At 39.1% G+C, this 54,964-nt stretch overlaps 3 protein-coding genes across 4 annotated transcripts in view; 2 read left to right on the forward strand and 1 right to left on the reverse strand.

Moving 5' to 3' along the window:
* LOC131535834 (uncharacterized) overlaps positions 1–10,433 on the forward strand; it is a 20,759-nt gene extending 10,326 nt beyond the window's left edge. Inside the window, exons 10-15 of the mRNA XM_058768339.1 lie at positions 638–1,057; positions 1,474–1,569; positions 2,609–2,839; positions 2,934–2,956; positions 3,037–3,158; positions 9,377–10,433. Of these exons, the coding sequence (XP_058624322.1) occupies positions 638–1,057; positions 1,474–1,569; positions 2,609–2,839; positions 2,934–2,956; positions 3,037–3,158; positions 9,377–9,879 (1,395 nt within the window). The 3' untranslated portion in view covers positions 9,880–10,433. The remainder of the gene's footprint in view (positions 1–637; positions 1,058–1,473; positions 1,570–2,608; positions 2,840–2,933; positions 2,957–3,036; positions 3,159–9,376) is intronic.
* Positions 10,434–28,414: 17,981 nt separating this feature from the next.
* On the reverse strand, positions 28,415–32,538 carry LOC131535835 (uncharacterized). The gene is made up of 3 exons (XM_058768340.1): positions 32,484–32,538; positions 32,330–32,394; positions 28,415–29,722 (listed from the first exon to the last, which is right to left on the reverse strand). The coding sequence occupies exons 1-3, from the start codon at positions 32,536–32,538 to the stop codon at positions 28,415–28,417; spliced, it is 1,428 nt and encodes a 475-aa protein (XP_058624323.1).
* Positions 32,539–33,958: 1,420 nt separating this feature from the next.
* Positions 33,959–42,512, forward strand: LOC131536526 (zinc finger protein 501-like). Of its 2 annotated transcripts, none has more exons than XM_058769521.1 (4): positions 33,959–34,153; positions 37,006–37,606; positions 39,646–39,724; positions 40,153–42,512. In XM_058769521.1, exons 3-4 carry the CDS (start codon positions 39,691–39,693, stop codon positions 41,280–41,282), a joined length of 1,164 nt encoding a protein of 387 aa, XP_058625504.1. In that variant the 5' UTR covers positions 33,959–34,153; positions 37,006–37,606; positions 39,646–39,690; the 3' UTR covers positions 41,283–42,512. The 2 variants fall into 2 exon arrangements, with proteins under 2 accessions (XP_058625504.1, XP_058625503.1); XM_058769520.1 differs by having other exon boundaries at positions 37,006–37,119.
* The last annotated feature ends 12,452 nt before the right edge of the window (positions 42,513–54,964 follow it).

Consider the following 54,964-nt stretch of genomic DNA (forward strand, 5'->3'; position numbering starts at 1 on the left):
GTATGACATTTGTTTTTCTCAGTGGTATCTTATTTTTCAGACTTTCATATCTTTCTCGGATATTACAGTAGCATCTGCACCAGAGTTGATTTTGAAATTTATTATTTGGCCTTCCATAAACATGTCAGCTGTCCATGCTGCAATGGGTGCATCCTCACAAGACACTGTGTCCAGGGGCCTCTGAATTCTGAATCCAGACCTGCATGTAAGGGTTTGGGGGGTTTATTGTTAATATTTGTGTATTTTCATTGTTCTTTTGTGTTTTATCCAAGAGTTTATAGCAGTTTATCTTAACATTTTAATGCAAGTTCATTTTGAATACAATTTGTTAAATGTTACCTGCAGAAATCCTGATGTCTCTGTCTGACTTGTTTAAACACAGTCACGTGATCATAAACTCCTCCCTCTTACAGCTCTTACCAGGAAGAGACGGACGTGTTATTTCTGCTTCCTGTCACACTGACTCTCTTCTCTACTGACAGAAGCAATAAAGAATCAGCCATCAGTGAAGAACCAAGAAGAACACTTTACAGAAGGATCTTTGTGAAGTTTGTTTCTGAATAGACAGCAGATCTTTGTGATTCTGGTGGTGATTCATTCTTTAAACTGTTGTTCAGAAAGTGAAAGTAACGTTTAGATCGCTGGAGCTCAAAGACTGAAAATGGCTTCTCTATCTGTAGAAGAGCTTTCTTGTCCCATGTGCTGTGAGATCTTCAAGAATCCTGTTTTTCTGTCGTGTAGTCACAGTTTCTGTAAAGAGTGTCTTCAACAGTTCTGGAGAACCAAGAAAACTCAGGAGTGTCCCGTCTGCAGGAGAAGATCCTCAAAAACTGAACTTCCGTTTAATCTAGTGTTAAGAAACTTGTGTGAGTCGTTCCTGAAGAAGAGAAATGAGGTTCGTTCATCAGAATATGAGGAGATCTGCAGTTTACACAGAGGGAAACTCAAACTCTTCTGTCTGGAGGACAAACAGCCGGCGTGTTTAGTGTGTATGAATTCACAGAAACACGTCAATCACACATTCAGACCCATCGATGAAGTTATTCCTTCATATAAGGTAAGAGATAAGGTACATGAGTTTTAGCCAACTTCATGTTGTTTTAAAGTCCTGTTTAAGTGTTGATTTGATTGATCAGAGCTGGTTGTGTTTAGTTCAGCTGAACTCCATTATCAATAAAGTTTCATAGATTTGGGGAATTAATAACTACGGGGGCAAATACTTTTTCACACAGGCCCAGTTGGTATTGGATAACTATTTTTTGTCATTTACAAACTGTGCTTTGTGTTCACTCAGGTTGCCTTGGTTTTATGGCAGGTTTTAATTTCTGAATTAGTATAAGATGTTCACAAAAACAGAAGTAATCTGGGTGGAGGCAAATACTTTTGCACTACATTATATGATCATATCACTTGAATGTTTTATCATCTTTTTTAAACTGGTGTTTTATGTATTTTAATTTTGTTTAATTCTAGGAGGAGCTCAAAACAGCACTGGAATCATTACAGGATAAACTTAAACGAAAAGAAAGAATGAAAGGAGAGTTTGAGAAAACAGTTGAACACATCAAGGTGAGGAAACAGAGTCCAGAGTGTTAATGTCCAGCTCGTTCCAAGACCACAACATAAAGAGAGAGACAGACAACAAAAAGGGTTTAATTGATTTATAATTTATTGGGAAAATAAGGGGAAAATAAATAATAATAAAAAAAGTTAATATATATCTAAATGCAATGAAAGATCAATATTAAAAGGAAAAAAGAAAACCCATGGTGTGAGAGAGCGACCAAAGCATGTGACCTTCCTTTAAAACAAACAGCCCAGTTCTTTATATAGAAAAGGCTGCTGGTATACAATCACCCAATCCCTGCCCGTGCACTGACAAAGAAGGTCCTAAGGAGAGCACAGGGGGTCGTAACACCTAAGAAAGAGGTTTACATTTCTTCCCTTCATCCTGGGCCCTAGAAATTGTCAAGTGTCACAAAAGCAGACAACTCTTTTGCTCGATCGGTTAAAGGCACCTGCCAGAATCCTTTCAGGAGATCAAATTAGCTCACAAACTGAGCAGAACCAGCTCTATCGACACAATCATCACACCGTGGTAAAGGATAACAGTCAGGTTTTTTATCTGCATTAAGCTTTCTATAGTTGTCCCATCTGGATTATTAACCAGCAGACCTACAATTGCTTGAGAAGGACCATTCACACCCTCTTTAACCTCCTCACTGATAGAACCAGGAGACTCCAAGCTCTGATTTACAGTGAATGAAGTACAATCAGACACAGAATAACCAGCAGTAATAGTAGCAGTGGAGATTACACCAACAGACACAGACACTTCACCTGTAAACACACACTGCAACACAAGTGCAACACTTCTTTGGGTTACTTCAGTGTAGTTGCTACTCTGTAGCTGTAGATCACTAGATACAGTTATGATCTGATATATTAATATAATGGACTGCAGCTGATTATTTGTGTAAATGACGATCATCAATCTGCTTCTGGATGCGTTATATGTCGGTCTCTGAGTTTCTCTCAGATCTGAATGATGTGATTGTGTTGATGTGTGTTGATGGAGACGATTGAAGTGAATGTGGTTTGATTTCAGTCTCAAGCTGAGCACACAGAGCGTCAGATTAAACAGCAGTTTGAGAAGCTTCATCAGTTTCTCAGAGATGAAGAAGAAGCTACAATCACTGCACTGAGGGAGGAAGAGGAGCAGAAGAAGCAGATGATGAAGGAGAAGCTGGAGGAGATGAACAGACACATCTCAGCTCTTTCACACACAATCAAAGACATGGAGGAGATGATGAAAGCCAGTGATGTCTGCTTTCTGAAGGTCTGATTTCAGATGATTGATTGATTGATTGATTGATTGATTGATTGATTGATTGATTGAGTTGTTGATGATCAATGGTGTGTTTGTTCTGCAGGAGTTTCCAGTCTCAATGGAAAGGTGAGTGATCTGCTGGTGTCTCTGGTCTCTCTGCTTCTGATCCAAAGCCACTGCTGTTCTGATCCTGAATGTTCTTCCAGAGTCCAGATCTCATCACAGCCGGATCCACAGACGCCTTCTGGAGCTTTGATTCATGTGCCACGTTACTTGGGCAACCTGCCCTTCAGAGTCTGGAAGAAGATGCAGGACATCGTCCAGAACAGTGAGTCTGACTGCAGAAGATACACACACACTGGAAATGATGCAATATTGACAGATTTCAGCATTATGTGTGAAGAACCAGATCATCTACTGCACCAAAATCAGCAGCTCGCTTTAGAAAGGGGTGTAAAAAGTACTCAGAAATTAAACTCAAGTTAAAGTACAGATACTCTGTGAAAATTTTACTTAATTAAAACTGCAAGTAAATGGCCAAAAACATATTTGAATAAAAGTAAATAAAAAAGTAAGATTTTAAATTGTACTCAAGTATTAAAAAAGTAGATGTAACCAAAAAAAAAGAAAAAAAAAGAAAGGAGATTCATTTTGAACCATCTTCTCAATGCAAAGTGAATTTGCTTCAAAATGAACTGCATAGAATGTTTTGTTAGACAGATATACACAAGTTTAATTTAAAGGAGAAAACAAAATGCAGTGGCACAGATCAAACACATCTATCAGTGCAACAACAACAATTAAATGCAGCACAGTGGAGCACAAAACATCCATGCTTTACACCTTAATGTCATCCATATGTGTACGACTTCTTTCTTCAGAAGAACACAAACTAAGAGTTTTAGAAAATTAATCAATCTTTCTGCACATAATGCATGTGTACGGCATGTCCAAAGATGATGCTTCAAAAACTACACCAAGAGAAGACGCCAGTAACTCATAACCTCTGTTGATGTCTTCTTCAGCAGAACCACAGGCGTGTGAAGAAACACACAAATACTTTCTTTTTTACTTTAGCGTTGTGTTCACTTTGTGTGCTTCTTGAAGCGTCCTGTACACTTGCATTATATGCACTAAACATCTTTCTTTGTGTTCATCTGAAGACATTCATATATATCTGGATGGCATGAGGGTGAGTAAATGATTTTCAAATATTATTTGTTCCCTTTAATGAGGCAGATGTGATGCAGAGGCCAGAAATATATTCCAGACAGAATATAAGAACTTTTGTTGAATTAATGATGAGTGACATAGAATTAAAACATACAATATTATATTGACTTTTTTGAAAAAGACACGTTTTTGTGTTGTCTACTCAACGCCGCTGTCTGTAACAATAATTCATCTTTTAATTGTTTATTGGGGCATTTAGAGGTTGTTTTTTTTTCCCAAGCAGATTTTTATATACAATTGTTTATGACTAATTAGATGAATTAATTAGCCAATCATATTTTCATAATCATTTAGATTAAATAATAATTCATTGACAGTCCTAAGAGTTACTCAATATATCATTATAATACAACTCATCGACTCCCAGAACATCACTAAACATGACTCACACTTCATTTACACACTTTTTGTAGATTTTTACAACATTTAATTTAATAAGTAATCATGAAACATGAATTGTATTTAAATTCTTATCACTGATTTTATTTGTGCATTCAGTCAATATAGTACACAGACAGCTAATGACTTCATCAAAACAGACACAAATAATGAATAAATAATGAATAAACTGAGCTTATCTTCATATGCTTCTTCATATTTGACGGCAAATACATTCTGAAGCCAGGAACTGATCTGATGAAAGTTTTAACCGAAGGATGAGCTCGATGCATGAAAACAAACCTCATTAGCAGCAGGTTTGCAGTCTGGTAGAGCGGGCTCTGATGCTCCGGTACCGTCTTCCTGATGGTAGGAGCTGGAAGAGACTGTGGGAGGGGTGTGTGGGTATCCTTCACGATACTACTGGCTTTGCTGGAGCATCGTGTGAGGAAAATGTCTAGGATGGAGGGGAGAGGGGCACCGATGATCCTTGCAGCTGTGTTCACTGTCCACTGGAGGGTCTTGCGGTCTGCTGCAGTACAGTTCCCGTACCAGACAGTGATGCAGCTGGTCAGCACACTCTCAATGGTGCCCCTGTAGAAAGTGGTGAGGATGGGTGGAGGGAGACTTGCTCTTTTCAGCCGGCGGAGAAAGTGTAGGCGCTGTTGTGCCTTCTTGGAGAGTGACATGGTGTTGGTGGTCCAGGTGAGATCCTCTGTGATGTGCACCCCCAGGAATTTAGTGCTGCTGACTCTCTCCACAGTCGAGCTGTCGATGGTCAGTGGGGGGTGATCACCGGAGTTCCTTCTGAAGTCCATCACAACCTCCTTTGTCTTACTCACATTGAGGGACAGGTTGTTAGCACCACACCATTCAGCCAGCTGTGCCACTTCCTCTCTGTAGTGCGTTTCATCATTGTCGCTGATGAGACCTACCACTGTTGTGTCATCAGCAAACTTGATGATGTGGTTGGAGCTGGACTTGGCAGTGCAGTCGTGGGTCAGCAGCGTGAAGAGCAGCGGGCTGAGCACACAGCCTTGTGGGGCACCTTTGCTCAGTGTGGTAGTGCTCGAGGTGTTGTGGCCGACACGGACTGACTGACGTCTTCCGGTTAGAAAGTCCAGAATCCAATTACAGAGGGAATTGTTAAGGCCCAGCAGGTTTAGTTTGTTGATGAGCTGTTGTGGGATTATTGTGTTGAATGCTGAGCTGAAGTCAATGAATAACATTCTAACATAAGAGTCTTTGTTTTCTAGGTGGGTAAGAACCAGGTGGAGGGTGGAGGAGATTGCATCGTCTGTAGAGCGGTTCGGACGGTATGCAAACTGGAGCGGATCGAGTGTGTTGGGGAGGCTGGTTTTGATGTTGTGCATGACTAACCTCTCAAAGCACTTCATTATGATTGGAGTCAGTGCTATGGGACGGTAGTCATTTAGACAGGACACAGGTGATTTCTTTGGTACCGGTATGATTGTTGTGGATTTGAGACATGTGGGGACGACTGCCTGGCTCAGCGAGGTGTTGAAGATATCTGTTAGGATATCTGTCAGCTGTTCAGCACAGTCTTTCAGTTCATGGCCAGGTATGTTGTCGGGACCCGCAGCCTTGCGTGGGTTGATCCTAGATAGGGACTTCCTTACGTCGGCTGGAGACAGACAGAGCGCCTGGTCATTGGGAGGTGTGGGCAGTTTTTGTGCAGGTGTGTCATTCTGCATTTCAAACCGTGAGTAAAAGTGGTTGAGTGCATCTGGGAGGGATGTGTCGTCATCACAGGCCTGTGGCGGGGGCTTGTAGTCTGTGATGGTCTGAATGGCTTGCCACAGACTCTGTGTGTCTCTGCTGTCTGTGAAGTGATTGTTGATTTTTTGAGCATATGACCGTTTTCTATTTTTGATGCTGCGGGACAGATTGGCTCTTGCTGTTTTGAGGGCTGCTTTATCTCCTGATCTGAATGCTTCATCTCTGGTCTTTAGCAGCCCACGAACCTCTGCTGTCATCCATGGCTTCTGGTTGGCGCGTGTGGTGATGGTCTTGGTGACTGTCACATCATCAGTGCACTTTTTGATGTAGGCAGTCACAGTTTCAGTGTACTCCTGTAGGTCTGTGTGGTTGTTGTAGGTGGCCGCCTCTTTAAACATGTTCCAGTCTGTGTCCTGGAAGCAGTCCTGCAGTGCTGAGGTAGCATTTACTGGCCATACCGTGATCTGCTTTTGAACCGGTTTGGAAAGTTTGAGAAGTGGTCTGTATGCTGGGATTAGCATAACAGAGATGTGGTCCGAGTACCCGAGGTGGGGGCGGGGTTCGGCTTTGTATGCGTTCTTTTCTGTTGTGTAAACAAAGTCCAGTGTGTTATTTCCTCTTGTTGCAAAGTTCACATGTTGGTAGAACTTTGGCAAAACTGTCTTTAAGTTTGCGTGCTTGAAGTCACCGGCTATGATGAAAAAGCCGTCGGGGTTATTTGTTTGTTGTTCGCTGATGGCGCTGTACAGTTCACGAAGCGCATCCTTAGCGTTTGCACACGGGGGGATGTATACCGCGACAATAACAATGGCCGTGAACTCCCGCGGCAGATAGAACGGTCGACACTTCACAAACATAAACTCCACCAGCGACGAACAGTGTTTTGATACTAACACAGCATTGTTACACCATTCTTTGTTGATATACACACACAAGCCACCCCCACGAGTCTTACCAGACAGTGATGAATCTCTGTCCGCACGGTAGCAGGTTAGTCCGTGCAGCTGAATGGCGGAGTCCGGGATGTTGTCGTTTAGCCATGTTTCAGTGAAAACAGACACACAACAATCCCTTGCCTCATGCTGTGTAGATCGACTGAGTTGAATTAAGTCCAGTTTGTTTTCCAGAGAGCGAACGTTTGAGAGCATGAGTGTTGGAAGAGCCGGTCTTGTGGGGTTAGCCCTTAGCCTAGCTCGTATACCTCCAGCTTACCGCGCTTCCGTCCTCTCTCACACCGCTTGCGACGCCACTTTGTGCGGGTAGCGTCAGTAGGCGAGGCCGCGGTCTCGAGGTCCGGCTCCAGCAGTAAACAAAGGCCTCGTAGCTTCTCAGTAGCTGCCTGCGAGAGTTTGTGTTTTTATGTGTTGTCGATATCCAAAAGGCTTTGGCGATCATAGATGTATCCCGGAGTGATCTCCCGATGAATTAGCGGTAAATTGACATTGTTTGGAGACGAACAGATGACATTAAAAGACATAAAAGCACCGTCTTTGGGACCCGGAGAAGCCACAGCATCTGAGCGCGCCGCCATCTTGGATATTTTCAGTCTCACGAAAGACACAGAAGTGATTTCAGCAGTTTTTAAGACTCTTTATTTGATCAGACGGACAGAAACATTTCTACACAAAAAGATTTTATTATTATTACTGCTGTTTATATTTAATTATTTATTAATATTTGGAATTATATATATATATTTACATTTAGTCATTTAGAAGACGCTTTTATAAATGAGGACAACAAAAACAATCAAAATCAATGAAAGAGCAATGATATGCATTAATTATATAATAAATAAAAAGAAAACAGATAGAATAGAAAAAGAATAGAGCGAGCTAGTGTTCGAGGCCTTTTTTTATTGAATAATAAATAAAAAGAAAACATAGAATAGAAAAAGAATAGAAAAGCTAGTGAATATATATATGAAGAATATTGTTCAAGAATCAGCTAAAAACACAACTCTTCCATCTTTATTTGAGCCTCTAACTCTAGCAATCTCTATTCTAATTCTATTCTTAAAAAACAAAAACACTATCTTCTGTTCTTTTTATTCTTTTTGTATTCTATTTGTTTTCTTTTTATTTATTATTCAATTAACAAAAATAAAAAGGCCTCTACTACTAGCTCGCTCTATTTTATCATTATTTTTATTATTATCATTATTTTCATTTTAATTTTCATCATTTTCAAAGGTAAAAATCAGCGAGCTTTTATTTTGGCGGGTTGCTGATGAAGAGCGTCAGTGAATGAATGTCGCAGTTTAGCTTTGAAGACGGCGGCGGGTTTAGATTATGCTTCAGTTTGAATAGAAATATTATACAGTACAGTTTGTCGATCTAAAATGGTAATTGTTCATCCATCCATGTTGTTGATCCAAAACAGCTGACAACCAAATGTCAAATGCAGAACTTATTTACACATTTTTAATTTTGGTCGCATGTGCAGCCCTGATTATATATATATATAATAATTTGTATGCGTTTTTGTCCTTTTTATTACTGTAAAAATATATTTAGCTTCCTTTTAATATGCATAATTATGCATAATTATATTTCATTTTTAGTATAAAGTCATTTGAATACTTCACATTGATTTATTTTATTCTGAGTAGTTGCCAAAGCAACTTTTCTAATCATTCAATTTAATTTTTAGATTATCATCTAATATTTATCATTTATTTTTAGCTTTATTTTAATTACTGAATAATTAAATAAATAACTGAATAATTTTAGTTGTAGTTTTTGTTAATACCAGCAAGCTTATTATTGTTGTTATTATTATTATTATTTCATTCCATTATTGTTCAATAATACCTACTGTTTATTATTTTTAATAATTAGGCAGCATTGAGTAAAAAGATTTGTTTTATACAAGAGAAACATTGAGGAAAATGATAAAGATATAAACATAATTTCTTTGGTATTATTATCTCATTTGAATATGAAATCATGTGTAATCACTATAATTTAATATAAATGAGAGCGTGAATGAAATGAATATGTTTGAGTTTGTTTCTGATTGAACTTTCAGTATTGATAAATCACACAGAGAATGACTGACAGTGATGAGAGGAACATGTCTGATGTGTTTGATCAACAGGACGAGTGTCATAATTCATAATCATCTGTGTTGGGTTCACTCTTGATCATTATATGAACATCAGAATAACAGCATCTGTTGATTGTGTCTCATCAGCTCCTGTGATTCTGGATCCAAACACGGCTCATCGATATCTCCTTCTGTCTGATGATCTGACCAGTGTGAGACGGAGCGGTCATCAACCTGTTCCTGATAATCCAGAGAGATTTGAAGACCGTTATCCCTGTGTTCTGGGTTCAGAGGGTTTTAACTCAGGAACACACTGCTGGGATGTGGAGGTTAAAGAGAGTCAGCGCTGGAGTCTTGGAGTAACTACAGCATCAAACCAGAGGAAGGGATGTGGTTTCTATATCACTGGTGTCTGGTGTGTGTGGTATAATCTGTTAGGACGGTCTCCAGGTTCAGGTTCTGGTTTTCGTGTTAAACAGCAGCTTGATCGTGTGAGAGTGAATCTGGACTATGACGGAGGAACGGTGTCATTCTCTGATCCTGTAACTAACACACATCTACACACATTCACAACCTCCTTCACTCACACACTCTTCCCTTTCTTCTGTTGTTCTTCCTCTCTGAGGATCTTATCGATCAATAGTCAGTAATCTGTAGATCTGGATCTTCCTGCTTTCATCTTTCATCATAATTTAGTTTAATTTTAGTGTTATATATTTTCTGCTGCTCATTTCAAAGCATATTTTAACAAATATGACCTCCAGTGTGAGGTACTTATTTATTTTTATTCAGTTTGCACATTTTCAAGTTGTGAAAAAAAAAAAAAAAAAATCTAAAAATTAATTTCTGGTTAAAATACCTGAAAAGGTAGAATGTTGATATGTTACAAAAATGTAATGGTCACAGTATGTGGTTTTGAAATATGTTGTGGCAAAGCAAATAAAATGCAAAAACTATATTACTATGTTGTGGAAAAGCAAATAAACAGAAAAAAAAAAAAAAATATTTAGCAAAAAAAAAAAAAAAAAATGTTTTTTTTCAATTGAGAAATAAATGCCCAATATAACATATATGTAACATGAAAAATGTATCATAAACGCCCAATGTGTCATATGTATGTAACATTACAGATCTTTCACAAGGAGGGGTTGTATTTCACAAACAACTGCAGAAACATGTTATAACCAACATAGCAATTTTTCTTTGGCCCAGCTCTGGCCCACACAATCAGCTTTTGCTTGGCCCACATACCGCAATGACTTACGGTCCTAGTGTGTACCAAGTCTGGATTCCAGACAAGGGCCACACATGGGCCAGAACTGGCCCAAGTCTCATCCAAGTTAATTACCCATAACTGGCCCTGAATTGGGCCAGTTATGGCCCTTGTCTGGAATCCAGACCTGGTCCACACTAGGACCGTAATTCATTGCGGTATATGGGCCAAGCAAAAGCTTATTGTGTGGGCCAGAGAAAAATTGCTATGTGGGACCATACCTGTATGACCATAGCTGGCCCTATTCTGGCCCAGACAGCAACATAGTGTTGACTCAGATCCTAGTGTGTACCAGGTCTGGATTCCAGATAAGGGCCACACATGGGCCATAACTGGCCCAAGCCTCAGCTAAGTTAATTACCCATAACTGGCCCTGAATTGGAATCCAGACCTGGTACACACTAGGACCGTAAGTCATTGCGGTATGTGGGCCAAGCAAAAGCTGATTGTGTGGGCCAGAGAAAAATTGCTATGTGGGACCTGAGGTCCTGTATGACCATACCCGTATGACCATAGCTGGCCCTGTTCTGGTCCTATACGCTGGACCAGATGGGTTCCACATGTCAGCCTCAACAAAACCATAACCAAGCCACTTGATACACACCCCTCCTAGATGAATAGTCACAACAACGACAATATTCTGAACAAATATTTAATCATGTTTAATCAGCAAACCAAGTTGAATGAATCTCACACCTAACATACAGTATTGTCAGTTCACACTTTCACAAAAACTATAAAAATTTGTTTTGCTTGGTCAGTGTGTTCACCCTGTTGGAGTATGGCAGTGTGAATTGGCTTTTAGGTGCTTTGGAATACAAAACAAAAAACAGTAAAATAAATATATATTTGTTTAATGTTCACGCAGTTAACACAAAATTCTTAAATAAAGTAGTTTCTCTATTTTTGCAGTATTCAAGTGTTCATGTCCCTGAATAATATCTGCATGAACCTAAGTCTGAAGTGTACACATAATATCTAGTAGACAGCAATCCTTGTGAGTGAGAAGTCTGGTGTGGAGGCTGGATCTGGAACTGACTTCTGTCCAGGTTATCTGTCTTCACGAACTGCCCTGAAACACAATTCAAACAAACAATGTAGTGTGAGGCTCTTACATTCACAATGCTCATTTTGGCCTCGGTGGTGAAGTGTGCAGAAAATTCTGCTGGACTGAAATTTAGTATTTGGTGAACAGTCTTCGAGAGTGCAAATAATATTTTAAGTTTTAAGTATCTTTCAGGCTCGCGTGAGGTTTCCACGAGCAACAAAGTCTGCTTGAACAAAAATTTCACTACATTTAAAGTTTAGAAAATAATATACAGACCGTTACAGTTTGAAGTGAGGTGTGTTCACAGTACTGGTTCTGTCTTAACGTTATTAATTTTAATTTCAAATAACTTTTTTAATTATCATCTGTGTCTTTTTTGAATTATGATTGACCCCTCTGTAGGTTGTTGTGTATGAAGTGTCCTCAGAGCAGAGTTAAACAAGACGGCCAGATGTGGGCCGGATCTGCGCCGACACTGCTTGCTGTCTGGGAAATATTTGATATTTATTTGATATATTTTTTTTTAAATATTCGACAAACTTTTGAATGTTTGAGGTTTTACTTACTAGTCAGATGGTTCATGGCGCTTTGGAGATGTTCTTCCACAGGAGATCTGCTCCGCTCCAGCTCTGCAGCACAGCCATAAGCATGGAAGAATAGGAACAATATGTCACATAGCCAACTAAATGTAGTATATAATGTCAGGATTATTAGAAATAAACAAACTACAGCAGAGGTGAAATGCAATAATAATAATAATAATAATATACAAAACATACAAAAAATCTTAAGATACCAGAATTCATATTTTTAGGTTTTACAGATGCATGATGATATAGTTGAAATATATTGTGAAAAATTCATATAAAGTTATTTAATAAGATTTCTCAGATCACCTGTGTTTCCTGTATCTCTGTCAGCAGCTCTCATTACAAATGTTCTTGTAACTTCCCCTGCTTTAGGTATTTTTTTCTGACGCTCCTGAAATCACAGTACAATTTATCAATATTTGTTTGCAATGAAAGTTCAAAACGTGTTTGAAATAGTTTCAGCCCATTAGTTCATGTAAGTGACATTACCGATTGATAGGGCTGTAAGATTCAGAATTTTTTGGAATCGAGTCCGATTCCGATTCCTGGTTCTGGAATCGATGGGAGTCGATTCCGAGAATCGATTCCTCTGTTGTTTTCGATTCTTGTTCTTGTTTTTTTTTTTTTTTTTTTTTTAGATCGAAGGAACCTAATCTCGCCATGACTGCAGGATATAAAGGTCGTAGAAAGTATCCTTCTCAAATTTGAAGCTTTATTTGTAAAAAAATGACAATAAATTTATATAGCTATGATTGATTTTTAAATTGTAATTTTGTCTGCTTTTGCCCGTGAAATTAGTCATAGCTCACTGCTCAGCAAGGACATGCATTTATCGCATGAACTGAACAAGACATGAAGTGTCTAAAATAAATGTGCACAGTTCAGCTGAATGATGAAGTTAACTTTAACTGTATGCTTTGGATAAAATTAACAAACTGTACATTGAAACAAAATAACCAGAACATTAACAATAACACTGATAGAGCTCGTGGTTTATCTGTCAATTAGATGCGCTCTTGGCCACTGATCTATGCTCGTGACGTTTTATTTTAGAATTATCATTGGCTGATAGAAATAAAAATAGAATTTTAGATGGAAATAAGATCCTCAATCACGTCATGATCTATTCTGTCGTGCAGCGCTCAAAATTGTGGACAACATAAGCCAGATCCACCGTAAAATAACCCCTGAATATATATATATATATATATATATATATATATATATATATATATATATTTTTTTTTTTTTTTTTAACTGGTTCATTAAAACTATCCAAAATAAACTTTTCTTGGAAACGAATCAGACTTCTAATCACTTTTAGCGAGCATGAGGCGAAGGGTAAATACAAAAATGAAATAGATCTTTTATGTATAAAAAATAATCTCTTACCTCACAACTCTCGTAATTACCGCTTTTATCGAGCATGAAGCGAATGGTGTTTCTCAAACGGAAGGCTGCATCCTCAAATTATGATGTACCGACTCGTTTTCTTTCTGTTTATTTTCGTGAATTTAAATGTGTGCAGCCTTCGTAGGATGCAGCCTTCCGGTTGAGAGGCACCCATAGATAAGCTTTGTTTAACTGAAAAAAGCTCTGAATGAGGAATCGATTCCTCTTGATGGGATCGATTCCAACCTTTGGAATCGACTCTCGATTCCCAACGCCTCGGAATCGAGGAATCGATTCTTTTTGGAATCGATTCCCAGCTCTACCGATTGACCCCACAGTGCAGACTTTTAGGTTAAATTAATTAGCTTATAGTGACTTCCATTTATCTATTGACAAAGTATCAGCAAAACATTTATAAAACTATCAAAGCCGCTCCTCTACACATAAAAGGTGCTTAAAAGCTCAAACATTCATTAATAAGAGCTCAAATCTATAAGTTAGCTTACCTCTAGTTAACGGTTGTGATGCTAACAGTCTTTTTGAAGACACTATATCACTCCTGTAAAGTAAAGATTCGACAGAAACGTGTTACATGTAAGAAAGTGTCAGGAACGGTTGTATGTATTATTTGTGTAACTTTAGGGACTAAACTTACCTGAAAGCAGTGAAAACAGCAGAGAGACAGCCTCTTGCTTCTTGTCAGCTGAGTGAGTTGAAGCCCTGTTACCATGGTAACCTCCTCCGCTCCAGTTTAAATATGATTTGAATGCTCAACGCGCGCTCATTGGCCATCCACACGAACGCGGTTATTTTCAAAACAGCAGCTTTTTCTCTGCGGTTTGGCCGTTCGTCCTCACGCAAACACTGCAGCAGGTCACTGAAACCGAACATTTTGAAAACTCCTGCCAGGGTGAAGATTTAAAAAAACTCCGGTTGCAGTGTTATCATGTAGACAGCGAAACCGGAGTTTTTGGCTTGTGACGTCGGAGCCTGCGCTGTTATCTCCGCCTACTTGAAACTTTGTCAGGCTTCTGATTGGCCAGCATGGCCTAAAACACATCAAAGTTACGCATTTACATAAATAGTACAAAAGTCAAATAAAATGTCCTGAAATGTCATCATTGTTTAGTAGGCCTACATCAAACTGTAAATTGAATGAGAATATGAAAGCAGGGAATGCAAAACATTGTTTCAAGTCAGTTGCATATAAATAAAACAACAGGATATACTATTCTATAATATAACATATAATATAATATCATATGGGGCATGAATATAATTTCACATGTAAACACAATTAAACACACAATATGAGCTTTATGTTATGCATTTTAAAAAATATATTTTCAAAATGTATTTCAATATATTTAACAGTGTTTCACATATATGTGAATATATTACCTTTCTGTATGGGAAAAGATTGGGATTTTAGTCAAAAATATTTGAAATGGATTTTAAATGTGGGTCAAGATCGGCAATACTTATGTGGCCCACATATCTACATTTGACATCTGGGCCAAATACTGCATTTGACATCTGGCCCATGTCTTGTGTGCCGTCTTAAACCCGGTAACATCTCTGCCAAACTCGGGCCATGTTTGGCCCACATGCTGTATGCCAGTGCCGGATGAATAGCAGATGAATATATGAATATATATATATAAAACAACAGAATATATTATTCTATAATATACTATATAATATCATATATTATATAATATCATATGAGGCATGAATATAATTTTGCATACAAGTAAACACATAATAACACACAACATGACCTTCATGTTATGCATTTTAAAAATATATTTAACAGTTTCACATTTATGTGAATATATTACCTTTCTGTATGGGAAAACATTGGCATTTTACTCAAAAATATTTGAAATGGATTTTTAATATGGGTCAAGATCGGCAATACTTATGTGGCCCACATATCTGCATTTGACATCTGGCCCATATCTTGTGTGCAGTCTTAAACCCGGTACCATCTCTGCCAAACCCGGGCCATGTTTGGCCCACATGTTGTATGCCAGTGCCGGATGAATGCCAGCTGTGTCAGATGCATGCCAAATCTGGGCCAAATTGGTCCGTTTGGTCTGTTTTATGCCCCATAATTTTCCTATAAGGAGAAACTGGGGTTCTTATGGGGTAAATACACTCGTTTTTCAAATAGCCTACAGTAGTTTTATTTAACACATATACATTTATTAAACATCTTTTGTTGTTTGATTGAACATTAATGACACAGACAGGTATTTAATTAGGCTGCTGTCTCTTATCTCCTGAATGAATGTAATATAGGCTTCTGACACACATCCGGTCTCGGCCTCCTGTTTACATTCACTTCAGCCATAACCGACTGCATTAACGTTAAATACTCCACACGGTGGACATTGTGACAGCTGTGTGTGTATTTGACAATTCAGACACGAGGAGAAATTCAGCATCTATCACTTCACTTACTGCAAAGAGTAGAAGACCAAGAGGTGAAGCTCTGCTGTGTTTCGGGTAACAGAGTAGGTGGAGCTTACAGGCTATTTAAAACCGAAGGAAATCGTAGGTATTACCGTTGTTGTCACATGTCGATTAAGCGGTGGGAAAATTTCCTCACTGTCACAACCCTACTTCGCACCTGACAAAAACTCACCTTTTTGAGTGGTGAGTGAACATTTGACGCTCTCCATAACACAAATACATACTGGTGCATTTGCCAAGTCTCGAATATCAGAAGGGGCCCTAAGCGGCCGCTTACCTCGCCTATTGGTTAAGTCCGCCCCTGTCAGTAGCGAATAAAATGTTGGGGTGGCACCCTCTGGCTTCGCCACTGGAGCAGACGTGTGAACATACCAAACAAACTAACCCGACAGACGCTGCCCGACGAGAGCCAACGGCCGACCATCGGCTTGCTGTGATCTGGCCTTAAGAAGAGTTATCTGCACACTTTCTTTCTAGGCTAAATTTAATATCAGATATGTCTTTTCAGACATGTTTCGAGACATATAAATCACTCATAAATGCAAGATTCATTTTCATTTATTTTTAATGGTGTCCCGGATTGTGTCGGAGGATTTTGTTTTGTAAATGAGGCACAGTGTCACAGAGAGTCACAAAGAAACATCTGTTGAAAGATGAAGCAGAACTAGATCTAACTGCAGCTGCACCACAAACCATGAGTAAATTATTTCATAATGCTTTGACCATTTTATTTTGATTACGTTGATTCAAGATACACATGAAATAGGGAGAGGCATTAGGCTTGTTTGAGATGAGCAAAATCTGCGCAGACCGATCACCGGTGATCACCGCGAGATGCATGCCGGTTAGAAAAGTGTCCGTGTTACATCCGCCTTGCTGTGATGTCATGCTGACGTGTCGAGGCCTTGTGTCTTGCGGTCACTTTGTAGACAGATCAGAAAAAGCTCTACAGTGCATCGCAAACTCGGTTTAAACAAACTCTTGTAGATGGACTAACCTTTTATTTTCTTATATTGTATTTGTTCATGTTTTCCTGCAAACACTGGAGACATGATTGACCAGATTCTGAGAATAGTCTTCATCTAAAAACAATGAAAAGTATAGAGTGGTATCAGCTAGCGGGTAGGCCATCAAAATCAGCATTAAAACTTTAACAAATTTAGAAGCGAGGATTTCAGTATTAGGTATTTGTTATACTGATACATATTTCTGTTGTGCAAACATATTTCCTGTATAAACGACTATGTCTATAGCCTTTTCAAGGGCATGTAGTGTAATGTTATGTTTCTTAATTGTGATCACATTACCTACGCTTTAATGTCGAGCGGAAATGTTGAAATGAGTACGACGAATAAAATGTGCACATCTGAGCAAGAGGTGTAAATCTAGTGCCGTAAGGAAAAAGTAATTTAAAACAACACTTATAAAAATATACCCAAATGATCACGAGTGGGTTTTCTGTATTCATATGATATTTACTTGCGAGTTACATAGAGAGCACTAAAAAAATGCCTTGATATTTTGTGTCTGTAGCCTTTTCAAGACCTCAAACTTTACTGAGTGTGTAGCTTTGAGCACAATGGTAAGATATTTCAATTCAGTTGTAAGTGTAAAACAGCACGCCTTCATTTTTGTGTCGATACTTAATGGGGTCTCGCATCAAATAGATGAATAATCGTCCTAAAAAGAAATAACGACTTAGTCAAACACTCTCAAGAAATGTTCTTAATTTTCATTTATTTATATAAACAGTGAATGCTGATGGCTCTCAGAGAGAGAGAGAGAGAAGACCTCACCTACAGTACAGTCATAGTAGTGACATAAACGGTCCAACAAACAAGATGTGTACAGTATCATCCATAATCCTGATCATTTGACGAAGCAAAACGTCTGTCATGATAGATCGAGAGGGGTTTTCTGTATTCTGAATGCAATGTGGCACTTTTATTAAATGGTGCTAACTAGGCCTCTTGAATTTACAATTGTGCATGGGGGTCTGTAAAGGGGAGAAGCATGGACGATAAGGTTATTCTACACCTATTCTATATGCGAGTAAAATAATAACTTAAGAAAATGGTAATAAACAGCTGAAACAACTGATACAACTCTTTAATTTCATGTTGGATACTGAAATAATCCATATTCTGATGCATCTAAAGCATCAGACAAGCCTTTAAAAAAAGGCATGAACCCATGGTACTCGTGCAAAATATTAAAAATATGTTGAATGAATGTGAAAATATGTTTTCTTTGTTCGGTTAAGAAGCTGCATCTGTAGTCCCCTGTATTGGAACTTAGAAAATAAGAGCTATTCCGCTTGGATGTGAAACACCTCAGGGGCAAATTACTTGAAACATAGGTTTGTAAAGAAGAAAAAACTAATCCATCGTCTGGTTTAGTTGTATTTTAAAACATCCCTTTCTTACATTTACATTTACATTTAGTCATTTTGCAGACGCTTTTATCCAAAGCGACTTACAATTTGGGGAACAGATGAAGCGATTCATCTTGAAGAGGCAATCCGACAAAGGAAGTGCTTGTAACACCAAGTCTCAGGCATTGTTTAAATAAGTACAAGCTAGCAAGGGAAGGAATAAATAAGGAGAAAGAGTTTTTTTTTTTACAAAACATTGTGTAAACTTATTTGGTACCACGATTATTGTTTCATCATGTATTGACCGCATATTTATTAGACCGATAAAAGTACTGTAGCATGAACCTTTGTAGAAATAATAAAAGTAAATCTTATAAATTAAAGAGAATCAGTTGATGACATTGTGTGAAAACACAACGGTTATGAAGATACATTTGTCAACCTTTTATTCAAATGTTCAAACTACATTAAAAAGTATAAAATGGACAATATATGATTTTGGGGAGATGGAACACTTGAAAAAGTTGGAAAACTAGCTTTTAGCGTTCAGTGCAGACCTAGACTGTTGACCTTTCTGAATGGTGTCAGTGTGTGTGTGTGTGTGTGTGTGTGTGTGTGTGTGTGTGCTGTGTCTGTATTTGTTTATATGATTTATCAAGACAATTGTATGATTATATGTGTTTTACAATGCTATAATTACATAAATGCAGTTTATGAAGATATTTCTTGAGTCATTATAATTAAAATATTTACAAACATACTAAACAATGTTTTATTTAAAATGGGGGTCTTTGGGGAATTGGAGAAGTTTTGACATACCCTGACATTTGTGTTTTTCAGTATCTTAAAAATATAATAATGGCTAAAGTCTGATTATACTGTATTTGTCACAAACTGGGCTACAATAATATGTGAGCAGCATGAATCTACATGTTTGTGTTTTTGTTATTGAGAAAACAACGTTTATGTGTGGTTAGTGAAAAACAAAATTTTTTGTTTAAAATGTATGATAAATGGCTTGCTTTGCTCGAGTAACATGTTTGTTACTGTGATGTCATATATAAATCTATATTTTATTTACTTCCATATTCTTTAAAATAGAGATAAGTCTCTTTTTAGCTTGAAATGTTTATGTATGTGTGTACTTGTTTATATGATTTCTCAGAACACAAATTTGTATAATGACATGGTATTACACTGATATAACATTGCAAATGTGGTTTATGATGAAATTTCTTGAGTCCTCATAATTAAGATCGCTTACAAACAAAATTTAATAAAAAATGGAATCATGTGCAGAAATTTTTGTGTGATGGGTAGGTTTAGAATCTGTAAACTAAAAAAACAAAACATTAATTACGTCTGTATGGAGTGTCCCACAAACCATATGTGTAGGAATAGTCCAAATGATTGACCTCTGCAAAATTTGTCTACATGAGCATAACAACTTTTTAAATTATAAATTATACTAAATTATGTTTTTGAAAATTTTAATGAAAAATAAATGTAGAAAGTTTACTGCGATGGATATGTTTACTGTAGGTAATGATGGAGAATTAAAATCACTGCATCTATGATAAGTCCAGACATGTCTGGGACAATAGCCCTTATCCTTTGGCCTACTAATATATATATATATTATTTTATTTATTTATTTATTTTTTGCCATTTGGTGTTTATAATTGATCCTAACCCTAACCCTAACACGACAATCTCTTTTCCCGCTCCTTTACATTTACATTTTTATATTTTTAGCGATGCCTACAACTAGTGTAAGTGTTTGAACCTCTATAATTAATCAACCAAGCAGCTGCCAGATGACCGGTGATGTTTTTCAAATATTTTTTATCCCCAACGTTACTCGATATTTTCCATATTTGACTCTTGGTTCCTATAGTCTGGTATAGTTTGCCTGAGCGTGTGTGTGTGCGTGTGTGTGTGTAAGAGAGAGAGAGAGAGAGAGAGAGAGAGAGAGAGAGGACCCCTTGCTCCTCTAGTCTGGTATGTCTGCCTGAGTGTGTGTGTGTGTGTGTGTGTGTGTGTGTCTGTGTGTGTGTGAGAGATGACCCCTGCTTCCTCTAGTCCGGTATATCTGCCTGAGTATGTGTGTGTGTGTGTGTGTGTGTGTGTGTCTGTGTGTGTGTGTGAGAGAGTGAGAGATGACCCCTGCTTCCTCTAGTCTGGTATATCTGCCTGAGTGTGTGTGTGTGTGTGTGTGTGTGTGTGTGTGTGTGTGTGTGTGAGAGAGAGAGTGAGATGACCCCTGCTTCGTCTAGTCTGGTATATCTGCCTGAGTGTGTGTGTGTGTGTGTGTGTGTGTGAGAGTTATTTTATTGTATTATTACTCATTTATTGACCCCTTTAGTGATGTAATTTTATTTTAGACATCTAAAATGTATTGACAAAACTGGCTATAACAATAAATCACATTGAATTTTAAGAACTATCTCTTAAAAATTGTTTTTTCTTTTACTTATTTTTTCAAATAAAAATATTTGTCCTTAAACCAATATCTTTTTCTCACATCCATGCAGGCTGCCCGAAACCTATGGGATGGCGTGACACCACATGCTGTCCCATCAATCTAATTTAAACAGATGTCGCGTTACGAACCGGAGGTCTATAACACAAACAGCTGCTGAACATTAACAAACAATGTAACCACACTCTTATTTCAGGATACATAAAGATGATGCATTACAAAACACGTCGCGTTACAAACCGGAGGTCCGGTGGCCTATATCACAAACAGCTGCTGCGCATTAACAAACAATGTAACCACTCTCTTATTTCACGGATGAGGATACATAAACATGATATATTACAAACACATGTCATAACACATGCCATAACACAGCTGCGATCATTAAAAGGTCATAAAGTTAATCCCTAAGGTCAAAGGTCAACAGCTGTCGGTCATCAATCAAAAAAGTTGACATTCCATGGTTCTATATAACTACTGCAGTTTGAGAAGCTTCATCAGTTTCTCAGAGATGAAGAAGAAGCTACAATCACTGCACTGAGGGAGGAAGAGGAGCAGAAGAAGCAGATGATGAACCTGCCCTTCAGAGTCTGGAAGAAGATGCAGGACATCGTCCAGAACAGTGAGTCTGACTGCAGAAGATACACACACACTGGAAATGATGCAATATTGACAGATTTCAGCATTATGTGTGAAGAACCAGATCATCTACTGCACCAAAATCAGCAGCTCACTTTAGAAAGGGGTGTAAAAAGTACTCAAAAATTAAGTTAAACTACAGATACTCTGTGAGAGTTTTACTTAATTAAAACTGCAAGTAAATGGAAATTAAAATGCAGCACAGAGGAGCACAAAACATTTTTTAGAAAAATATTCAGTCTTTCTGCACATAATGCATGTGTACGGCATGTCCAAAGATGATGCTTCAGAAACTACACCAAGAGAAGACGCCAGTAACTCATAACCTCTGTTGATGTCTTCTTCAGCAGAACCACAGGCGTGTGAAGAAACACACAAATACTTTCTTTTTACTTTAGCGTTGTGTTCACTTTGTGTGCTTCTTGAAGCGTCCTGTACACTTGCATTATATGCACTAAACATCTTTCTTTGTGTTCATCTGAAGACATTCATATATATCTGGATGGCATGAGGGTCAGTAAATGATTACATTTAATTTGTTCCCTTTAATGAGGCAGATGTGATGCAGAGGCCAGAAATATATTCCAGACAGAATATAAGAACTTTTGTTGAATTAATGATGAGTTACATAGAATTAAAACATACAATATTATATTGATTTTTTAATTGTTTATTTGGAGCATTTAGAGGTTTTTTTCCCCTAACAAATATTTATATATAATTGACTAATTAGATGAATTAATGAGCCAATCATATTTTCATAATCATTTAGATTAAATAATAATTCATTGACAGTCCTAAGAGTTTCTCAATATATCATTATAATACAACTCATGGACTCCCAGAACATCACTAAACATGACTCACACTTCATTTACACACTTTTGTAGATTTTGCAACATTTAATTTAAAAGTAATCATGAAACATGAATTGTATTTAAATTCTTATCACTGATTTTATTTGTGCATTCAGTCAATATAGTACACAGACAGCTAATGACTTCATCAAAACAGACACAAATAATGAATAAATAATGAATAAACTGAGCTTATCTTCATACGCTTCTTCAGTTGAAATAAAAGTGTAAGGAGTAAAAAGTACAGTTTTTCCTTCATAAAAGTAATCAAGTAAAAGTACAAGTAGTTACTTTAAACTGTACTTGAATAAAGTACAAATATCCCAAAATAATACTTAAGTACAGTAATCAAGTAAAATTACTCAAGTGTTTATATAAATTTGTTATTAATATTTTGAATTATATATATATATATATATATATATATATATATTGATTTATTTATTTACATTTAGTCATTTAGCAGACACTTTTATAAATGAGGACAACGAAAGCAATCAAAATCAATGAATGATCAATGATACGCATTAATTATATAATAAATAAAAAGAAAACAGATAGAATAGAAATAGAATAGAGCGAGCTAGTGTTAGAGGCCTTTATTACTTTTGTTAATTGAATAATAAATAAAAAGAAAACATAGAATACAAAAAGAATAGAAAAGCTAGTGAATATATAAAGAATATTCTTCAAGAATCGGCTAAAAACACATCTCTTCCATCTTTATTTGAGCCTCTAACTCTAACAATCTCTATTCTAATTCTATTCTTAAAAAAACAATATCTTCTGTTCTTTTCTATTCTTTTTGTATTCTATTTGTCTTCTTTTTATTTATTATTCAATTAACAAAAGCAATAAAGGCCTCTAACACTAGCTCGCTCTATTCTTTTTCTATTCTATCTGTTTTCTTGTTATTTATTATATAATTAATGCATATTATTGCTATTTCATTGATTTTGATTGATTTCATTGATTTTGATATATATGTATATATATATATATATATATACACACAGGGGTGCACATAACCTGGAGATTTGGTTTGTTCCTCACACGGACATGTAGTGTGACCCATAAAATATAACTATAAAAAAATGTATTAATAATAGTGATAATAATATTATTGCACTTTATTTCGTTTTTTTTAATATAAAATAACTAACTAAAAATAATAAACTAAATAATCAAGTGTGATTATTTAATTTTATTTTTTTAAAAGGGTGTATTACATACAAATGCAATTATTTTATAGTAAACTTAAAAATAAAATGCTAATATATTTATCATTATTATCATTATTTTAATTTTCATCATTTTCAAAGGTAAAATCAGCGAGCTTTTATTTTGGCGGGTTTCCGGTAAGTAAGTATTAAGCGCTTCCGGGTTCAGCTGCTGATGAAGAGCGTCAGTGAATGAATGTCACAAGCTGTGTCCGAAACCGCTCCCTATCCACTATATAGTGCACTATATCGGGTGTCAGCCATTTTGTAGTGCTGTCCGAATTCTGAGTGAACGGCTTCATTCCCTACATTCGTTCACTACTTTTTACCCACAATGCATTCTGATTTCGAGTGTACAACCGATGTACACTCGCTGAAGCACTATTTCCCACAATCCAATGCGGAGAACCGACGAGCTGTTAGAGAGAGCGGGAGCGAGCTAGTTTGAACGAGAGATGCCGTTTAATTTACAAAAATGATGAATTTGGTGGATTTTTAAAAATGTTTGTTGGTAGTGTATTCATTCTGATGTCAAATTAACGGTCGCCTGAGGGCGCTCTACGGTCATCTTATTTGAGTGCAAAAACGCTGCTCGGGAGAGTTTCAAGATACTACAAACAATAAATACATACAATTATTAATGTGTGCTAATGTGAGTTTATTTTTGTTGACAATATTTTAATAGTATTTAATGATTATGACCATATTACAGAACAAATGAATAATATACCATCAATGAAACCACAAAGCTGATTACAATAGTCATTTTAAGTGTTATTGCTATTAATATTATTTTCTAAAATGAGCTACATGAAATATAAAAGTACATCGAAGATGTTTTTGCAACAGCCAAGTCTCACGCGCAGTGTACACGTCACCGTCCGAATCCGTTCACTTCATTTCGTTCACTCCTTTCTAATATAGTGCACTCAACTGCCACACTATATAGGGATTAGTGAATGAGTGAATGAGTGAGCGATTTCGGACACAGCTACAGTTTAGCTTTGAAGACGGCGGCGGGTTCAGATTATGCTTCAGTTTGGATAGAAATCTTATGTAAGGGCAAAAATTCTCCAGAAACGGTTTTACATGTTTAAATTTAGGATTTGTCCCTAGAATGAAATGGTCTGTTATTACTTTATTTAGAAGGGTCATGAATAATAACTTTGAGCTCTGCTCTGATTGGCTGTTTCACAGCGCAGCTAATTTCAGTAGCTCACACAGCAAACAGATCTCTACTGTCCAGTGTGAATGATGGAGACATTAGGCATCCAACCTTAAATGTTTGAACCTGTATCAGACGAGGATATAGATTTTGAGAGATTTTGCAAGAATGTTTAGCGTCCGTGGTATGAACATGATCGCTACGAGACGCTGGTGGAGTGAACGAGGCTTGAGAGAGAGTTCGTGTTGCCAGATACAGCTGTTATAAGCGTTTTTGGACTTGTCTTTTCCACTTTTTTTGACACCTTAGAAAGTTAATACAGTAGGACGTTGCAGTTTAAGGTCAGCGATATCTTTATCTTATCTTAAAGGTTTAGTTCACTTTCAAATGAAAATGTCCTCATAATTTACTCACCCCCATGTCATCCAAGATGTTTATCTATTTCTTTCTTCAGTCGAAAATAATTTTTTTTGATGAAAACATTCCAGGATTTTTATCCAAATAGTTAGTTTCAATGGACTCCAAACGGTTGAAGGTCAAAATGATAGTTTCAGTGCAGCTTCAAAGGGCTGTAAACGATACCAGACGATGAATAAGGGTCTTATCTAGCGAAACGATCGGTCATTTAAAAAAAAAAAATAAATACAAATAATGTATGTGCTTTATAAACACAAATGCTCACCTGTTCTATGATTAACTTAATCAGGAAAAACAAAGATCTTTTGTATCAAAGAACTGCAAGAGTCTTTCTTGCAACCCGTGGAGGAACCTCGTGATCCAATCAAAATGTATGGATCCATACATTCAACAGGAAAAGGACTACGTTTCATGTACATGTAGGAAAATCGATAGACACATCTAACACACCGACACCTACAATTTTTTTTTATATATATATAGAATTATGCATAGGAAATTATGTTGAATTTTTTTGAAATAATGAGAATTTTTGGTCCCACTTTATATTAGGTGGCCTTCACTACTTACATCAAAAAATAAGTACAATGTACTTATTGTGTTCATATTGTATTGCAGAACACTTCTGCTGCTATTGAGGTGGGACGCGGGTAAGGTTAAGGACAGGTTTGGTGCTATAGGCAGGTTTAAGGGTGGGTTAAGGTGTAAGGGATGGAATTAATGCCTGCATGAATGTAATTACATGCAGGTATTTTTTAAAACAAAGTACAATGTAAAAACATGTATGTACACTGTATTGATATGTGTTCCATGTTAAAATGGCCACTAGATGGCAGTACAATGCGGCAGTAAACCAAGTTCAGGACTGTGTTATAGGACAGAATAAATTCATTCTGAGCAGTACTCGGTGTGTGAGCCTCGTCAATACATACACATTAAGTGCATTGTACCAAATGATTAATTTAAATGTAAGTACATAGTAGTTAAGGCCACTTAATATAAAGTGGGACCGAATTTTTTCAAATTAAAGTATTTGACAAAACTATAATATAATTCTAATTCTATTTGATCTATTTTTCTTTATTATATATTAAAAAAAAAACACTTGACCTTCTAACACTTGCACTCTCTATTTGTTTTCTAACTGCTTATTTTCTTTAAAAACACTAGCTTTCTCTATTCTTTTACTGTTCTACTTGTTTTCTTATTATACTGTATGTATGTGTATGTGTATATACACACGTGTGTGTGTGTGTGTGTGTGTGTGTGCTCTTTTGTTGGTTTTGATTGCTTCTATTCATTTGTAAAGCATCTGCTAAATGAATGAAATGTAAATGTAATAAAATATTTTCTGACAGGAAAAAGTATTTTCTGAACTAATGTTTTGACTTATTTCAAATGACATGAATGATTTTTAAAAAGATGAAGAAATGACAATATAATAAAACATACAGACAGGATTTGGTCTGAGAACAGTGCTCCTGACAGGAAAGTGTATTTTCTGAAGTAATTTTCTAACTCAGTCTGAAATGAGTTTGACACCCCTGCACTAAACCAACTGAATGGTGAACTTATTGGGCACGGATGACGTAGTTGTATATTTGCATACTGAATTGTTTTGGTCTTCTCTCTTACTCTTTCACGTCCGATGCTAATTGAATCGATGTGTATTTTCTCTTACCCTCCAGAATTGTACAGCACAAATAAAAATAAAATTAACTGTCCACAAATAAAATGAACATGAGATATTTCAAAACCACCACCACAAGTGCACTCACCAATGGCTCCAGACACGTGATCTAAGCTCAAATCTGACTGGACGGCCCGTGTTTTTGCAGTTGCGAAACTGAAGTGAGGAAAGGCCTTTACAGTGTGTGTTTGAAATAAGGAAGTAATCGTCCTCTGCTTTTTTTCTGGGGTGCATTTTACCCCAGACTACCTAAGAGCAAAGAAGTGAATGAATGAAATCGCGAGAGCAACAGGAGATATGAAGCTCATGGCAGATGCGCCCAAGAGATGATCATACTCACTACTCATTAGTACTTATAAATAAGCTAGTCTTTTACTCTTACTCAAGTTGTTTTTGTATGAGCATGCATGTAGTGGCACTAGTTACCCTCCATCCTCTGATAAGATCAGTTTGACTCAGTGCAACATCATCAGTCCCTAATGAATGGATAACTGGACAGCAATAAATACAATGTTGTTCATTTGGTCCTGGTTTTATTTTAGATATTTATTCAATCTCAGGCTAAATTTTAAAATCATTGCAAATTAGAGTCAGTTTAAACACACGCAACTGTATAATCATGACAGGTTTTATCAACTCATAGAGATGGAGAAATAATTTGCGTTCATCCAAAGATCCACCAGAGCTGTGAGGCTCCTGGCTCAAACAGATTCTCTGCCCTCTTTTACAAAGCATTCAAAGTTGCTGTTGGTTGTTCAAATCTCTGATACTATCACTATGGTTACCTGAATGCATACATACAGATATGTATTGAATCCTTCAGTCTTCTGAATTAAAAAACCCACACACATTTCAAGATTCACACACTGTTGATCCCAAACTCTGACTGTGAATGCAGCCATCATTGACATTTGTACTCCTGGTAGATGCCTTTTAATTCTTGCCACTTTTTGTGTGTGTGTGTGTGTGTATTTTATATTAGTAAATATACTAATAATTGTATGAGAAAATGTTGGAATGAAACATTGAAAGATTATTGGCAGAAGTTGTGGTTGTTATTTATGGGCAAATTAACTAAAGGATTATCAACTAATCAAAATGATAAACGGAGTAATCATAAATATAATCAACTAATCATAAAAATAATCAATAGATTAATTGATCAATTAGTTAGAGGCCTAAAAAGATATTACAGAGTGCAATTTCTTTTAGAATACAGCTTCCTGTACAGCGGTTCTGTGGAAAGTACAATACAAACATATATGAAATGTGAACTGAAATTAGTTTTTACTGAAAATGAAGTATACAAAAATTGTAAAAACGTTAAAAAAAATTAAATGCATTATAGATTAATATGTTTTTATTGAGATTTTTTGGTTTTTGCATACATATACCCTTTAAGTTTAAGCATTTTATGCTGCTGTTAATTTCAGAAGCACATATGAGAGTCTTTATTTTTTTTTAATGTTAGATAGTTTGTAGGTTAGTAAGTGCTCCCAGTACACTTTGCAAAGTCCTGCTTTAGTTATACTCATACCACAAATTGTAAACCAACTATAATCAACATGATCTGCAACAGTAATCCCAGTTGTCTTCATAGTCCGTGTAGCACCACAGGTAATCACTCCCATGGTAGCCACACTTGTGATCAGACCTGCAGGTTTGGCCATTCACAGCTGAGTGGCAGTCATCAGAAGTACAGCAGTCTTCATAATTGCCTTCATCATCCGTGAAGCACCACATTTTCCCTGATCCATATTTGGCACAGGCATGGTCACTGCGGCAGTACTTCCCGTTTTTAGCTATACTTCTCCACAGCGGAGGGCTGCAGAAGTCCCAGCTGCCAGAGATGGTGTTACACCAGTAGTAGTCGTTGCCGTATGTTGCACATGGGTGATCATCCAAGCACTTCTCTCCTTTAAAAGTGACGAGTGAGTACCGGGCTGAGCACTTGATTTGCGTCTGGCCTGAGTAACACCTGTAGGAATTGAGATTGTCCTGGTACAGGCAGGGAGTGGAGCAGCAGGACTTGATTTCACCATTTGTTTCACATTCACAGCTGTATGTAGAATCAGAGAATTTCAAGCAGGGCGATCCATCAGCTGCAGTCTTCTGCTTCTCTGGGACCAGCAGGCATTCAACAGCATCCGACACCCCTGATATGTCCCTCTTTCTGAGATCACTCCTTACTAGTGGTTTCACGAGAGTTATAAGACAAGCGCTTCCAGCAGAAACCTTCATATCCTTTACTACATTGTAGTAAGTGCTCATGCTGTCAAAGGCTAATTTTATTGTCATCTCACTCACCTTGAATTTCTTTTCAGGTATGATGTTACTGTCGGCAGCCTTTCTCAATGCGAGATACGTGTTTTGCATGCCTGAGACGCTCATCAGGTTTATGTTTTCCCCCATATAGCCGAGGGAGAAAGACTTTCTGTCTTCAGAGTGGTGCTTATAGCAGACGGCCGTCCAGATGTGAGACGGCACCGTCACCCTTTCAGGCTCTTCAGAGATTTCACTTTGTGGTATCCGTAGATTCTCATCGGGGGGTACTGTACCTGTGACAATGTAGGCTGTAGCAGAACCATTGTCACTTGAAAGCTTGTCTCTTAAAAAAGTCCTCAAAGTTTTCTCCCACTTTGCCCATTGGTTACGGTTGAAGCACGCATCCATAGGTGCTGCATTGGTCAGCGTGAATGTTGCTATACGGCCTTCACCACACTGGAAGCTGTTGGGGTTCAGGTGTCCACGATCATATCCCGTTTCACTGTAGTCATTGCTGATGGCTTGATTTCCTTTATAATCGTTTTTATTACGTTGAGTCTCACGGACCATAGCATGTAGATTTTGTTCTTCAGGTTTGGAAATCTACAGAAGAAATATTATGTTAGATGGTTAGTTTGATGTTTTATTATTTTTATTTTATAAAATTGTAATTTTATTTTATTTATTGTAACAATACATAAGGTAACACTACAATAAAGTTATATTAGTTAACTACATTAGCAACATGAACTAATAATAAACTGCACTTCTACAGCGTTTATTAATCTTTATCCCTCTACTGCAGCAACGGAAAGTTTTTCTTATGCCCCGTGTTAAGTGCATGTTTTTTTAAATGATTGCAACCAATTAAAATGTTTGAAAAGTATCAAAGAACAGTCCAATAAGGCGTGGGAGTCACAATCAAACGGGACGTCCTGTTCTGACACATGGTCACAGGAGCACATGGTGTGAGAAGGCGGCAAGATTATTTGCTTTAGTAATCTCATTTAAAATGACATGATCTGTACATAAAAAAGTGTGTGTGTGTGTGTGTGTGTGTGAACTGTAGAGAAGACTTTTGTCAGGTTTTATGAATTTTTTTTTATTTTGCATGTTCAGAAATTCAGTTGTTCTTTTCGTTGCCTCAGGGCAACGTTGCACAATAAGGGGTAAGGAAGCAGGGGTCCACGGCTCCCATCCCTAACCAGGATTTCTCATTATGTGTGACAAAAAGGGAAGATGCAAGGTTCCTGGGTGCAAAGGAAGACCCAAAGTGATGTGCAAAAAGTGTAATGTGCACCTCTGTTTCACAGCAGAGAAGAAGCGCTTCTTGAAGTTTAACACGGAAGTAACATCTCATTCCATGAAGTACATGATATGACACGACACACAACATCAGGGTTGGGAAACGTCGGTCCTGGAGGGCCACTGTCCTGCAGAGTTAGCTCCAACCCTAATCAAACACATCAGAACCAGCTAATGAATGTATTTTAAGATCATAAGAAAGTTACAGGCAGGTGTGTTTAATTAGGGTTGGAGCTAAACTCTGCAGGACAGTGGCCCTCCAGGACTGGAGTTTCCCAGCCTCACACTACGACACAAACCTATGTCTATCAAATGCAATATATCAGTGTGTTTCAAGTGTTTTTCCCTTTTCATTTAATGATTTCTTAAAATTTTTTGACAGATTTGTGATTTTGAATTGCTCTCTGAACATTGTCTTATGATATGTGAATGGAGAATTTTCTCTGTAATTCTGTACCATTGTTGTGCAACGTTGCTAATATCGTCCCCCCCCAATATATTTTGGGATGGGGGGGTGAGGGGTGGTCAAAAACATGCTTTATCAATAAAATGTTCCCAAATAAACCAACAAAAAAAAAACCCTTCTCTTGAAATGTTACGCTGGTGTTTCTTGGATTAGTCCGAGCTGTCCAGAGCTATAGGCGATGAAACGTAAGTACTGCCGTTCACTTTGTACAAGTTTAAATGGCCGGTCCTTCAGCATTTATGTTAACCCTTTCCTCTCTGGTGCATTGATTTCAAAAACAAGCTCAGAACATCAATCTTGAGTGTTTTAGCTTTCAAATGATATATAGTTTATGATAATTGATTGGATATTGTTCTAAAACCATGGTAATTAAAAGCGCAGACACGCCCAAACACGCCCTTCCGGCCCGCCCGCGGGTTAATGTATTACATACAAATGCAATTATTTTATAGTAAACTTAAAAATAAAATGCTAATATATTTATCATTATTTTTATTATTATCATTATTTTAATTTTCATCATTTTCAAAGGTAAAACCAGCGAGCTTTTATTTTGGCGGGTTGCCGGTAAGTAAGTATTAAGCGCTTCCGGGTTCAGCTGCTGATGAAGAGCGTCAGTGAATGAATGTCTCAGTTTAGCTTTGAAGACGGCGGCGGGTTTAGATTATGCTTCAGTTTGGATATAAATATTATACAGTACAGTTTGTCGATCTAAAATGGTAATTGTTCATTAACAGCTGACAACCATGTCGATACACAAATGCGCTCAGAACTTATTTACACATTTTTAATTTTGGTCGCGCGTGCGGACCACTTATGTGCACCCCTGATTATATATATATATATATATTATAAAATAATTTGTATGCGTTTTTGTCCTTTTTATTACTGTAAAATATATATTTAGCTTCCCTTTAATATGCATAATTATAATTAATTATATTTCATTTTTAGTTTTAGTCATTTGAATACTTCACATTGTTTTATTTTATTCTAAGTTGTTGCCAAAGCAACAGATTTAGATTATCATCTAATATTTATCATTTATTTTTAGCTTTATTTTAATTACTGAATAATTAAATAAATAACTGAATAATTTTAGTTGTAGTTTTTGTTAATACCAGCAAGCTTATTATTGTTATTATTATTATTATTGTTATTATTATTATTTTTTCATTCCATTATTGTTCAATAATATCTACTGTTTTTTTTATTTTTAATAATTAGGCAGCATTGAGTAAAAAGATTGGTGTTTTATACAAGAGAAACATTGAGGAAAATGATAAAGATATAAACATTATTTCTTTGGTATTATTATCTCATTTGAATATGAAATCATAGTGTGTTCCTGAGTTAAAACCCTCTGAACCCAGAACACAGCGATGACAGTCAAATCTCTCTGGATTATCAGGAACAGGTTGATGACCGCTGAATCTCACACTGGTCAGATCATCAGACAGAAGGAGACATCGATGAGCCGTGTTTGGATCCAGAATCACAGGAGCTGATGAGACACAATCAACAGATGCTGTTATTCTGATGTTCATATAATGATCAAGAGTGAACCCAACACAGATGATTATGAATTATGACACTCGTCCTGTTGATCAAACACATCAGACATGTTCCTCTCATCACTGTCAGTCATTCTCTGTGTGATTTATCAATACTGAAAGTTCAATCAGAAACAAACTCAAACATATTCATTTCATTCACGCTCTCATTTATATTAAATTATAGTGATTACACATGATGGGATGTGGAGGTTAAACAGAGTAAATACTGGAGTCTTGGAGTAACTACAGCATCAAACCAGAGGAAGGGACGGGGTTTCTATAACACTGGTGCCTGGTGTGTGTGTGGTATGATGAGGATGATTGGTTAGGATGGTCTCTAGGTTCTGGTGTGGAGTATGATCCGTACGGACTGTATTTTGGTTCTGGTTTTCGTGTTAATCAGGATCTTGATCGTGTGAGAGTGAATCTGGACTATGACAGAGGAACGGTGTCATTCTCTGATCCTGTAACTAACACACATCTACACACATTCACAACCTCCTTCACTCACACACTCTTCCCTTTCTTCTGTAATTATGATTATTCCTCTCTGAGGATCTTATCGATCAATAGTCAGTAATCTGTAGATCTGGATCTTCCTGCTTTCATCTTTCATCATGTTTCAATATTTAATCCAGATCACACGAGTAAGAGACTGTTGATCTGAACATCAGATCAGAAAACAAGTGCATTTATTCATCTTTAACAATGAAAAAAATATTAAAACACGTGATGAAGGATTCACTCAGAACACCCTAGCAGCCATCTAGAGTACCATAGCAACCACTCAGAACATCCTAGCAACCGTGTAGAGTATCATAGCAACCACTCAGAACACCCTAGCAGCCATCTAGAGTACCATAGCAACCACTCAGAACACCCTAGCAACCATCTAGAGTACCATAGCAACCACTCAGAACACCCTAGCAACCGTGTAGCAGCGCTCTTGTCAGTGATCTGTGTGTTTGTGTGTCTGAGAGAAACAGCAGCGACTCAAAACCGCTCACACTTTAAAACCACTTCAAACCGCTTCAAACTACTTTCAGAGCGTCAGGCTGGACTTTCTCAAGACGACATCAAAGATTGTCTATAAACGTCTTCATCGAGTTCAAGCTGCATGATAATATCATATTGTGTGTAGTATTGCAGAACTGAAAGAGTCGATTCAACACATTTTCAGTGTTTGTTGTAAATGTTGTTGTTGTTGCGGTTTATGAATCTGATTCTCAGATCAAATGATCAAATGAGACTGCATCAGCATCAGTGTTGGGAAATTATGAACAAACAAATTCATCAGATCTACTGGAGACAATATATCGTGTCATTATTCAGATCAGTTTAGTTTTAGCTGTGTTTCTGTTTCCTGATTTAGTTATTCGTTAGTTTCTATGGCTTTTGATTAATTAGCTCCGCACCTGTTTCAGTAGTACACACCTAATATAATTAAGTAATGAAAGAGGTAATAAGAGTGTTATTTATGTATTTCGTTATAATTATTTGCATTTAGTCATTTATATATTTATTTTATTTGTATGAAGGTATTTTTTTTATTCATTTAAATATATTCTATTAGTAAGAGTTCCTCACTCCAGCTCAGTGGGTGGCGGTAATGCACCTAAACGCTGCTTTGCCAAGAAACAAAAGAAGAAGAAGAAGAAGAAGAAGCAGCAGCTTTCACAGCTGTAGGGTCGAGTCTTCTGAGGAGAGGTGAGCAATTCATTTTGTGTTTTTATATGTTCTTGTGAATGATTGGTTCAGGGTTTGGAGTGATAATGCTGCTGTTACTGAATGCTGATCTGTGAGGGGAATGGATGCAAAACAATATCAGTATTGCTGCTGTGATTTTATTTGTCTCTTTTGGTATTTATCAGTGTTTGAAATGTGTAAAAACACACTGTTTAATGCAGGACATTAATGCATTAGTAACACTTTACAATAAAGTTTATTAGTTAACAACATTAGTAAAGATGAACTAAGAATGAACAATACATCTACAGCATTTATTAATCATAGTTAATGTTCATTTCAGCATTTACTAATGCATTATTAAAATCACAATTTGTGTTAACATTAATTTATGCACTGTGAACTAACAATGAATAACTGTATTTTCATTAACTAACATTAACAAAAATTAATAAATTCTGTAATAAATGCATTGTTCATTGTTTGTTCGTGTTAGTTAATACATTAACTAATGTTAATAAATGACACCTTCTTGTAAAGTGTTACCAATGCATTTAACCTGCAATTACAAATGCAGAAATAATGTTTTGATATTTTAATGCTAAAACGTTGAATACTGATATTTGAAATTATTTTAACAAAATGAAAAGGTACTTTAAATGTGAAATTAAAACCACCAGCAGGTGGCAGCGAGTCACTGGTAATAAGTGAGTCGTTTGTTAGGATCGGACAATATTTGGCTGAGATACAACTATTTGAAAATCTGGAATCTGAGGGTGCAAAAAAATCTAAATATTGAGAAAATCACCTTTAAAGTTGTCCAAATGAAGTTCTTAGCAAAAATTAAGTTTTGATATATTTACAGTAAGAAATTTGCAAAATATCTTCATGGAACATGATCTTTATTTAATATCCTAATGATTTTTGGCATAAAATAAAAATTGATAATTTTGACCCATACAATGTATTTTTGGCTATTGCTACAAATATACCCCAGCAACTTAAGACTGGTTTTGTGGTCCAGGGTCACATATAGTCTTTTTATAAAATAGATTTTATACATTTAACTAAAGAATCCTGCAAGCACTTGAATTTGTTCCCCTTGACTCTGCACAAAAAGTGGTTCAATAACGTTGAATGTTACAGGGACTGATTATTGCAAATGCAGATCCCAGTGTGTTCGGGTTAAACAATGTTTTTTTTTTTTTTTTTGCTAAGGTTTGCAATGCATATGGTGGTGTGACAACTTTCCTAAAAATATATCCTATTCCTAAAATAAGAAGTATCCAAATATATCGCCTTGCTTACATTATTGTAATATATCATATCGTGATGCGTATCGTATCGCCAGATTCTTGCCAATACACAGCCCTAATATAGACGGTTTCATCGGGTGCATGCGCCTGGCCCGAAGTTACCGTCCGGTCTGTGTTTGTTTATCGGTCTGGTTAGCGGCATTAAACGCAGTTAAAGTTAAAGTGATGAATAATGAAGTTGGCCTCAGGTGGTTGTGCGGTGGGATGCGTTTCACATACATTTATTTATTTGTGGCGACCCGCCACTATATCAAAACTGACCGATTTTCCAAAAGGCATCATTGAATAAACACGAGCACATAATGCACGTTTAAAAATCAAAACGAGGCGCGGGTGTTTTTATATCACTTTATTTCTGAAGGAAGACTGTCTTTAGAAAATGTTCGATGTCATTTTCATTTCATCTTGCTTGTTATATGCTTGATAGAGCAGCGTTTGTGAGCTCAGCGCTGCTTTATCTACAGCCATTACCGGGGAAACCGCTAGTTCTTCTCCTGCTTTAAAGCGCCTCCTGCTGGCAGACAATGAATTTGTATTTTTAATAAGTCCGTCTGATTTAAGCAGAAAACATAATTTGCTTGTTATCAAAAAATAGTCTACTCTAGAGGGACTTAGCTGTTGTTATTGATTCTATTTGGATGTCTACCTGAAGTTAAGTTAGGGCCACAAAAGCGTGCATGCGCAGTAACATTTGTTTATGTTGTTGCCGTTGAAACCGTCTATATACTAGGGATGTCAACGAATAATCGATGATTGATTAATTGTCGATAAGAGATGCAATTGAAGCTATCGATGGTCAATTAAGCAGTTTAATTTTGGGCTGCGTGCGGCTCATGCGCAAAACACGTGAGTGATGGTGACGGAGCTGGGTCTTTGGTGAAAAATATACTAACGTACAAATTGCTATTAATAAATACTAATGTACAAATTGTGCTTTTAATGTGATCCAAACTTTAAAAGTACATTAAAAAACAGAAACAATATAAATTTATTTTGTATTGAAATGTAGTACTAGTAACTAATTTTACTATAGTTTTATAGTTTAAATATAATTGTTTCATCCTGGGCTCTGTGCTTCGACAGGACTGCAGGACACGAGCAGGACAGGTCTATGTATAGGCTTTAGGCTTGACTTTAATTCATAATTTAATTAGTTTCTACTTTCGACTTAATAATTTGTGGGCACTGTCTACATTTCGTTAATTTGTTCCCTAGAAAACCCATGATTTAACTAAAATAAGGGAACAAATTAAGTCATAGGAACGAATTCTTAATTCATGGCCACGAAATCTTTCATTTCCCTCCACATTTACCACAGTAAGATACTGAAACAGCCAACAAAGTAAAATGATCCGTACTACGGCGCACTCTCTTCATTTTATCAAATGATCATAATCACATCTTTTCGCTTTACAGTCCTGCTACTAGCCTTTTATTTAGACTAAAACCCCGTTAATTCAGTGTTTTGAGTGGATGTATCTTCGTTTTTTGCTGTGTTTCCCTATTAACAGTGATGCAGTGGCTTTAATTCCTTCAAAAATTCCAATTCTATTCCAGTGACTCAGCATCAGTGTGGAAAGGTCTGAAAGAGATCACCAATTACAAGACACCATCCCCCAGCACTGTGGAGAATAAACAACTGGCAGACGATCTGAATGAGTTCTACTGCAGGTTTGAAAAAACACCCCACACCCCTGAACACCTCTCCACACAACCATTAACACCTCCAGCAACCCCCCTCTCCCCCACACCTGCACTTCAGATCAGTGAAGACGATGTGCTCCAGGTCTTCTGGAAGCAGAAAAGGAAAAAAGCACCAGGCCCAGATTGTGTTACACCAGTCTGTCTGAAATCATGTGCTGACCAGCTGGCCCCCATCTTCACACAGATCTTCAACAGATCACTGGAGCTGTGCGAAGTCCCCTCATGCTTTAAACGCTCCACCATCATTCCCATCCCAAAGAAACCCAAAATTACAGGACTAAATGACTACAGGCCTGTGGCTCCAACGTCTGTGGTCATGAAGTATTTTGAAAAACTTGTGCTGGCTCACCTGAAGGACATTACTGGACCCTTACTGGATCCTCTTCACTTTGCCTACAGAGCAAACATGGGACTGCATTATGTTCTGCAACACCTAGACAGACCAGGGACTTATGTGAGGATCCCGTTTGTGGACTTCAGCTCAGCTTTTAACACGATCATTCTAAACCTCTTCTTTCCCAAACTGCACTGCATAGTCTTCACCATATGAATGAAACGTTCATAAATTTATCATTATTAAAGCTAGTAAAGGTAGTCAAGATTAGTGAGTTTTTTTTTTCTGTTCTTCTTGATTAAAGGGTTACTCCTCCCCAAAATTAAAATTTTGTCATTAATCACTCCAAACCCGTAAAATCCTTGTTTGTCTTCGAAACACAATTTAATTTTATACGCAAAGAAAATAAAAATAACCCGGGACAACTCCAGAAATACAGCTCTTATTAAAACACGGTCATTTATAAAGTACTACAACACACGGATACGTATTCTACATTTATTTATGCTTTGATTTGAACGAAAACAGCATTGTGTGTGTATTTGACCATGGAAGCGCAGTAACTGCTGAAAGAGATCTGAATTCGTGATCGCATGCTGTCTGCCAGAGAGAGGACTTCTGTGCACGTGCTTTTTTCATTCATGCATATTTCCTAAATTGTTGATAACTATAAGCAGTGCTGTGCTGCGCGGATAAATAAAGTTCTGTCATGGCAACTTTTGGAGTGAATGGCATGTTTATGTACATGATAATATTAATGTGTTAGGTCTTGGCGGAATAGGTCTGATACGCTGCTGCGGCAGAGCAAGTACCGAGACTTGCTACTGCCAATACATACACAACATGCTGCTGTGAGCATGTAAGAAATACTGCTGCTGAAAATATAAAATTTAATATGAAATAACCCCCATAGCAAACATGAATCACCTCATAGCAGATCTGTACAGGTGGAGCTGGGGAAGGTGGAGGGCTTCTGAAGCTCTGTATTTTGGCACAGCCAGTGTACATGCAGGGAGCTGAAGCAGAGCGCTGAACGAACTGCTGTCCTGCTGTTGCACGTCGACGCAAATCAGGAAATGTAGCTGTTATTAAAACGCTGTCATTTATAAAGTACCAGTACCAGTAAAATCGGGAATCGTACCGTTTTTAAAAGCAGGGTATCATGGTAACTTTTTAGTACCGGTGTTCTGCCGATTTGTGCTACCCTTTCAGATTTTGATACCTCCCGTTAGAACAGTAGCTAGTACAATTCAACAGCGAAAAATGCTACCTGTCAAATTATGGTCTATTAACGTCTTCGCCTACCCCAAACCTAAACCTACCCTTACACTAATGCAAATACAGTAATTATGTGTTATTTGCGGTTGTGGCTAGAAGGGAAACAGCTATGACCGAAAACCAACAATACATTTTTCTACCTATCAGATTGTTTTATTAATGTCTACACCTACCCCAACCCTAAACCTACCCTTTACAGTAATGCAAATACATTAAATATTGTTGTTCAGCATGAGAAAAAGGACGCAATATTGATGTGCACATGCGCAGTATGCTCTGGTAGGACAATCTGACGTGTAGGATAAAATGTCAGGATACCGCTACACGTGCAACACTAACAGATATATAATATAGACACTGGAAACATTACAAGTTTGTGTTGTGGTACTTTTTCTGTTTAAAGTTTCAGTTTCTGCACATATTAAACAACAACATGTTAATCACTTTATTATTTTATTGCTCTAAATGTAGTTATCAGAAAATCAAACTATATTTAGATATTGTGTGCTCTAGTGTAGTTATTTACCTGTAGCCGTTAATGAAGATGAGTGTCGTTAATTTCTACTGTAATTTAAAGAATTTACAATATATTCTTTTCTATATATCTATACAGATATCATCTTACATGTTAATACAAAGGGCAGAATGGAAAAAAATATGGAGAGAAATGTTAACTGTAGAAAGACAGAAATGCATAGAGTGTGTGAAATAGCACATATGTGAGTGCAGTGTTACTGAGTGAACATTTTAAATTGATCTGCTCTTTGTGTCAACACTGTTATTTTTAATATAGTAATATAATGATTTACAAAGACAACACCTTATATTTGTAAGGCTCTGGACTCTGCTTCACTTACAGAAATGCTTAAATGTGTTTCCAGATAGAAATTCATCTTCAGTGAAGCTCCTCCCACAAACCCTGCAGAATGAAACGCACTGAAGATACTGAAGAACAAACAGGCTGGTGTTTATTCTTCATTCTTCATTGAGGCCGACGGTTATAAAGCTTCAGGCAGTTTTATGTTTTTGTTGTAACAGGATTTTTTGTGTTGTTGTTTTTAGAGCTACTGAATAATCTTGCTGAAGCATGACATGATAAGGGATACTTTCTATGAACTGGGTATTTTTTTCCAAAATGTATGTTAGAAGATTGTGTAGTTCTCCCTATAGAAACATGGGGAAATAATAATTTGAAGATCACTGTACCTCATTCGTGGAAAGTCTCAGGGATTTATAATTTATGAAAATGTATCAAAACAATCAACATCTTGTATAGCAACTGTCTACTTTCCACTGTTACATCAGGGTTTGCTTTTATGTCCTTTCATATTTCCTTTATTTATTTTTTTTGAGTTCCTGAAAATGAACCATTTGTACTTTTATTTCAGAGTTTATTGAAGAAAATCAGAATGAAGATTTGAGTGAAGTTGAGGAGAAAAATCATGTAAAACGTTTGAGTTATTCTCAAACCAAACAGAAAAATTTAAAGAAAAAGAAAAAAACAGCCAAGAAATCTTTCAGGTGCACTCAGTGTGGAAAGAGTTTGACATGCAAATATAATCTTGATGTTCACATGAGAGTTCATACTGGAGAGAAACCTTACAAGTGTTCACACTGCGACAAGAGATTCAGTCACTCAGGACATCTGAAAACACATGAGAGGATCCACACTGGAGAGAAACTGTACAAGTGTTCACACTGTGACAAGAGATTCAGTCGGTCAGGAATCCTGAAAACACACGAGCGGATCCACACTGGGGAGAAACCGTATAAGTGTTCACACTGTGACAAGAGATTCAAACAGTCAGCAGCCCAGAAAACACATGAGAGGATTCACACTGGAGAGAAACCGTACACATGTGATCAGTGTGGGCAGAGTTTCACACTAAAAGGAAACCTTACAGAGCATATGAGAGTTCATACTGGAGAGAAACCATTCACTTGTGATCAGTGCGGGAAGAGTTTCACACACTCAGCACACCTTAAGGATCACATGAACATCCACACTGAAGAGAAGCTGTACACATGTGATCAATGCGGAAAATTTTTGAGAGCTTCAATCCTGAAGCAGCACCTGAAAGTTCATACAAAGGAAAAGCCACATTCATGTTATTTGTGTGGAAAAAGTTTTTCACATCTACAAAGTTTGAAAATACATCAAAAAATACACACTGGTGTGAGAGAGTACATGTGCTTTGAGTGTGAGAAGACTTTTACTACAGTGAGCCGTTTAAAACTGCATGAGAGGATTCACACTGGAGAGAAACCTTACAAGTGTTCACACTGTGACAAGAGATTCATTCAGTCGGCACATCTGAAAGCACATGAGAGGATCCACACTGGAGAGAAACCTTATAAGTGTATACGCTGTGACAAGAGATTCAGTCGGTCAGCACATCTGAAATCACATGAGAGGGTTCACACTGGAGAGAAACCTTATCACTGCACTGCATGTGGGAAGTGTTTCAATCATTCATATTCTCTACACACACACATAAAAAACAATCACAGTAAGTAGATCATCTTCAGATCCAGCACTTTCAGGTCAGAATCGCGTCATCACCAAATGTGAGACAATAATGCACCAAGCAATAAAATATAATCTGGATAAATCTGTCATAACAAGTGACATGACAAAGAAACATTATCTAAAGTTTTTACAGTGAATAAAGTTCATCTTTAAAACCAGCAGATTCAACTGTGAGATTCAGATCAACTCAAAGATGGAGTTTGTCCCCAAATGTTTAATTTTTGTATGTCATTTTGCTTCATGATATACAGGTGCATGCATCTCAATAAATTAGAATGTCGTAAAAAAGTTAGTTATTTCAAAAAGTGAAACTTTCATATATTTTAGATTCATTGCATGTAAAGTAAAACATTTCAAAAGTTTTTTTTTGAATTTTGATGATTAGAGCTTACAGCTCATGAAAGTCAAAAATCAGTATCTCAAAATATTAGAATATTTACATTTGAGTTTCAATTAATGACCATCCCTACAGTATAAATTCCGGGTATCTCTTGTTCTTTGAAACCACAATAATGGAGAAGACTGATGACTTGGCAATGATCCAGAAGACGAACATTGACGCCCTCCACAAAGAGGGTAAGTCACAGAGGGTCATTACTGAAAGGTGTGGCTGTTTACAGAGTGCTGTATCAAAGCATATTAAATGCAAAGTTAACTGGAAGGAAGAATTTGGGTAGGAAAAGGTGTACAAGCAACAGTGATGACCACAAGCTTGAGAATACAGTCAAGCAAAGCTGATTCAAACACTTGGGAGAGCTTCACAAGGAGTGGACTGAAGCTGGAGTCAGTGCATCAAGAGTCACCACGCTCAGACGTCTTCAGGAAAAGGGCTACCAAGCCACTTCTGAACCAGAGACAACGTCAGAAGTGTCTTACCTGGGCTGTGGAGAAAAAGAACTGGACTGTTGCTCAGTGGTCCAAAGTAGTGTTGTCACGGTACCAAAATTTCAGTATTCGGTACCGATACCAGTCAAAATCCACGGTTCTCGGTACCAATTTCGGTACCACATGCTAATTTTAAAAAACACACTATTTTTAATAAAGTCAAACAAAAATAAAAATGTACAAAAATCAATGCCATTCTTTATACTTTATTTAAATTGTGTTTCAAGTTTTTCCGCAAGTAATAAAAGTATGAAAAACAGTAAACAAGTTTCACCCAAATTTAATTTGTCTTTTAATTAATTAAATTTAAACACATTGTATTGTTTTGGTAAATAAAGGATTTACTATTAAAATTTAAATATGGAAGAAATATTGTGACTTTAAAAAAAAAAAAAAAATTATATATATATAAAATTATATTTCTGGCACAATGTCTTTAAGATGAACTTTTATTTTGACGGGTTGCCGTGAATACCTTTACATTTCTGTGTAGCTATATGATATGACGCTGGTTTTACTCAATGAACGGTAAAATGCTCGCGAGGGGACTCTCAGAGCAGTTCTGTAGATGTTGTTTGTGTATTTATGTCCTCATTGAGACGGCAGATGATGAATCACCGCGAGTGTCAGGCGCGCTTCAGTGTATGTAGTAAAAAAGAAAACCGCTGCCTCTGCCATTCATTCACTCACACAGAGACTTGCAGAACATGCGGATTCATATCTGAATCGACTTTGCAGCTTAATATTTACAGATACTAGTCCACGCGATTTGATTTAAGTGCAATGACCTACTTTTGATTAATTCATCCAAACTTTGACAAATTCCGTGACATTCCGTGCTAAACTGTAAATTCCGTTTTTATAACTGGATCCCGAGATTCCGTCCGCATTTTCTGCATCGCGGAAATCATCGGGCCGTCTGGCGTCAAGAACTGGTCGACCGGGTACTCGGTACCACCGGTACTTAAAAAAACCTGGTACCGTGACGTTTTCACTTTTTTAGTACCGACTTGGTACCGAAGTACCGGGTCTTTTGACAACACTAGTCCAAAGTCCTCTTTTCAGATGAAAGTAAATTTTGCATTTCATTTGGAAATAAATGTCCCAGAGTCTGAAGGAAGACTGGAGAGGCACAGAATCCGTGTTGCTTGAAGTCCAGTGTGAAGTTTCCACAGTCAGTGATGATTTGGGCTGCCATGTCATCTGCTGGTGTTGGTCCACTGTGTTTTCTGAAGTCCACAGTCAAGGCAGCCATCTACCAGGAGATTTTAGAGCACTTCATGCTTCCTTCTGCTGACAAACTTTATGGAGATGCTGATTTCATTTTCCAGCAGGATTTGGCACCTGCCCACACTGCCAAAAGCACCAAAAGTTGGTTCAATGACCATGGTGTTGGTGTGCTTGACTGGCAAGCAAACTCACCAGACCTGAACCCCATAGAGAATCTGTGGGGTATTGTCAAGAGGAAAATGAGAAACAAGAGACCAAAAAATGCAGATGAGCTGAAGGCCACTGTCAAAGAAACCTGGGCTTCCATACCACCTCAGCAGTGCCACAAACTGATCACCTCCATGCCACGCCGAATTGAGGCAGTAATTAAAAGCAAAAGGAGCCGCTACCAAGTATTGAGTTCATATACAGTAAATGAACATACTTTTCAGAAGGCCAACAATTCACTAAAAATGTTTTTTTTTTTTTATTGGTCTTATGAAGTATTCTAATTTGTTGAGAGTGAATTGGTGGGTTTTTGTTAAATGTGAGCCAAAATCATCACAATTAAAAGAACCAAAGACTTAAACTACTTCAGTCTATGTGCATTGAATTTATTTAATACACGAGTTTCACAGTTTGAGTTGAATTACTGAAATAAATGAACTTTTCCACGACATTCTAATTTATTGAGATGCACCTGTATGTAGCTTGTTGCACAGTGTTTATTTAAATATGCATAATATGCAAATAAATCATTGTGTACATATCAAATCGACCTGTTCTGTGTAACTGTCTCCTCTGTAACACTAGGCTTGTTTGTGATGCGCCTCGGTAATGGATGCAAAATGAATAAGTTTTTAGGTGCACATCTTTGTTTGACATTTTTTTTTATGTCCTGCAAGAAGGTATTGTTGATCCGCTGGTTGTGCAAATGGAAATACAGCCTGCAAGGCGAACATATAGTGAATGTCCTTCAATCGGCAGATGAAGTACCTGCTGGTTGACAGCTCTTTGTTAATTTGCTCTGCTGAAGCTGAATTAACAATAGAGGCAAGATCTGGCAATAGTTTTATGCTTCTCAGTCTCTCCTCAGGCCTTTTTTTTTTTTTTTTTTTTTTATTTTTTAATGAAGACGGTCATAAAGGGAGTACCGTTCGCAAGTTCCAGTCAGAGGGTGAGGGCAGGCAAATCTGTCAGTTGTTTTGTCTTCTTTTATCTTTGGCCCCGTAGACCCATTCCTGCTGTACTTTAAGTTTTTTTTTTTTTTTCCAATGCAGCAGAAATGTTTTCTGCTGTTGGAGCACATAACCTGCCATCATGTGGCTGGAAAATTTTTTGATGAATCCTATCATTGACATGTCTGGTGACACGTCCAGCTCTGTCAGAGATAAATACAGTGGGTGGAAATTTTTAACTCAGGAGAGCATCTCCACGGTCTCGAGCAGATTCCTGCCACCACAGGGGTGAATGATAGTACACCACACCATGAGTGCACCCAAGACCCCTCCTGTGCGGAAAAATGGGGAAAAATACAGAATATTGCTAATTACATGTAACAAATTTTCTACAAAAAATTATATAGTTTGGCAAAGTCGAGTGTAAAATATGAATGTATTATTTTTCAGTAACTGGCAGTCAATAATGTCTATAATTCATTATCAATCATGGCAAAATGGTTATGATAGATGAATGTAATATCCATGCCTTAGTTCTGTCTTTTGTCTTTTTCTGCTTCCTGTGCTTGTTTAAAGACCTTTGTAGCTACTTTGTTCATTGCTTCTCCTCAATTGTTTTTAGAAAGTGAAAAAAAAAAGTGAAAGTGAAGTGACATACGGCCAAGTATGGTGACCTATACTCGGGAATTTGTACTCTGCATTTAACCCATCCAACGTGCACACACACAGCAGTGAACACACACACACACCGTGAACACACACCCGGAGCAGTGGGCAGCCATTTATGCTGCGGCGCCCGGGGAGCAGTTGGGGGTTCGGTGCCTTGCTCAAGGGCACCTCAGTCGTGGTATTGAGGGTGGAGAGAGCGCTGGACATTCACTCCCCCCACCTACAATTCCTGCCGGCCCGAGACTCGAACTCGCAACCTTTGGTTGCGAAATTAAGTGTCCCCAACTAAGCAAGCCAGAGGCAACAGCGGCAAGGAACCAAAACTCCCTCTGTGACAGAATGGAGAAAAAAACCTTGGGAGAAACCAGGCTCAGTCGGGGGTCAGTTCTCCTCTGACCAGACAAAACCCGCAGTTCAATTCCAACCACAGCCATGTCAGATTGTGTAAAGGGCTTCTCTGATTCCCGTGGTCTTGTTCCGATGGAGCATTTTAATTTATAATTTAATGTATTTGTTATATATTGTGTTTCATTCATTAATTTAAGTTTTTCATGTATATGATTTATTCATTTGCTATAATTGTAATGTATAGTTTAATGCATTTATTGTTTCTCGGTCTATTTTTATAATATATATTTGTTTATTATAATTTACATTTATAGTTTAATTAATTTAATATATTTCTGTTATATTTATATATATATATATATATATATATATATATATATATATATTAGTGCTGGGCATAGATTAATCTAGATTAATCTCATCCAAAATAAAAGTTTTGTGTACATAATATATGTGTGTGTATTGTGTATATTTATTATGTATATATGAATACACACCCATGTATGTATATATTTAGGAAAAATGTGTTATGTTTATATATTAAATATATTTATATATCATAGAAATTATATTAATATAAATATATACATGTAAATACATGTAAATATTTTCAATAAATATACTGTATGTGTGTCTTTATATACACATAATAAATATTCACAGTACACACAGATATATTATACAAAGGAAAACTTTTATTTTGGATGAGATTAATCTAGATTAATCTATGCCCAGCACTAATATATATATATATATATATATATATATATATACAGTGAGGAAAATAAGTATTTGAACACCCTGCTATTTTGCAAGTTCTCCCACTTAGAAATCATGGAGGGTCTGAAATTGTCATCGTAGGTGCATGTCCACTGTGAGAGACATAATCTAAAAAAAATCCAGAAATCACAATGTATGATTTTTAACTATTTATTTGTATGACACAGCTGCAAATAAGTATTTGAACACCTGAGAAAATCAATGTTAATATTTGGTACAGTAGCCTTTGTTTGCAATTACAGAGGTCAAACGTTTCCTGTAGTTTTTCACCAGGTTTGCACACACTGCAGGAGGGATTTTGGCCCACTCCTCCACACAGATCTTCTCTAGATCAGTCAGGTTTCTGGCCTGTCGCTGAGAAACACGGAGTTTGAGCTCCTCCAAAGATTCTCTATTGGGTTTAGGTCTGGAGACTGGCTAGGCCACGCCAGAACCTTGATATGCTTCTTACAGAGCCACTCCTTGGTTATCCTGGCTGTGTGCTTGGTCACTGTCATGTTGGAAGACCCAGCCTCGACCCATCTTCAATGCTCTAACTGAGGGAAGGAGGTTGTTCCCCAAAATCTCGCAATACATGGCCCCGGTCATCCTCTCCTTAATACAGTGCAGTCGCCCTGTCCCATGTGCAGAAAAACACCCCAAAGCATGATGCTACCACCCCATGCTTCACAGTAGGGATGGTGTTCTTGGGATGGTACTCATCATTCTTCTTCCTCCAAACACGTTTAGTGGAATTATGACCAAAAGTTCTATTTTGGTCTCATCTGACCACATGACTTTCTCCCATGACTCCTCTGGATCATCCAAATGGTCATTGGCAAACTTAAGTCGGGCCTGGACATGTGCTGGTTTAAGCAGGGGAACCTTCCGTGCCATGCATGATTTCAAACCATGACGCCTTAGTGTATTACCAACAGTAACCTTGGAAACGGTGGTCCCAGCTCTTTTCAGGTCATTGACCAGCTCCTCCCGTGTAGTTCTGGGCTGATTTCTCACCTTTCTTAGGATCACTGAGACCCCACGAGGTGAGATCTTGCATGGAGCCCCAGTCCGAGGGAGATTGACAGTCATGTTTAGCTTCTTCCATTTTCTAATGATTGCTCCAACAGTGGACCTTTTTACACCAAGCTGCTTGGCAATTTCCCCGTAGCCCTTTCCAGCCTTGTGGAGGTGTACAATTTTGTCTCTAGTGTCTTTGGACAGCTCTTTGGTCTTGGCCATGTTAGTAGTTGGATTCTTACTGATTGTATGGTGTGGACAGGCGTCTTTATGCAGTTAACGACCTCAAACAGGTGCATCTAATTTAGGATAATAAATGGAGTGGAGGTGGACATTTTAAAGGCAGACTAACAGGTCTTTGAGGGTCAGAATTCTAGCTGATAGACAGGTGTTCAAATACTTATTTGCAGCTGTATCATACAAATAAATAGTTAAAAAATCATACATTGTGATTTCTGGATTTTTTTTTTTAGATTATGTCTCTCACAGTGGACATGCACCTACGATGACAATTTCAGACCCCTCCATGATTTCTAAGTGGGAGAACTTGCAAAATAGCAGGGTGTTCAAATACTTATTTTTCTCACTGTATATATATATATATATATATTTTTTTTTTTATTATACTATTTATTATTTTAGAATGTATTTATTCATTTTTCATATTTGTATATTATTATGTTATAATTAAAATTTTAAATGTATAATTGTATTATATTTCTATTTTTATATTTTGTTGCAATTTCTAACAATAATAGTATTATGTAGTTAGGTATTTTATTATGTTTCTAGCCAATTTGACGCCCTAGGTGAAATCCCTATTGGCGTATGAAATCCCCCCCACCCCCACCATATCCTATCCTTCAGTGACTTGTGTTCTAAATGAGCGTAAACAATTTAAACGCATATAATTTTAAGCAATATAATTATATATATATATATATTATTTATTTATTTATTTATATATATATTCTTTTCAGACACCAGTTTCTTGTTACATTCAAATTGGTTGTCATAGTAACGACACTAATTTGTGGAGATTGAGTTCCACAAATCTGAATGCATTAATTGTAAATTGACTTAAGATAAACATTTTGCACAATTTATTATCTGTAATATCATTGTGTTGCCACTAGATGCTTGTATAGCCCTATGTAACAATCCCTAGTAGCCAAGACATTGCACATAATTTACACATAAATCACACATAAATTAATTTTATTACATTTGGATTTGGATACATGTTTAGAATGCTATCAATGGCTACTTTTTGTCTTTATCTGTTTTTTGTTCAGTTGACCTATCGGTAAGCCCCGCCCCCCTCATTTACTGTTGCTCCCTCGGACAAACAAATGGAGTTGCTCACTGTCTTTCAATGACAGCTACAGTGTGAAAACCTTGTCCCACAATGTTTTTGCACAATTTTGGACACAGAAGGCCACCAAATGGGAATTAAATATTCCATGGAGGGATTTATAAAATATTTAAAAATAAATACGGTGGGTAACTCGAAGCGAGGGTTTACAGATCATAATGTAAGTGGGAGAAGTCTCATATTACAGTCGGTCATCACGATCTCCGATGACAACATGCAGGATCAACACTGTTCATGTATCGCAGGGAACGATTAAATTAATGCACATTTAATCAGTTTAATATGGAGAGGCACTGAAATGTAGACCTTCACTTATGTGTTTTTGACCTACACTGTACAAGATGCGAGAAGAGTCCGCTATTTAGGTTTGCACATTAGCATGGACTCACTAACTTTAGCTAGTTTTAGCCAGAGATACCTTGCTAAAGCACAAGATAACATTAACGTTCTGCTTGAGCAGATGAAAATGAGTGTATGTCAAGAAAATGAACGTTTTTGTCTTCATTTGTATTGGGGTGAATACTTAGGGACATTTTGCTCTGTTTTGTTTGGATTCAGGAAATGTAATAAAATAAATTATATCGCCCATCCTTTCAGGATACCTAATCAGTGTTACAAGTACCACAGGCACATCGTTTTTCCATTTTTGAAGCATAAACCCCATAAAACCGATGCGAGCTTCGGATCTTCCAGTGTTTCTCTATGGCGCTGAAACCTAAAGATGTCCGAGTTCCGCTCCCCATGCAACTGATACTCGACTGCCATTGGTTCATCTGCGTTCGAGGGGAGGGGTTCGATAGGTCAATTGTTTTGTTGTTGCTTGAAACATTGATTTAAAGTGTCACTTATTGCATTATTATTTCAGTCAAACAAAACCCTTTGTTGCCCCACAATGCAGCTACTTAATCCTTTGCTACTCATTAACGTGTGAACTTCCCCTTTAAATAACGTGACGCTCTGCCCTCTATGTGTATGACACTTCTCCCATTAAGTGCTGTGTAGTGAATGAATTGATCAGCATTTCGACACATCCATAAGGATGTATTAAACTTGACAAAGCGGTTTAATAAAGGATGTATTGATCTCGTGAATTAGCACATTTTACTATATCAATATTTTTTAATTGGCTGTTAAAGTTTATATGGGAATATTACATGACACGCTGATCCTTTAACAATGCATTGGCGCAAAAACGCACACCTTTTGGATAAATCTCGCAACACAATTTATCAACTGCCACAAATACTGCCTAAAAAAAATACAGATTTTGTGCACTGTACCAATATTTTAAATCGGCCTTTGAACTCAGCTTTGTTGCATGGCAAAAAAAAAAAGTGTTACCTTGCCAAAACACTGACAGAGCCTATTGATCTAATGGTGTTGATGAGCGCTCCAAATGCAAGCATGCAACAATCAGGCACCAACTGACAGCGCTCTGATCCAGGCATCGTCAGATTGACAGTACTCTAGCCCAATGATGTTGGGGATCCAATGGGGGCGGCAGTCATATTTCAGGGTGACCATGCCACTCTTTATCACAACCCTGCTAAAATGTAGTGCCTGTACGTGCACTCATTGGCGCCCCTTCAGCTGGTGGCGCCCTAGGCGACCGCCTAGCTCGCCTATGCCTAGAAACGGTACTGGCTGTAGACATAATCTCTAGGTGCTGATCCACCATCTGATCGGGTATGGACTGTGTGACGAGCGTCCCGATTACTCATCAGCGTCGCCCTGGAAACGGATCAGGAACACCTGCACTCCCTCATCACCGGCCGCCCGGTCACAGCTGCTGCTCGTTATCAACCGGGCTATAAAGCCACGCCGAACCAAGCCACAAGTGAGTTCATTCTCCATGAAGCAAGGACTAACATCTCTCTCTCATCTCTCCCGCAGACAGCAGCAGCAGCTGACCGAGCGGCACACTCCTAAAGCCCAGACTTATCACAGAGCACGATCACACGGCCAAGGAACAGGAGGAGAGAGAGCACGAACAGCACAGAGGCACCGACTTCACTTTACTCACCCTGTTTGAGCACTAATAAATCCACCCTCCGGGGCATTTATACTGCATTCACTTGTCGTGTGATTCTTCACCCCGTGACAAGTGGTGGAGAATGCGGGCATGAGAGTGAAGGATCACCGACAAGCGGGATCACTTACCTGGCTGCTCACCCCCGATTTTTTTCCCTGTTTTCTTCTCTTCTTGTAGGTGCGCGCTCCTCCCTCCCCAGACATGGAAGAACTTCTGAAACACCTCACAGAGGTTAGCATCCGCCAGCAGCAAATAGCCGAACATCTCGCCGCTCGGCAAGGCCAGACGGACCAGGAGATCGCAGCTCTCCGAGCAGCTAACCCGCCCATGCCACCCTCGGACGCCCGGGTGCAAGCCGTGAGGTTACTCCCAAAAATGACTCCGCACGACGACGTTGAGGCGTACCTACAAACGTTTGAGACGACCGCGACCCTGGAGGGCTGGCCGCCCGCTGACTGGGCCCGGGCGCTGGCCCCCCTCTTAACCGGTGAAGCTCAACAAGCGTATTTTAGTCTCCCCACAACTACCGCTGGCCAATATGAAGAGGTAAAACGCGAAATCCTAGCCCGGCTGGGCCTATCGCCCGTGTGCGCGGCCCAACAATTCCACGAGTGGGAATATAAAACCCGACTACCGGCCCGAGCCCAAGCCGCCGAACTTACACAACTGACGCGACACTGGCTGTTAGAAGAGGACCCATCAGCAACACAGGTGATGGAGCGCGTCGTTGTCGACCGGTTCCTCCGAGCTCTCCCTCGCTCACATCGCCGGGCTGTCGGCATGAGGAACCCGACCTCCACGTCGGAGTTGGTGGAAGCCGTGGAGCTGGCGGATACAACCCAACAACGGGACGGGGGGGAGAGAGCGCTGCCATTTCCCCGGAGGGTGAGCCAGGAGCGACGCGCGCCGGAGGGCACCCCGCGACACATAAGTAGGCCCGCGGCCCCCTCCATGCGAGACGAAACCCATGCCAACGGAGCCTCCCGCTCGAACCTGGCTGGCAGGCTGCAGCATGCACCGGGACCCTCCTGCCGGGGCACCGAAGACCGAGGTGAAGGTAAATGGACGATCGTTTCTTCCTCCCCTTCTAGACTCGGGAAGCGCAGTAAGCCTCATCCAGGCGAATGTCCTGGCCCCTCACACGGAATGCAAGACGTCGCGGCCCATAACTTGCGTCCACGGAGACACTCGTCAGGTCCCAGCCCGCCGCGTGACCATCTCGGCTGCCCCAGGCACCTGGCCCGTCGAAGTGGGTGTATTGAAGGATCTCCCCGTACCCGTCCTGATCGGCCGAGACTGGCCTGGATTTGATCGCCTTCTAGCCTCCATTACTCAGCCTGGCGCGGAGAGGGCCGCCGAAACCAACCGGCCCCGAAGAGGCCACGTCGATGCCCCGTCTTTCTCACCACGGATAGCGGGAGAGATGGTGAGTCCCCTTCCCAGAACCCTAAGCTCTTCTATGACACTTTCCAACAGGTCACAGGAGGAGGCTCTTTTGGCCGAGCCCAACGGGAGGATGACTGACTAAAGCACTGTTGGACCCAGGTCCGGGTGATGGACGGAGAAGAGCGCCAACCGGGACCCCATCCTCTCCCGCACTTCATCATTGAGAACAGCCTACTCTATTGTGTCGCGCAGCGAAGGGGGGAGGAAAAAAAATTGTTAGTGGTGCCCCGCTCGAAGACTGAGACGGTCATCACTCTGGCACATTCCCACCCCATGGCGGGGCACCTCGGCCCGGCCAACACCGCCCAAAGGATCAAAGACTGTTTCCACTGGCCAGGCCTAGACGCAGAGGTAAAACGTTTCTGTCAGGCCTGTCCCACTTGCCAGCTGACAGCGCCCAGGAAACCTCCCCCCAGTCCGCTGATTCCGCTCCCCATCATTGAGGTGCCCTTCGAGCGCATCGGGATGGATCTGGTAGGGCCGCTGCCGAAGTCCGCCCGGGGGCACGAACACATACTGGTGATCGTCGACTATGCCACCCGGTACCCAGAGGCGATCCCCCTGCGGAAGGCCACGGCCAAGGCAATCGCCCAGGAGTTATTCCTTCTGTTCAGCCGAGTCGGCATCCCAGTAGAGATCCTAACCCGATCAGGGGACCCCATTCATGTCCCGGCTAATGGCTGACCTCTGCCGGCTGCTGAGGGTGAAGCAGTTGAGGACCACTGTCTACCATCCCAAGACGGACGGACTCGTCGAGCGCTTTAATCAAACGTTAAAACGGATGTTGAGACGAGTGGCGACAGAAGACAAGCGCGACTGGGACCTCATGATCCCCTACGTCCTCTTCGGAATCCGCGAGGTCCCCCAGGCCTCAACTGGCTTCACCCCCTTCGAGCTCCTCTTCTGACGACAACCTCGAGGCCTCCTGGACGTGGCAAAGGAGGCCTGGGAGCAGCAGCCGGCCCCCCAGCGGTCAGTCATCGAACATGTCAAGGAGATGAGGGAGAGGATCGACCGGGTCATGCCATTAGTCCGGGAGCATCTGAGTCACACGCAGCAGGCCCAACAACGCCACTTCGACCGGGCGGCCCAACCACGGGAATTCCAGCCCGGAGACCGGGTCACGGTCCTCGTCCCCACCGCAGCCTGCAAGTTCCTGGCCACATGGCAAGGCCCATACACAGTCCTGGAAAGAGTTGGGCCAGTCACCTACCGCCTCCGACAACCCGGCCGTCGAAGGACGGAACAACTCTATCATATAAATTTGCTGAAGAAGTGGGTGGGGACAAGAGACCAGCTTGTCGCCCTCGCCACCTCAGAGCCCGTGGTTGTAGACATCAACCCCCATCTGTCGGCCGCCCAGAAGACGGAGCTGCAGCACCTGATCGGTCAGTTCTCGGATGTGTTCTCCTCTCTCCCTGGGCGGACCAACGTCATCCAGCATGACATACAAACCCCTCCTGGAGTCATCATCCGGCAGCGGCCTTATCGGGTTCCTGAGGCTCGTCGGCAGGCTATTGAGGCAGAAATCCAACAGATGTTGAAGTTAGGGGTGATTGAACCATCCCATGGTCCAGCCCCATCGTCTTGGTCCCGAAACCCGACGGCACCCTCCGTTTCTGTAACGACTATCGCCGCCTAAACGAGGTTTCCCAGTTTGACGGCTACCCCATGCCTAGGGTCGACGAGTTGCTGGACCGGTTGGGAAGGGCCCGGTACATCTCCACCCTGGACCTCACCAAAGGCTACTGGCAGGTACCGCTATCACAAGACGCCAAACTAAAGACTGCCTTTTCCACCCCTAGTGGCCACTGGCAGTACCGGACCCTTCCCTTCGGCCTTCACGGGGCCCCTGCCACGTTCCAGAGAATGATGGATATTCTCTTACGGCCCCACCAGTCATACGCCGCCGCATATCTGGACGACATAGTCGTCCACTCTGAAACGTGGGAAGACCACCTGGAAAGGCTTCGGAGGGTGCTGTCGGAACTCCGGAGGGCTGGACTCACCGCCAACCCCCGCAAATGTCATCTAGCGCTCTCTGAAGTGAAGTACCTGGGTTTCCAAGTCGGACGGGGCCTGATTCGGCCCCAGGAGAAGACGAAGACCCAGGTACGAGCCTTTTTGGGGTTGGCGGGGTATTATCGCTGCTTCATCCCTAACTTCTCCTCTTTAGCCGCCCCTCTGACAGATCTGACCAGGAAGGGGCAGCCGGAGCAGATACAGTGGACATCCGCAGCCGAGGAAGCCTTCCGGGACATCAAGACAGCCCTGACCTCCGAGCCCGTGCTCCGAGCCCCGGACTTTAGCTGCCCCTTCCTGCTACAGACGGATGCCTCCGATACAGGACTCGGGGCCGTCCTGTCACAGGTCCAGGCTGGGGAAGAGCATCTGATCTTATACATCAGCCGAAAGCTGTCCCCTGCCGAGAGGAACTACGCCGCGGTCGAGAAGGAGGCCCTGGCCGTCAAGTGGGCGGTCCTGGAGCTGCGGTACTATCTCCTCGGCCGAAAGTTCACCCTGGTCACCGACCATGCGCCCCTACAGTGGATGGCTCGCGCCAAGGACACCAACGCCAGGGTGACTCGCTGGTTCCTCGCGCTCCAGGACTTCCACTTCGACGTGCGCCACCGGGCCGGGGCCGCGAACGCCAACGCCGACGGGCTCTCTCAGACATGGGCAGCTTTCGCAGGTCTGTCAGGGGTCACTCCCCACCCACCCCCTATTTCTCCCCTACTAACTCATATAC

Source organism: Onychostoma macrolepis, chromosome 03 (genome assembly GCF_012432095.1).
Source record: "Onychostoma macrolepis isolate SWU-2019 chromosome 03, ASM1243209v1, whole genome shotgun sequence".
In the NCBI taxonomy this organism is placed as follows: domain Eukaryota; kingdom Metazoa; phylum Chordata; class Actinopteri; order Cypriniformes; family Cyprinidae; genus Onychostoma; species Onychostoma macrolepis.

What these genes read in the sequence shown, in the direction of transcription:
- LOC131535835 (XM_058768340.1), bottom strand. Translation starts at nt 32,538, where the DNA reads ATGACTGACAGTGATGAGAGGAACATGTCTGATGTGTTTGATCAACAG. An exon ending in GTTTGATCAACAGGACGAGT is followed by an intron (nt 32,395 to 32,483) that starts GTCATAATTCAT and finishes GTGTCTCATCAG; the next exon opens with CTCCTGTGATTCTGGATCCA. An exon ending in TGTCTGATGATCTGACCAGT is followed by an intron (nt 29,723 to 32,329) that starts GTGAGATTCAGC and finishes TTTCTTCTGTAG; the next exon opens with ATTTCCAAACCTGAAGAACA.
- LOC131536526 (XM_058769521.1), top strand. Translation starts at nt 39,691, where the DNA reads ATGAAACGCACTGAAGATACTGAAGAACAAACAG. An exon ending in AGATACTGAAGAACAAACAG is followed by an intron (nt 39,725 to 40,152) that starts GCTGGTGTTTAT and finishes CTTTTATTTCAG; the next exon opens with AGTTTATTGAAGAAAATCAG.